Below are 67,888 nucleotides of genomic sequence, written 5' to 3'. Positions count from 1 at the left end.
CCATTCGGCCACACGGTGGCGGTCAGCGTATTTTTTGTAATCCTGTTTGGCTTTGTCAAGATGTTGTTTAATTAGAGTCCATTGTTGAGCTGCTTCCCCCCACCATTCCGAAACATCTCTGGAGGCTGCCGAAGGAGGGGGGAGCGCTTCAAACGGGAAGGGCTTAAAGTGGAAGCCATACACTACTTTGAAGGGGGTTTCACCTGTAGATGCACGCACACTTTTATTGTACGAGAATTCCGCCAAGGGTAGTAAATAAATCCAGTTGTCTTGTTGAAAGTTGATATAACAGCGGAGGAATTGTTCTAAAATTTGATTAGTTTTTTCTGATTGTCCGTCGGTTTGAGGATGATGGCTGGAACTTAAACCTTGCTCAATTCCTAGAAGCTGTAGAAGCTCCCGCCAGAAGTTGGCAACAAACTGTCCGCCGCGGTCCGAAATCACCTTTGACGGAAAAGAATGCAGTTTAACAATGTGCTTTAAGAAGATATCTGCTAGTTTTCGGGCCGAAGGTATGGTAGTGCAAGGTATGAAATGAGCTTGTTTGGAGAACAAATCCACCACGACCAAAATGCAAGTGTGGCCCTTGGAGGGGGGAAGATCTGTGATAAAATCCATGGATATGATTTCCCATGGCTTGTTTGGCGTCTCTAAAGTTTGCAATAATCCGGGTGGCTTGCCCTTGCGTGACTTGGCACTGAGACAAATGGGGCATGACGCTATATACTGTGAAATGTCTTTGCGCATGCCTGGCCACCAAAATTGCCGTTGCACTAGATGGAGTGTTTTTAAGTACCCATAGTGGCCAGCTGTGGGGGCATCGTGACAACGTTGTAACACTTCTTTTCTTAAGCTGTTGGGTACATAGAATCGATCCCCCCATAGCCACTCTCCTTGCTTGGATTGCTGCAATTTTTCCTTGGGTACTTTATCCCCCTCCTTTTCCACTTCAGATTTCAGTTTTAGTCTCCACCCTTGATCTGTTTGAGGAGGCTGGGCTGCGCGACTGCGCGTTGTGACCACTCTTCCCAACTGCGTAGGTGAAAAGACAGTGTCTATTGTCTCCTCCCTTTTGCTTTTGTGTTGAGGCATGCGCGATAGGGCGTCGGCAAGAAAGTTAGTTTTGCCGGGCAAAAAGTTCAAAGTGAAATTGAATTTAGAAAAGTATTCCGCCCATCTAAGCTGCTTGGCATTTAACCTTCTAGGGCTGCGTAAGGCTTCTAAATTTTTGTGATCTGTCCATACTTCAAACGGATGGTGGGCTACCTCTAACCAATGCCTCCAGGTGGAGAGTGCTGCCTTTACAGCAAAAGCTTCCTTTTCCCAAACGTTCCAATTTCTTTCAGGTTCAGAAAATTTTCGGGACAGGAAGGCACAGGGTTTAAGCATGCCGTCCTCCCCATGCTGCAAGAGGACGCCTCCTATCGCAGTATCGCTGGCGTCCACCTGTACTATAAATGGGCGATTTTCGTCAGGGTGTTGTAGTACTGGTTCGGAAATAAATTGCTTTTTGAGTTGATCGAATGCTGATTGGCACTGTGGTGTCCAAGACAATTTAGCGCTTGGTTTTTTAGCTTGCTCCCCTTTGTCTTTGGTTTTTAACAGTTCAGTAAGGGGAAGCGTTATTTGAGCAAAGTTAGCTATAAATTCTCTATAAAAGTTGGCAAACCCCAGAAAAGATTGTAGTTCTTTACGAGTACTGGGCATTTGCCATTCATGGACAGCTTGCACTTTGCTCGGGTCCATTTTCAAGCCATCTTGGGAGATGCAATATCCTACATAAGTGAGTTCTGTCTTATGAAATTCACATTTGGACAGTTTAATAGGCAGTTTGTTACACATCAGAGTAGTTAAGACTTTTTTCACAAGATCTATGTGTTCCTCTTCGGATTCTGAGTAAATTAGGACATCATCCAGATATACAACTACTCCCTTGTACAAAAATTCATGCAATACTTCATTGATCATGGACATGAAAACCAAAGGTGCCCCGGCCAGGCCAAAAGGCATAACTAAGTATTCATACTGGCCGAGGGGCATATTGAACGCGGTTTTCCATTCATCGCCTTCCCTTATACGAACGTGGAAGTAAGCATCTTTTAAATCCAATTTTGTAAAGATCTTACCTTGTGCCACGACGTTGAGTAGATCTCGGATGAGTGGTATGGGATAGGCATTGCTGGATGAGACTGCATTAAGTCCTCTAAAGTCTGTGCACAGTCTCAATCTCCCATCCTTTTTTTTGACAAATAGCACTGGAGCAGCATGCGGGCTATTTGCGGGTCGGATGAATCCTCTTTGAAGATTAGTGTCAATGAACTTGCGGAGCTCCTCCTGTTCATTTGGGCTCATGGGATACAGTCTGCCCTTGGGTAAAGATGAACCCGGTAAAATTTCCACGGCACAGTCCGTCCTCCGGTGGGGAGGTAAGGAGTTAGCTTCTTCTGTGAAGGCTTGGACATAGGCTCTGTACTGTTTAGGTATTTGGTAAAGTTCCTCTTGAGTTAACAGGGCTTGCTCAATGAGGGTAGGGTTGTTACCCCAATTCTGGTTCCAACGATGATTTTTACATTTATCATGGGAAAAAGTAATGCTTCCCACTGTCCAGTCTATATATGGGTTGTGGTCCCACAACCATCTGCTTCCCAAAATTAACGGGTATTTGGCTGTAGTACTAATTACGAACGATCTCATCTCCCAATGTTGTCCCATACCTGTGATGACAGGTATCGTTTCAGTAGTGACTGGATTCATATTGGTGCCATCCATTTGTTCAAAAATAACTGGAGTTTCCAGATCTTTTATTGGGAGTACTAATCCATTCACTAAGGCTGGTGCAATAATGTCTCTAGAGCATCCCGAGTCTATGAGTGCTTGCACACGAATATGTGTTTTTCTTTCTGGATTGACTAACGTAACTGGTATGAATAGTATGGACCCATGAGGTCTTTCCGGAATTGGAACTGATTTTTGATCTGCTGGTTGGGTCCTTTTACGACAGATCCATCTCGTTTCCCGAGGCAGGACTTTCGGGGTTTTCCTCACCGATTAGAGCTGTTGAATCATAGTCCATAATTTCTTCTAGCTCTAAACCTTTTTCGGATTTCTGCGGAAGGTCCCTCTGCCTCTCGTCGCTCTTGGAGCGGGTGTTGGGCGGGCTGGCGTGGGCAGAGAGGTGGGGGCTGGACGCCTTGGTGGGAACGGATTTCTTTGCACAGGCCGGAACGGACATTGTGCCGCGAAGTGACCGCTTTGGCCACACTGTAGACACAATCCTTGTTGCCATCTAGCATCTCTCGCTCCTCTAGTTGCATATCCAGCACCCTTACTCCCTCTCACAAGTACAGATGAGCGCCGGTGCCCAGCGGTTTGTTGCTGTTCGACCAAGCGTACTTTTTGCATACGATTTTCCACTTCACAAGCTAATTGAATCCACCCTAAAAGTGTGGGGGGATTATCTTGCATAAGGGCCCTGTCCAACAGTCTGGGATTCATGCCCTGTTTGAACAGAATTATTTTGGTGGACTCCTCACACCTTGGACATTTGGCGGCCAGCTGTCGGAATTTTGTAACATAGTCTCTAGCCGACATGCTGCCTTGTCTAATTGATTGTAATTCTGTTCTGGCTCTACTTTCCTCTAGGGGGTCTTCGTATTAGGCTCGAAGTGCATCTACTAGACCCTGCAATGAATTCAGTTCGGGGGGCCCCAATTCATAAAGGGCTACATACCATTCTGCTGCTTTTCCTTGTAAGCGAGACTCCAAATGTTTGATCTGGCTGGCTTCATCTCCGAACAAATGTCCCCAACGATTGAAGAATTGTAAAGCTTGTACTAGGAAAAATCCTAATTTAGAGGGGTCCCCGTCAAAAGTAGCTTCCAACTTTACTCACCCCATCGGCAATTCTGGAGGTCTGGCGACCGGAGCAGGCAGTGGGTAATATTGTATTGGAACTGGAACTTGCCGAGGTCTCCCATCAGGATACTGCAGAGGAGGTTGCACAGGAGGTTGCTGGGGCCTCGCTTGAGGCTGTAGCGGCGGAGGGGGTCCTCTCGGTACAGGCTGTAGTGGCGGAGGGAATCCTCTTGGTACAGGCTGTACTGGCGGAGGGGGTGCTCTCGGTCCCGGCTGCGGTATTGGCCGAGGAGTGGTGCCCCGCGGAATCGGTCCCGGCTGTGGTATTGGCCGAGGAGTGGTGCCCCACTGAATCGGTGCCACAAATCTCGGCAGGAACGGCTGCCCTCACAGCTGGGTTGGTGTTGGTTGGGGGATTGGCTGTCCCTGCGGCTGAATTGGTGTTGGTGGAAGGGCCGGAGCTTCCTCCTGCGACTGCTGTGGTGTACCCCCGGGCTGTGGCGGGGTCTCTATAGGCTCTTCTCACAGTTGTTCCCCTCCTCCTTCTACTTCTTCTTCTTCCGTTTCGTCCGATTTATCCTCAACTGGCCTCTGCGGTGTATTCGGTGGTTGTACGGGTTGTTGCTGATCATCTGCTAATAGGAGCTGCTGTTCTTGCAGAGCGGTGCCTACCTCCAGAATAATTCTCTGTAAATTTGACAGACTCTGACCGATGCTCTGTACTCCAGCAGCCCTTTCTTGGTTCCCATCTGATCCTCCGACCACGAATACGGAGAGCAAATGAACTGCATGGGCCAAACTCTCTTCCATACTAGACAGTCTCTCTTCTAGTACCTGTACACAACCTGGGCCCACCGCGGCGGCCTCAGTTTCTGCAACTTTATGGGAAGGTTCATTAGAGGCTTGCGTAGTCTCTAAATATTCTGCATAGGACGCGGCTGCCCCAGGCCAAGGCCTTATTTCTCCCATGCCTTGGGCCCCGTTACCTTGCTCTTCATTCGATCTCCCCGACAGGATTCCTTTAGCTAATCCTGTGACCGCCGAGATTCCGGCATCTACTGCTATGGTTCGGCTTTGTAATTGTATCCACGTGTGCTCATTAGGATCGCCTTGTCCCGTCCACGGAACGACTTCTGCATAGTCCCAACTCATCATATCGCAGCGGGACGTTTCCCCATGTTTGGGTACTCTCCGAACCTCTTCAATCCTACTCCAACTGGTCGGCCTCACGGTTCCAATAATACCAAGGTTGACTACTGGGGTGCTCTGCTATCACGCCCAAGCTCCGTTGGCCTTCCATTGGGGGTTGTGTGAACATCATACTCGCTCTCCTTTCCCTTGCGTCCCTTGGCCTCGATCCCCACTGCGTCGGTGTTGGCAGGGATATCAGTGGGTCTGCTGCCGCTGTGGGTCGAGTTTCAGTTCTGCTAGGAGCAAGGGTGTATATCGTAGTAACGGAAGATCCCGTTCCCCTTTGAACGGGTCCTTGAAGTTCCAGTCCTTCCGAACCAGGGGAGGCATAAGGATCAAAGGGTCCCTGTCAGGAGTGGCTTTGGCATCCGTCTGCCCCGGCTTAGGCATTGGAACAGATGTGATTCATAACAAAATGTCAGATCTGTGGCTAAATAATAGTTGTAATCCAGACTACCTTCTGCAACCAGACAAGAGTCCGTTGTTTTCAAAAGATTTACTGAAAAAGACAACCATTATAGACCACTGGCCCAGAAGCAATATCGGGGCTGGTACACGTGTATTGTTACGAATGATAGGCAAAGAACAAGGTACAGAGTATCAAACCCCAGCAGGCCCAGCCTCCCCCCATAGTTTTCAAAACAAGCCGCTTGAAGCTGAGAAAGTGAAAGTTGCCCAAGGCTGGAAAAGCCATAGTTCTCAAAACATTCTCCTTCTGTGAGATAACTGCGAGGGAGCGTCTTGGCACCTGTGAAAGAAGCACTCAGAATACTAAAAGAATTAAAATGGAGTCTCTTTGGTTATACATAGAACCTGAACCTGACAAAGTGTACCAATACACAGTACCTCCGCATTTAAATCTGAGAAATTTCCTATAATCTTGGTGAACAAAAAAAAGAATTTAAATTATAGAGGTCCAGAATGTCCCCACCCCGCTTTCTTCAGTGTGAAAATAATGGGAGAAAAAAACAAAGGAGAAATCTGTGGAATCTACCTGTTGTACCACACCCTTTCTTTTTTATAATGAAGTTTTATTAAATTTTTAAATCTTAATTATAAAAACATTCAAAAGAAAAATACATATTTCTAAAAAATAAAGCAAAAGAACAAAAGAAGAAAAAATTACATAAATAGGAATACATACCAGTTTTCTCTTTGAATAAGAAATAACAATGTTACACATTGTATACTAACTCTAAAATTATCATAAATAACTGCCTTTCCTTTCTATCTAGACATTCTTTCCCCCTCTGCCTAAAATCTGAAAGCACAAATCATTAGTACATCTCTTTCTGTTTCTTGCAAAAAGTCTATAAGGAACTTCTTGATAATCAGATATTTATCAATGTCTTTTCCCTGATCAAAGACATCAGTTTAGCCATCTGTGCATCATTTTCTCCAGCCACTCTTCTACTGTAGGTAATATCATAGGTTTCTTGTCTGAGAGCCAGTTTGGTGCGAGAGCCAGTTTGGTGTAGTGGTTAAGAGCGCAGGACTCTAATCTGGAGACCCAGGCTTGATTCCCTACTCTTCCACTTGAAGCCAGCTGAGTCACAGCTGTCTGGAGTTCTCACAGCCCCACCCACCTCACAGGGTGTTTGTTGGGGATAATAATAGCATACTTTGTAAACCGTTCTGAGTGGGCATTAAGTTGTCCTGAAGGGCGGTATATAAATCAAATGTTGTTGTTGTTATTGAGCATATAAGTCTCACTGCCATTGTTATATACAAAAAAAGTGCGCCATGTATACCTTCCGTTTGTCCATTAAACCAACAAAAAGGCCTCTGATTTCATGTGTACATTAGTCTTTAAAATCTTCTGAATAACTGAATGTATTTGTTTCCAAAATGTCTTTGCTTTGTTGCATGTCCACTGTAAGAATGACAGAAGTTTGGTGTCTGTAGAAAGTTTAAATGGGTAAACCAATATTTTTCAATGACTTCTGGGGTCAAAATAACCCTCATTTCCTTGGAAGAGTTAAGCACTCTTTTTTTAATATATATTTTTTATTTTTAATTACTAACATCAAAACTACAAACAGAAACAGGAAAAAGGAAACAAGGGGAGAGGGAAAAAACATAAGAACATAGACTACGACTACAAGTATTGAATTCCCTTCATAATACAATTATTTAAAGTTAAACTTTCTAATATGCTATTAGATTGATAGATCTTATAAGATACGAACTACAGTCAGGATCAGGTCTTCTCCCCCCCCCCCCCCGCGTCTCGGTCTCAGTTCTCTTTGAACAGCTACAATAGCTGCGCTCACTCCCCCCTCCCCACTCCCCCCTTCAGATTCTGGATCTTCTTCTTGCTCGAACTCTTGATGATTAAGCACAAAATCCTTCAGCTGTACTTCCGATATTATCTTGTAGGCTTGGTCTTTATATCTAAACCAGATGCCTTCCGGAAATAACTATTTGTATTTTATATCACGCTTTCTCAGAAGAGCTGCAAACCTTTTGTATTTGAATCTTCTTTTCCGAGCTAAAAATGGAACATCCTTCAATATCTTAACCTTGTTGCCAAGAAAGTCCAAGTCCACGTTAGTCGAATTGTATAAAATGGTGTCCCGAGTCTTCTTAGATGAAAAATCAATAATAATCTCGCGAGGCAGCTGATGCTTCATTGCATATTTTGAAGATATCCGACGGAGTTCCAGAATATCGCTTTTTAACTCTTCTTTAGTTGCCTTTGCGAATGACGCCAAAAGTTCCGACACCAAATCCTTTAAATTTTCACTTTCCTCCTCCTTCACATTCTGTAAACGCAATACGGTCTGAGCACGGCCTCCCGGACCTGCGGAGAGGAGCGTCCGACATGGCCGGGAAAACGAAACCGAATTGAGTTAAGCACTCTTACAAGCAAATTTCATGTTGTGTTTCACATATCCATAGCACGGTGTTATCTTGTATTTCCAACACTCATATTGTGGTCCAGTTGTATTTAATTGGGCCTTGACTAGCATGCAGCATTCATCAGGTAAGTCTTGAATGTAGGATGAGAGTGTCTTTCTTAGAAAGAGGTTCTAAGACCTTGTTATGATCTGATAATTCGCAATTCTAAAGTTTAATGCTGCCAAAGAGTACTTTGCAGTTCAGGGCCTCTAGTTTTCAAACTTCCTTATCAGCTGGTGCGAAAAGACCCATGGGGTATTTGGCCTATACATGGAATCTAAAAAGTGGAATTGAAGGTCCAGAAACTAATAGGAGTAGCCGAGGGAGGGTTAGGATCCAAGGATGGAACTGACATCTGAGGGTTGAGTGATATGAACAGGTTCTGCCAATTAGTGAAGTGCACTGAGGAGGGCATTGAGAAGGTGGGCTGTGGAAACGATTCTATCAGAACCGAGTCTGCCAAGTCATCATCGGAACCGAAGTCTGAAGTCATTGCATATACAGCGGCAGGGCAGCTGGAAGCTAGGTTGGATCCAGGAGATGGGCTGTGATTAATCAAAGACACTAGGTTCTGGGATCGGAACCAACACGACTGCTGGAACTGATACTTTGGAATGGAGCTCTGATGTTGGAATCTACAGGGCCAGAGACCTGGCGTGATCAGGTGTAAGGGTCCTCAGAATTGATGGTAAGTCAGGTAAAGGTGTGGGCTTCAGTGCAGCAGATGTCTTTTCTGCTAGTTTGTCAGAACCAGAGAGAGCTTTCTCCCATAAAGCATCCTTTAAGCGTGAAGCTCTATCTGCTCTAGCTTTAGGGATGGAACGTTGTCAGTGATGGCAGTTTGCGACATTATGCAACTCACTCAGGAAGAGGAGGCATAAGTTTGTTTGTTTGTGTCATCTTTTTGCCACAGTGCAAACACTTTTTAAACAGCTCTCTCTGCGACATCTACTCAATGGAAAGGGGACGACAGAGAAAATCGCTGGTAGATTGGGGGAATGAAAGAAAAGTGAGCTAGAAGACCCTCTCTCGACAGTGGCAAAAGAAGAATTCAAGGGAATGGGGGCACTTCCCTCAACTGCACATGCTGTTATGGCAGGAAATGGCCCATGCATGCACAGGGAGGGAAAAGTACCTCCTACAGTTTTTCAAAGCTAAGGAATCTCTTTCTGTGGTTGGCCTGCACCTGTGCAGTCTCAACATTGGGATTAATCCCTACCATATGAGAACCAAAACATGTACCTTTTAAGAAATGAATGCCCTCTTAGACTGTTGCTAGGCAACTACAACAGTATTGCCAGCCTTCAAATCTTGATTTCTCTCAGGAAAAGGCAGGTGGAGGGAACAGGGCACTTTCCAAGGTTATTTTAGTTTTTGAGGAAGGAGTCATCATGGCTAGGGCTACCAACCACCACTAGGCAACATGATACCAGGGGACTTGTATGACTCACCCAGGCCTGGCTGCCTGCTACTGTTCAACAGCAGCCACCCCACAGAAGTCAGTGTGGTATAGTGGTTAGTTTCAGACTAGGAAGACCCAGATTTGTCTCCCCACTCTTGTCATGCTACTCACTGAATGAGCTTGGGTTAGTCACACATTCTTAGCCTGACATACCTCACAGGTTTGTTGTGACAATAAATGGAGAAGAATGATGCAATCTATTTTGTGACCTATTGTAGATAAAGGCAACTTATAAATGAAGTAAATAAATAAATATAGTTAAAAGATGCAGGAAAGATATAAAGTACGTTGGTTGGTGGGTGGGAAAGAGGAAATAGTGTATGGAGGAGATACATTGGAAAGTGAGGTACCACTTCTAAGTTTTTCTAGGTTCCACACTGTACAACTGAGATTGAGCCAGCTGGCACTGTGAAATTTTAACAGAGTCTTCCCAAGAATAAGCTGCCAGGGGAATTGAAGGAAGGAAAGGTGAAGGCTGGTGGGTAGGAAGGAGAGAAGGAAATAGGAACAGGGAGAGGCTATGGAGGCTTTTGTGGAAAGTAAGTAAGAAACAGTGGAGAGGGGGAAAATTAAATCCTTCTCCCAAAATCCAGATGCATAATTTCATGCTTAAAAATTAAACTTAGTTCCTTTCACTAAAGTTCAGCCTTGACACAGCTGAACACACTTTCCCCAATGCATTTCAAAGCAAGATACAATCTTTAGTTACCTATATTAAACCAGTGTTTATTAAACAATGTTTCAATAGATATATTTAAAAAGTAATCTTAAACATCTTATCAATGCTGTACATACAATAAAGATTAAAAAGGAAAAAAATGTAGTCTACTCTTACAACAGAACACATGGACATGAATTGAACAACAATAACAAAATAGAGACATTGCAGGGACAAGTCTTAGAACAGTACAAAGAATCAAGTAAGGGCTCATAAGCCATGCAGTTCAATAACATGAAGGGTAATTTACCCCATAGTGGCACCAGTAACAATGTAAGGAAGATATTAACTGTTCCTTTATGGCTGGTAAAGCAAGGTAGCCATCTTCTTCCAAAAGCTACACTTACACAAAAAAGGACAAGCACTGTAAACAGGATCTTAATCTTCACTTTCTATATAGTGTCTTTGTGACCATGCACTATCCTTCCTACTCTTAACTACTTTTGTCTAAAGCATGTTACACTGCATTCCATCACAAGTGGGCACACATCTCTGAGACTATGTATGTGTGTATTAAATTTGATTTACAATAAGTGCAAAACGTAAGATGTAGAGTCTTGTTACTCAAACCTATTGCCTCGATTTAAAAAGGTCCAACCCCAACATTTTTACGGAAGATTCAACCATAGACAAAGTGCCCTTTTGGAAACAGTACACTGAAGAGTTAAAGCACACATGCTTCATTTTCTCAATACCCCCAATACTTCTGCAATACTTCCTTCTTTTTGGATACTGGTATGCCCATACATAATGTCACCTTCATTTGTATCTCACTTAATACTTATACTTTTTACATTTATTTACAGTTGCTAGGCTCACTTGTAAACAATTATGATGTCATGTTGACTTTAAGCTGTTTCAACACATATCAGCATACTTGTTCACAGATGCCGTTATATTCTTTTTCCAAAGAAATGGCCTTACAAATATCAGGCAAGTGAGTTTTCAAGTCTTGAATCAATGTCTTAGACTACAGAACTTTGGCTTTTGCAGAGTGAGCATCGGCTGCTTAATTGTGGGCTTGTCTTCAAATAACATGGCTTCACTTTCTGTAGATGGAAATCTGCTCCGATAGATCTGTGGGTATTCTTTCTGAAACTGAAAAAAAGATACACCAATTATTTATCCTGGAATAGGATTAGCACACCAGCGAAGTTAACAATGAAATGTTCTCCGCTGACTAGACAATTCACAACTATTACTGGACTATAAGGAAATATTCCAGGAAGCCATTATAGATGGTAGCTGTTCTTTTGAATTTCCCTATAACATCATTTGTTAGCAAGAGCAGAAGTATGGGCTGCTTGCCCCCTGGCCCTGAAGTACCTGTGGGCAAGCACAATCCCACAGAAAAGCTTCTCTTACTGGTTGAAGGCATCTCCACACATTGGCCTGCTGCCTACATGGAGTGCAGAGTGCCCTCAAGTCACAGCTGACTTATGGTGACCCCTGGTGGGATTTTCATGGCAAGAGACTTAACAGAGGCCATTGCCTGCCTCTGCAACCCTGGTCTTCATTGGAGGTCTCCCATCCAATTACTAACAAAGGCCGGCCTTGCTTAGCTTCGGAGATCTGATGAGATCAGCCTCATCTAGGCTATCCAGGTCTTACTAGAACTGCAAAACGAATATTGCATTTAATGACTACTGTTACTTTGGCCGTAGTTTCTAATTGTTTAGGAACTGAAGGCTGACATTGGTGTTCTAGGATTACCCCCCCCCCCACACACACACATTTGTTTGGTGAATTGAACTGTTCACATTTGCAGCAATTTCACATTGTTAACAAAATGGTAATTTATTTTAACAAACTTAATATAGTTTTAAAGTAAGTTATGCTGATTTAAAAAACCAGACGATTGTAATTAGTACATACAAGTGAGGTGCTCCTAAGGACTTGTGGGGGGCATCTCATTTTCCCTTTCTTGATTATTCCCTCTTTCCTGAAAGGCCTTTCCCCTTTTCCTGCTTCCCACTTTCCTTCCCATTTACCAGCCAGCCTACTGTTTCTGCCCCTTTCTTCACCTTTTTCTCATTCCCTCGTCCTAACCCCCATATTATCTCCCCTTTCCCTCTTCTTCCCACTCCCCAGCCATCCTCAGCTACAGTTATTATTTACTTAATTTGTGCCCCATTTTCCTTCAAAATGGTAACCCAAAGAAGCCTACATCAGCTCTCCTCTCCTCCATTTTTAGATTTCAGATTTTTCTGCAAACCTGGGGCCCTTTTCAGGTTTGTAAAAAGACCTGTCTTGTTTGTTCATGGTTCATCTCCCGATTTAAGTATCCACAGATTTAGCCACACTGAAAATTAAATACACTGATATGATTATGGCGGGTCCTGCCATACACACATCCTGCCACCCACTCTAAACCTCCCTTCACAGGTTTGGGGCTTCTCAAGCAGGTAAAGCCTAGTCACCACCCATCATTTGTCTAGCTTCCAATTTAGCAGGCAGAAAGCCCTGACCCAAATTCTCACAGGGTCCCCTCTCTCCTTGTCCAGAGGCTCCATTAGGCACCTGTTCTCTGTATTTACCTCCCTTCACCCAGCTATTGCCCAGGGGCTGCTTGGCCCTGGGCAGTAGCTATTGTAATAGATTAAGACTTTTGAAGTCTTAATCTATTACAATATTTTAGCTTAGATTTTGATAATCAGAATGAAAAAACAGTAACTCTGGCAGAGGCAGCCAACCAGCTAAGGAAAGATGCAGCCTACCAGTCTACTTGACAGAAGTTTAGAAACATTTTAAAGTGCCACAGTGTCTGCATCTCTGCAAGAGAGTACAAGGAGCAAGAATAACAATTTAGTGATTTAAAAGCTGCTTGTTTACAGCTAGGCTCCAGTCATAAGACTTGCTTAGGAAATTCTGGAACAAGTGCAATTGTGTTGCAGATTTTGGCAAGTTTCTCTCAACAAGGTTTTCTGCAAAAAGAACAGAAATCCTCTGTAAGCTCTGCCAAAGTTGTTTCTCTTTATCACAAATCAGATTATAATTAATTGTGTGTCAGATGACTTCGAATAAACAGTTTAAAATTATACATAATCTTTCACAACAAAAGATACTCATTTTAGAGTATTCATAACATTAAAGAGGTCCAAATGCCAAAATAGTGTATCACTTTAAGGCTGCAGTGCTATGCTATGTACATGTACTTACATGAAACTTCCATTGAACTTGGTGGGATTTACATCAAAGGAAACAAGTAAAGGATTTCAGACTAGGCCAATGAAATCAGTTTAACTTTTACTGCAGACATTTAACCTTGATCTATAATGCCATCTAACAAAGAACCCAGAACATCTGCTGTATAAAATGTGTTGCACTCAGCATGCAACAAGATGTCAGGCTAACAGTCCAATTCTGCACCCCACTTTCAGAGGACCTAGTTCTACAACAAGACCTTCTCATGCCATCCTACTTTAGGGTTCCAACTCAGTCCCACCTGCATTGATAATGGCAGCACCACACTAGGGATGCCTTGTATATTGCAGTTATGCTGCTCAAATGACTTGCAAGGCAGAGAGCAATGAGACCTGTATTTCACCCCCAAAATGCCACTGCCTCCCTTTGTAAGCCTTAGCTCCAGAATAATGCTGTTGCAAAAAGGTGGCTGGGTGTTTAAAACAGCTGCATATCCCCTGTAAAACAGTGCAGAATTTGTTGACATCTTGAATTGAACTCAGAAGTCAGTAAGCAGCCACGACTAGTATATTCATAATCAGCGTGACCATATCAGTTAATGAGCAGATGTATTTTGCAATAGCTGAAGCTTCCAAGTTATTGACAAGATGGCCTCTTCCACTGTTGTAACACAAAGCTTAAATGCATCATAGCAGTTAAAGCAATAATTAGGAATGGAGTCTAGAGTGTCTTCCAAAAAAATTCAGAATAAAGGGTGTGTGTGTGTGTGTGTGGGGGACCCTTAGTCTGGATCCTGCCTGGAATTTCTGCAGGCACAAAGGGGTGGGGTGGGTGATTCCCCCCCCCCCCATTATGGGAGATCTTAGATCCCCCCCAACTATTCTTGAGAGTTTCCCCATCTCCCAGAAGCAGCATCTCAGGTGACGTTTTGTGATGCTGCCCACAAAGAAGCCCTTGTGTTCTCCATATCTGAAGAATCCATTTCCAGAAGCATCCATTCCAGACATTTCCCCAAATATGCAAGCCAAAATAAATTGGTTAGTCTCTCATTAGCAATCCTTCAAATGTTTAAAAACCTCCTGCTTCATGGTAATGTCTAAGAAGATGGCAATAGAATGGTCTTCTGTTACCTGTTTGAGTTTTTTCTTCTTATCCTTAAGAGACAAATTTCTATCTTTAATAATGCTTTCCAAGAGCTCTGCAACTGCAGCCTGAGAGGTATAAATTTTTTGTTCATTAAATTCTTGTGTACTTATCCTCTTGCAATAGGAGTAAGTGGGAAATACAGCACTCATATCTTCTTCAAGACATTTATTCTGTAAATGAACAAAGCAGCAGGGAAACTTTTTGTATTTTGGTCACAAAAAGAGAAACAGTACTATTTAACAGTATGAAGCCTCCAGTTCAAATATAAGCTCAGCTAGGAGCACTCTGCCACTACTCTCATAGACTCAGTCCTCTTCCTCTAATTCAGGCATCAAACTTTACCGTGTCTATAAGGATTGATTGAATGTATGTAATGCAATGCTGCAAGAGAGCACTACAAAGTACTATCACTACATAAAAAGTATGTAGTATGGCTTGACAAGTAAAGCAATTGAATAGTTTTTTAAATAGTAAATAACACAACTATGATTTCATGCAAAAAGCTGGGCAGAATTAGGAAAAAATAAGTTGTTTCAGCTTCTGATAATGATTCCAGAAGGGTAACCTATTGTAGCTATTTATTATGTTAGTCCTACTGTGGAAAAATAAAAAATACAGTAGCACCTTCAGGATTATGGGTCTGAAATGGATTTGGTTTTCACAGATGATAATATGAGAGTGATCAAGTTCCAGCTTCTCATGGGGGAACATTTTAATTCTTTTGGATGTGGTGTTGTAGATTGGAAAGTCATTATTTACGCCCCCCTCCCAAAATCAAAGGTAGAATGACACAAAAGTACTGAATTAGAACTCATTAAGAAATTAAACACACTCTGTCATCCTAGCCTAAAGAGAGACTTGGATTTCCTTACTCATTAAAATTTCTAACAGCTTAACAAAACAAACTTCTTAGACTGTTCTTAACTTGTATTGTACTATAACCCTTTACTGAGGTTACTTAGTTTTCTCATGCTTCAGACTGCTTCTTCCTTGACTAGCTGCTACTTCATTACACTTTGTTTATCTGTACCCCATGAGAGGCTGTAACCTCTGATCTCTCTTATGATCCATTACGTGTAACAATCAAATCTGTTCCTGCCCCTTACACAGATTTATGAAACAATTCACATCAGGCCTCTCTTTACTCTAATTCCTCTTCTCCCCCACCCTTCTACAATTTGTGTTTTATCTCCAGAATTATTTCCTTCCCATTTATATCTGAAGAAGTGAACTCCAACTCATGAAAGCTCATGCTAGAAGAAACTGTGTTCATTTTTAACGTGTCACTGGGCTTCTATTTTGCTTGATACTCTGCCATTAAAAACAAGACCACCCTGCAAGGCAAAGTATAGTCTTACATTCAGAAAATTCCCCTCCCCTGGAGAACAGTGAGCTTTCAGCAGCTACTGTCACCCTTCCCAGAAAAAGCAAGGATTCTAAAGACTCCAGAGATGTTTTTACGTTCGTCAGTGGCACAGCCAGAGCAATACAATGAATTTAAAGCTAGGAGATCTGTATCCTATCAACTCTTTGGTATTGATAAGGGCTTGAGCATGTACTAGTAGAATTCTTGTCCTTAAACCAAACAAAAAGCCCTCCAGCACTGTAAATTGGTTTTGAACAAATGTCTTTATCTGTGTGCACAGATTTAGCCACTCTTCATGGCTAGTACATCAACAGGGGGAGAAAAGAATGTTGGCTATAAAATTCTCTTTTCTATTAATATGCTTTAAACACATGAGAACGTTCTTGAACACAATTATTCTGCAAGAGGTCCCACTAAGGACCTGTTATTGCCTCTGGAACAGAATGCTTTTAAGGTGGTCAGGTTTCTAAATGCATGGTGTGAAAACAAGGAAGATCCAGTATTAGAGAAAGACTTTGCTTTAAACATGACTTATATTGCCAGCGAGAGATGCTCTAGGTTCTTAACAGACTTTACTGCCATCACACCCAAATGTTTCCTGCATGGAAGAATACGTCACTAGAAGTCCTTGATATGAAGTTATGAGCAGAGGACAAGGAATAGGGTCTTGACTGTGCCAATACATCCCTTTGCCTTCAGGGAGAATCATGTTGCTTCTGTGATAAGTACTAGGCTAACTCTGGCAAAGTGTAAACACAAATATTCAAAACTCAAGCAATGTATAGACGATTATTCAAGAAACACAAAATCCAAGCATTATATTATTCAAAAAACACATGGTACAACAGCCAAGGAGCTATTACATCCATGGAAACATCCTGTGTAACTTTATCAAGTGGCAAGGACTGTTAAGTCCTAGATTTTAAGTTAGATCCATAAGTAGATATTACTTTAGGAGAGAAGAAAAAAGACACCAGCAGCCTAAACAACCAATAACTTCACTAACTAAATCTCTGAGTTATGGAAGTTTTTATTTTAAAAGAGAAGCTTTAATTCTCTTCCCACATCATCTTACCTGATTAGTTTTTAAAGACTCTATGTGGTCTTGCACTGCAACTTGTAAATAAGTTGGGACTTTAAGAATATCTTGATGATGATCCATTAGAAAAGAAACTAATCTGGTGGCAAGCAGCTCATCAAGGTCTACTTCTTCTTCACAACACAGCACACATCGAGAAAATGTCTGTATCATCTGAAAAAAATGGAAATAAACCTTGTAACAAAGGGCTTTCTATTAAGTATTGTAGTGATATGCTTATTTATTTAAAGCCCCCTTTTCTCACTGAGACTCAAGGTGGATTACATGGTGAAAAACAATGCAATCCAATAGCATTATGCATCTAATAACATCTAAAAAAGATACATCTTTATTTTACATTTTATATTATGGACAATGTGACCTGTTTAACAAAGCTAAAACATGTGGAAAGAAAGGAATCTTACCAAAGACCTTGTGCCCACTGTATCATGAAGTCGTGGCATATCAACATTTTCACTCATTCGGGAGATCATGCGCATCAAAAGTTGAAGTTTTCTGCGATTTGGTGGTGGAAGTAGCAAACAGCATATCTGCAGGGCTTCAATAGCTACTCTTTCTAAATGAGGCTGCAGGAGACCTAGGAATTAAGAATTGGGGAGATGCAACAAACAGATTCTTTCACTACATCAAAAGCAATTATATCTAGTTTGTTGCATTTTTAAAATAATTAAATTAGTAAGTTAATTTTTTGCTCTTGTGTAAACATTACTGTTGAGATAATGTGAACTCATCTCATTTTGCTCCAACAATGTAGGTGAACACCAACAAGTTCTTTTTTGCACTGAAGTATGCTATTCTAGTTACATACATCATCTGGTTGGGTGTTTAGATGATTGGAGACTAGAAAAATGATTTAAAGTCAGTGTCAATTTCTGAACCCCTCTTCACAACCGTTTCTTACTAAGTACAAATATGATGAACCAGATAAATATGATTTGGACAAGAGAAGAAACATTTGGTATTAGCATGCATAACGTAAGATACTGATGCTTGCATTGTAAAGTATTAGGTTAACACATTCCTTAACCTCACAGGCCTTTGATAAACCTAGCAATTCAAAACTGGCAGTAGCAAAAGAAAGCAGAAAATAGTTAAAAAAATCATGTTCTGGAAAGCAATCTTACTTGATGGGCCAGCCAACATAAAGGCGGCAGGAGAAAGTGTGTTTTCTGAAAGTTGTGTGGAACTTTTGCAGAGTCTCTTAATGATGACAATATCAGAACCTTTAGGGTCACTTTCTGTTTTAGTAACCAATTTAGTAGTACTTTGGGTTTTGTGGTTTACTGGATGTGGTTTCACTGTGATCTCTGCCACTGGAGCATTGATGCCACACTGACTGGATTTGTTATTTTCACGTAAACTCTGAGACCTGCAAAGCTGCCTTGGCTTGTAGTTAGCACTATGTAGTTCTTGGTCAGGAACACCTGATGCAGAAACTCTCTTGACACCACCCAATTTTTTTTTATTACTATTATTAGAACAGAGATCCATCAAAGAGTCCGGTTTATACTGTGAACGATGCAGCTGCTTTTCATTTTGTGTGACTGGCATGATGTGAACTCCAGCTTGAGAAAGCATTTTTAATCCATCTTTACTATACAGGCTTGCTGTGGTATCTGCAATTCCCTCCAAAGAGCAACATCTTGCCTTAAGTTTGAGAGGCACAGTTTGTTCACTTTTCAGTCTTGAAAGATTCTGATAACTGCCACCCATTAGTTCATGAACACTGCCACATTTATTGGCCACATTATATTGCTGCAACTTTGCTCCACAACCTCTTTCAACTCTATACATCTTTTTAGAAACAGTTCCAGAAGTCTCAGATTCATCTTTTTTGTCAGTATCATGATGGAGCATACTTAGCAGGAGACATTCAGTTGATCTGAAAGAGTTTAAACGTGGAGTTTTTGGAAGCTCCAAGTCATTCCGTGTACTAGGTTTTCCACAGGATTTATTTGGAATCGTGATGTAGCCACACAAGACTATCAGAAAATGAAATACAAATTAAGATGCAAGTGGTGTGACAGGTCAACAAACAAGCAATTAACTGAAGTTAAACAAGGCAGAGGTTAAAGTTCAGCGTTAGTAATGTTGCAAGAACACTTACTCTATCAGAGGTCATTCAAAAACAAACATGCAACCATTGGCCCAAATTTGCAAGGCTAAGGACAAACAAATCATTCTGTGTTCAACAATCAGCAACTAGACTAGGATGTCCCTAAACCAGAAGTTATTAGGATTTGTAATAGCTTATATGGATTACTTATCTTACAATACAGCTACACTTTACTCTGAAAATTAACCTGCACAGATTGATCTCCCTCAGATTCACAGAATTTTAGTCCAGCCTCTCAATTGCTCATATGTTTTGAATGTCACAGATACACCAATACATACCTAATATGTTCACAAACAATTCATAGTACTCAAAAGTAAGCAAAGGTTCAGGAAGGCTAAGAAAATAGTCAGCAACTGTTTTGAATACATCTCGTTCAAATCCCTTATAGGTTGGCTGGCTCAGGTCATTACTTCTTGGCCCTAAATGCAGAAAAAAGGAGGACTCAAAAATTGATCTTGGTGTTACTTAAAGAATTATTTGAAAAGTAAACAGCATATGGAATGACCTAGAGTTGCTCTGGTAAAAGTCTTATATCATCTATCATGTGCACCAGTGAGAATATTTCAGAAATCAAAACCAAGATTTAGCTACAGTTTAATTATGTCAAATAGATTTTAGCAATACAGAGGAGTAAAATATTTTAAGAAATATGAAATTTTAGTATTCCGCATATCTCCCCAAATAATTTTAGTTGTTCTTATTTTCTTCTTGTAAAAAGTTAAGGTAAGAATGCCACATATCCCTTACAGGTTATTTTCCCAGAAGCCTCAGTTGGTTACAAGTATCAAGAAGTTAGAGAAGCCTCAGCATATTTCCACAGAAAACATCTGCAGTCAACTCAACAAAAGTGAACTGTTCTCATCAGTATTCTCGGTAAATTACTTCAAATTCATTGCATTGGCCTTTGGAACTCAGTGGGTTGGAGCCAGCCACTTTTGCATTCACCAGATTCTCCTCCTTATTTACATTCCCTATCCCACATGACTTCTGTCCACGCAGGTCACACATTCCCCAGCATAGCCTGTTTGAATGGAAAAAGGGACCCCCCACTCCTCTTTTCTTCAATTAGAGGAAAAGCTGGTTGGATCCAACCCAGTATATTAAAAAGAATGTCTACACGTGAACACTGGAAGCTGACTTATACTAAATCAGCCCATAGATCTATCAAGGTCATTACTATTTATTTCAAGTGGCAGCAGCTCTTCAAGATATCAGGCAGAGGTGTTTCTCATCACCCGTTACCTGACCCTTTTAAATGGAGATGCTGGGAACTGTGCTGGTGACCTAAAGCAGATGCTCTGCCACTCAGTCACAGACCCTTCCCAACTCTATAGCCTCTTAAAGCAGCTATGCAAGCGGAGATGGCTCGTGAATCCCATCTGGCTACAATTATAAATGTTATTTTCTGTTGCGTACCAGTAGCCGGTTTGGTCTGCAGTAAAACAGCAGGATTTGAGTCCAGTAGAAGGGAGCTATGATGTTTAAAAGCCACTGGGTGCCACTGGACTCAAATCCTGCTGTTTATCATTCCATTTACACTATGTTCACTTCTGTCTGCACCTCCCTAACTTCTTCAGGCTTCCCTACCGCCCAGTTCCAGAGCTTCTAGGGTTATCTAGTCCAACCCACTGCACAATGCAGGAAATTCCCAAATACCTCCCTTCTCACAAGTGACCCTTTCTCCATGCCCAGAAGATAGCAAAACTTCAGAATCCCTAGCCAAACTAGCTTGGGGAAAACTGCTACCAGACCTCAACGTGGCGATCGGCCTTACCCTGGGCATGTAACAGGAGGCCATGAGAATGAAGCACTGATGTAACCCTTCCTACCCTCCCTCTCATGATCTGCCTAGGTTCACAAAATTAGCAATGCTGTCAGATGGCCATCTAGCCTCTGCTTAAAAACCTCCAGAGAGCCCAACACCTCCTGAGCAAGCCTGTTCCACTGAGGGACTGCTCTATCCGTCATGAAGTTCTTCCTAATGTTTAGCAAAAAACTCTTGTGATTTAATTTCAACCCGTTGGTTCTGGTCTGACCTTCTGAGGCAGCAGAAAACAACTCTGAACCATCCTCTATATGATAGCTGTTTTTTTTTAATGTATTTATTGTAATTATAAGGAGATACAAGAACAATCAACGCCATGTATAAGGAAACAGAGAAACTAATTAACATTTGTTTAGGCAATCTAAATGGATGCAAATACAAAATTATGACTCCGTCGTCATAAAGATTTATACAGTTTGAATAAGGATGCTCTTACAAACTAAGTAGAACATTAAAACAATCTTTAGGTTTAACAATTTGTTTAGTATAGTTATCTGTTGACAGAAATTCCAGAACTGGAAACCAAAATTCAATAAAATGTGATTCGTAATCTGGGTTTTCACGTTGTTTGGTGTAGTCAGTCAACTTGGCTAAAATAAAGAGATCCCAGACTTTCAGCAACCAGTTGGAAATGGTTGGGCGGTTTTCACTCTTCCAGGCTGCTGCCAGAACGGATTTACCCGCTGCCAACAATTGAGCTATTAAAGCTTTTCTTTCTTTTGGGATGGGGATATCATGCCAATCATTTAGTAGTATCACCTCTGGCTGGAGAGGTAACTGATACGTTGTCATTTTCTCTATATATTTAAGTACATCACTCCAAAACTGCTTGATATAGACACAATCCCACCAACAATGCATGTATGTCCCTCTACTCCCACATCCCTTCCAACACAAAGGGGAGATCGAATGGGACATGTGCTGCAACCTAGATGGTGTCAAGTACCATCTCATCATCAGCTTTACAGTTTGTAGCTTAATACTTATTATATTGGTGGTGAATATGTAATTGCCCCACAGTTGTTGCCACTTATCTTCTGTTACCACAATATTGCAATCCTTATTCCACGCCTTTTGATATGGCAATATTTTATATCCAGAAATTGACGATAACATTTTATAAAGAGAGGATATAAGACCCTGTGCACCAGAGGTGCCCTTTTTATTAGCAATTCAAAATCAGTTAGGGGTTCTGCCAAAGCTTTGCGGATAACCTCAGTATCAAGTAAGTGTTTTACTTGTAGATACTCATACCAGGGTAGTTTGTCTTTTATCTTACCCTCTAAATCAGATTTCCCCATTAAGAATTTATTTTTGGTTATATCAATAAACCTGTTTAACCCTCCTTTCCTCCATGCTTTAAAGGAATGTTGGTGTTCTGCAGGCTGAAACCAGTTTTGGCCAGTAAATGTTGCTACCAAGGAAACTGTACGTGTCAGCCCTAACTTTGTTCTATCCCAGTTCTGCAACATGGCCTTCAAAAACGGGTTATCATTAAGATGCACTCCCCTGGTGGGAGGGGAATTCCAAAAGACTTCCAAACATGTTTTGGGGTAAGTATACACTTGCATTACCTCTTTCCAATCCTTTTGATTTTGTTGGTCCAACATTATCAGAACGTTATTTAGGTGGGTCGCTTTGTAATATTTTTGCAAATCTGGCAAAGCCAACCCCCTTTGCTCAGGCAATTTTGTTAATATCACTTTGTTAAATCTTGCTTTTTTGTTGGCCCAGACAAAGGTTGTCAGTTTTTTTTGCCAACGTATCAAATGTTTTACAGGTATATGAATTGGCAAAGGTCTAAAATAAAATAAAAATTTGGGAAGTATAAATGTTTTGATTATATTAACCCTTTCCAAGAGAGAAACGTTTTTGTCATTCCACTGTTTGAAATGTTGTGACAAAGAGCGTTCTAAATTTAGATGATTATACTTCATGATTTCATTTAAGTTTAGGGGAACGTGCACTCCCAGATATTTCCAAGTGTTCTGGATCCATTTGTAGGAAAAGTGGGTTTTTAGTAATTTGATTGTGTTGTCTGTAACTCTGATTGGGTATATTTCACTTTTCGCTAGATTAACTGATAAACCAGATATTTGGCCGAATTTAGTGAGGGTTGAGGTCAAGTTGTCTAAAGAGGTTACTGGATTTGTTAAATATACAACCATATCATCAGCAAAAATACTAGTTTTGTAAATTGAGTCACCTATTTGTATACCACTAATAAGTTGATCTCTTCTGATTTCTTGAGCCAAAGGCTCAATTGCTAGTGCGAATAGCAGGGGTGAAAGGGGACATCCCTGTCTTGTGCCCCGTGTCATTAAAATATCATTAGACCTGTGACCATTAATTTTCAGCTGCGCCTGTGGGTTAGTATATATTGTACGTATCACCCTTAGGAATTTCTCTCCAAATCCCATTTTGTCAAGAAGTGCGGATAGATATGTTGGCTCCAAGCTATCAAAAGCTTTTTCAATATCAAGAGCCATGATAATCGCCTCTTTGTCTAAAGATTTCCCAAAATTTATAATGTTTAGGGTTTTATAGATATTATCGACCATTTGTCGTTTAGGCAAGAAGCCCGTCTGGTCTCTGTGTATATAGGAGGTTATAAAGGTTTTCAGCCTATTTGTTAACACTGCAGTAAAAATTTTGGCATCTTGGTTTAGTAGTGCAATCGGCCTATAAGAGGCAGGGTTTGTAGGATCTTTGTCTTGTTTAGGGAGTATATGATAGCTGTTTAAGTACTTGAAGATGGTTATCATATCACCTCTCAGTCATCTCCACTCCAAGCAAAATATACCAAGCTCCATCAAACTTTCCTCATAGGACTTGGTCTCCAGACCCTTATCTATCTTCATTGCCCCTCCTCTGGACACATTCCAGCTTGTCTATATCCTTCTGAAAATGTGGTGCTCAAAACTGAACACAATACTCTAGGTGAGCAGAGTAGAGCAGTACCATCACTTCATGTGATCTGGACACTATGCAGAGTAGAGCAGTACCATCACTTCATGTGATCTGGAAACTACGCTTCTGTTGATACAGCCTAAAATTGCATTTGCCTTTTAAGCTACCACATCACACTGCTGATCCATGTTGTGTATGGTCTACTGAGACCCCTTGATCCTTTTCACACATACTACTGCCAAGACAAGTCTCCCCCATCCTATAATTATGCATTTGATTTTTCCTACCTAAATGCAGAATTTGTATTTATCTCTGTTGAAATTCATATTGTTTTATTCCAGTTTTCCAGCATGTCAAGATCATCCTGTATCCTGATTCTATCTTATAATATATTTGCTACCCCTCCCAATTCAGTATCATCTGCAAATTTAATTAGCATTCCCTCTGTTCCTTCATCCAAGTCATTTATAAAAATGTTGAACAGAACAGGTCCCAGGACCGATCCCTGAGGTACTCCACTTGTCACTCTTCTCCAAGAGGATGAGGAACCGTTAACAAGCACTCTTGGGTGCGATCTGTCAACCAATTATAGATCCACCTAACAGTAACAGAATCCAAACCATAGTTTACCAACTTGTCGAAAAGGATATTATGAGGAACCTCATCAAAAGCCTTACTGGAAATCAAGATAAATTATGTCTACAGCATTCCTCTGATCCAGCAAGGTATTAACTTTCTCAAAAAAAGAGAAGGTTAGTCTGGCATGACCTGTTCTTGAGAAACCCATGCTGGCTCTTAGTAATCATAGCCATCCTTTCTAAATGCTCAAGGACTGATTGTTTGATGATTTGTTCTAAAACTTTTCCAGGTATAGACATCAAGCTGATAGGTCGATAGTTAGCCAGATCCTCCTTATTCCACTTCTTGAAGATGGGGACAACATTTGCCTGCCTCCAATCTTCTGGCACCTCTCCTGATCTCCAAGAATTCTCAAAAATAATGGACAGAGGCTCAGAAATTACATCTGTGAGTTCTTTTAGTATCCTTGGATGCAATTTATCTGGCCCTGAAAACTTAGTTTCCGTTAAAGAAAGACACTAGGTGTTTATGTACTACCCCTATGTCGATTCTAGGCTTTAACTCCCTTCCCACTTCATGTGTTCTGTTTTTGCCAGGTTGAGCACCATTTACCTTGCAGGACAAGACTGAGGAAAAGTAGGAATTGAGTAGTTCTGCCTGCTCTTCATCACCTGTTACAATTTCACTTCCCTGACCCTGCAATGGGCCTACCATGTCCTTGCTCTTTGTCTAACTTTGAACATAAGCAAAGAACCCTTTTTTGTTGTTTTTAGCATCTCTTGCTAGCCTAAGCTCATACTGAGCTTTAGCTTTTCTAAAGCTCTCCCTACAAGCATTGGTTATTTGTTTATATTCATCCTTGGTTAGAAGGCCCTCCTTCAAATTTCCTAAATGAGTCTTTTTTTATTTCTCAATTCATTAGAAAGCTGTTTATGGAGCGCATCCTGTTTTTCCTTCTCATAGGAATCAGTTGTGATTGTGCCTTCAATATTTTACCTTTAAGACGCTCCCTCCCCTCTTGAACTCCTTTCTCCTTAATTACTTCTGACCATGGTATTCTACCCAAGCATAACTTTCAGTCTTTTGAAACTTGCTTTCCTGAAGTCCAACCTATATGTTTGTCTATGTACAGCTTTTCCCTTCTCCAAGAAGACTGTAAATTCCAAATAGTCACTGCTACCCAGGGTGCCCACTACTTTCACCTCGTCAACCAATTCTTCCCTGTTGGTGAGAATCAGGTCCAAGATAGCAGAACACCTGGTTTCCCTCTCCACTTTCTGAAAAATGAAGTTGTCAGCAAGACAAGTCAGGAATTTATTTGACCTTTCATTTTTAGCAGATAGATATCCAGGTAATTGAAATCTACCATGACTACTGTATCCCGTTTCTTTGTGAATTGTGTCATTTGTTCTAGGAGTTTCTCATCCAAGTCCTCTGCCTGGCTTGGTGGTCTATAGCAGACCCCCACCATAATATCACTATTATTTCTTACTCCTTTTATTTTTACTCAGAGACTCTCAACTGAACTTTCATGCTCAGATACATGTTTATTTCCTCAAAAGTATATATCTCTTTTACATATAAAGCTACTTCTCTCCCTTCCTTATTTGTCTATCCCTTTGGAACAAGTTGTATCCCTCAATCCTAGTATTGCAATTGTGAGAGTCATTCCACCAAGTTTCAGTAATGCCTATTATGTTATAGTCCCCTTCCTGCATTAGGACTTCAAGGTTCCCCACAGGATTTAGTTTAAAGCCCTCCTTATCAGGTTTGCAAGGCTCTTACCAAACACATTTTTCCTACCTTCGTGAGGTGCAAACCACCATTCAATAGAAGAGCTTCATCATGGAAATGTAAGCCATGGTCCAAAAACCCCAAACTTTTCCTGATTATACCATCTACATAGCCAGTCATTTATTTGCAGGATTCCTCTTTCCCTTCCTAAACCATGGCCTATGACAGGAAAAACTGACAAAAACACAACCTGAGCTCCCAGGTCCTTAACCTTTTTAGCCAGAGCCACAAGTCTCTTTTACTACACCACGCTGAGAGTGTCAGCAACAGATACTGACATGCATAGCAAAGTTCTGAATATGCACTTATTGTGTGGTGTATATTAAGTGGAAGAAGTGAGCTGTGAGTCACAGCTCATTTCTTCAGATACCTGAAGAATCTGAAGTGAGCTGTGACTTATAAAAGCTCATACCCTACCACAAATTTTGTGTCTTATGGGTGCTAGTAGACTCTCTCTCTTTTCTACTACCTTTATTCTGTTTACTTTTAAATCTGATATCAGAGCTCCAGAAGAAAAGGCCCTACCAGAAGTGACCACTGTGGTACATCATTTCTGCTCTGTAGAACACAAATATCAGAGTTTCTGGCATTTAAAACAGTTATTTATTTAACTTACAGTTTGCTAAACACTTCATAGCAGATAGTACCCAATGAGGAAGGTCTTCTGCAAGAAAAGAGTGAGGGGAGAAGTTTACCAATTTACATTAGTGTAGCGAAAAGCTGTTTTTACATATATCCAGTTTTTTTTTTGGTGTGACACTTTTTTGTGTGGCACCTTTGGCGGGGGGAAGAGAGAGGACTCTCCCAAGGCCTGAGGGGGAATTGGTGCAACCTTATATATGAGTACTGGCACCTTTTAAAAAAACATAAGCACTGTATTCCCATTTGTGCTTGCATTTGTGTTTTAATTTATGGGGTTCAAGGAGGTGTGTGTGTGTGTGTGCGCGCACACACGAATGGATGGGGTGCCTCCAAGTGATAGCTCTGTTAGCTTCACACTTGAGTGGGAATCTGAACCTGTCATTGTTCCACAATGGGTTATTTTAAAATGAAGAAGTGCCACAAGTACTGGATTTCAACTTTATTCTTGCTTCTCCATCATTAGACTGCAATGCTCAAATGTATTTACCTAGGAGTTCTATCAAGAGCACTAGCACTTGTGTCCCAGAAAAATTCATCGAATTTACTTTAGAGACTATCTGTTCAAATAGAAAAGTTTTATACTGCATTTTGGTCGTGTTGAAGAAGAAAAAAGATTTTTAAAAAACAACTGCACAGATCTTACCTGACTTGTCTTGCAGAACAACAACACCACGTTTACCCGTATTCATCATGTTGTATACGATGTGCTGAGGAAGTATTTGTGCTGGGTGCAAAACTTCTTCCAAGGATGGTACAGCTAAAATTGTTTGCAAACTATAGGAAGAAAGAAGGAGCAGTTTTTAATTTAATTTTAAAATTGAGCAAAATACTGTATTATTTCACAGTAATGCTGTGAAATAATCCCGTTTGTCTTGATACCTAAACAAATCATAAAATGGTAAACTTCATGTTTTCAATGTGCTTTGTGATGCTGCCCATGAGTCATACTCACTTTCCACTCTTTTATCCCCCCCATCATGTACTTTACCACTAGGGTTGCCAGCTGATGGCAGGCACTTGATGGGAGATGGGGGGGACATGGAGGGAACGTGCCAACATAGCACGCTATGTCACTGTAAGTGACATCACATCATTCTAAGAATTGTTGAAAACTATGGTAAAACCATAGAATTTCTAGTTATTCCTAGAATAACATGATGTCACATCAGTGCTTTCCCCTTCAGGGCTTTTCCCAGAAGTGACGTCATGTCATGTGTGATGCTGGTGATTTTTATTTTTTAATTATCTCACTGTCCAAAGCAGTGGTAGTGGGAAGAGCAGCCATAGCAAGAGATGCGGCAACCCTGTTTGTTCACCACCCAAAATCATCATCATCTCCACCATACAGTGGAAGAGTGGCCAAGTGATTCCACCCTGTCTTCTATATCTGAGTCTAGAGGCATCATGACGGCCAGTAAGATTTTCAGGGCATAAGCTTTTGAGAGTCAAAGGTCCTTTCTTTAGATCCGAACTTCTAGTACACTGCCTTATACAAAATTAATTCTTCCTTACAGTGTAATCCTAACAGTTACACCCTTCTAAGCCTATTGTTTTCAACTGTCTGAAAAAGCTTAGTACTTGATAATGTACTTAGAACTTGATAATGTGATTGTTTTTACTTCTATGTATTGTATTTTAAGTTGTTTTATTGTTACTATATTGTTGTAACCAGCTCTGAGCCTCCTTGTGGGGAGGGCGGGTAAAAATATCAAATAAATTAAAATCTGTAGCTTGCTATTAAAGATATCATCAAGCAGAAATGTTAGAGAAAATGGAATTATCATCAAGGAAGCCAGTGACTGAGCACCTGAAAAGTACAGCAGCAGTTCTGTAAAGTATTAGTCAACAGAAGCTCTTGTTCTAATAATATTCCAAAATATTCTAGTATTTCTTTATAATTTAGTATAGTATACTTTAGTGTATTCATTTTTTAGAAATGCAAATATTGTTTGCTAAATTCAGAAGTCCCTCAAAATGTTGCAACAACACAAACACCTATGGCATAAATTAGGTTTGTCCTAACTGAATGTTTCGAAGACCCAGGCCAATCACTGGGACACTACAACTATCTGAGCCTCATAAGTTAATGGTTCTCTTCTTAATTATGTTGGGAAATTACAGGAAAAAGAAAATCATTTATTACTCACTGTATCAAAATGATGCTTCTCCAAATTTCTTCTATGTCTGCTTGGCTTATGCTTCTGCCATGTGCCGTTTTCTGTGTATCCTCATGCACAGTGTCATTATTTAAGTTTTCTGCATTTTCCTACAAAGCAGAAATAACAACAGATATACTTAAGAGTTGGGAGAGGGTCATTCAGGGCCTAATAATCCATTTTTTCCTCTGTGCAAGATATCTAAAAGGCAACAGAGGAAGAATTTCCATATTCTACCCACAGTGTAGTAAGATGTGTATTGGATCTCACACCCATGTTTAATAAATTTGTAATATGATAGTTAAAAAAGGGCAAACAGTTAACCCTACACAGCTCTAGCCTATTTGTAAAGGATTCAGAAACTGTTCCTAATCTGAAAATAATTCTGCTCTATCAGTCACATTGGTAAGATATTAAGAGCTCTTATCCTGAAACAAGAGACTCTTTGACAAGCTAGAAAGGGCACAGTTTCTCACACACTGACTTTTACAGGGCAATTCTAAGAAGAGTTACTCCAGTCTCAACCTATTTTCATAGGACTTCAGATGACTGGCTTTCCGCAAACACTGAACAAGGAATAGAATGTACTTGCTAGATCCTTCATTAACTCTGAACCCAATATAAGCCATTGACCTCTGATACTCTAATCTAAAAGGGCAAGCACGTGACATAGGAACGGGCCTTTAGGATTTACTTGGTACTCCCCGAACCCCTGAATATGAGTACTACCAATCAGTTCCAAGAGGTTAAACATAAGTTTGTTGATGACTCAGTAATGCATGGCCTTGGGACAGAATCTTATTTCACAGATATTTAACAGTGCATGGCACTTTTTGGTTAAGATTAAGAGAATACAAAATTTAATTATTGATAAAACTTCATGCATTACATCATTGGCAGATCCTATTAAAAATGCTGAAGTAAACACTGTCTACCAGAGATGTATCACATCAGAAGAGCTCCCCCCGCCTTGAAATCAAGAATAAATATGACCTTTACCTGACATTTCAGTCGTTCACATTTTTTAGGGGTTATCCTGGAGAAATGTGGCAACTTAACTGTATTTCCTGGCTCTTTAGGAATAATATTTTTGTTCTCACGTAACGGACATCGACTTGGCAGACTTCTAACAGGAGACGTCGAAGGAAATCTGTAATTCAGAATACAAAAAAACCCTCAGAGTTTTCATTAGCATCTCAAATTATACTGTCCGAGAGGAAGGATTTGTAAACCTTGAAAAGTCAAGTTTTCAGGTATTTGAAACCTTTTTCACCACTTAACTGCAATCTTGAAAGCAGAGTGGTGGAACTGTTAGCATATCAGACAATGAAAAAAGAGAAGATTATGATAGTGTAAAAATTAGGTTGATATGACCCAAAGTTAACAATTTCCTTGAAGGTGTATAAATCTGTTACCAATCAATTGATTCCTCAAGATACATTGACAAGATAGCATAAAAAGAATCACACTCAGCACTCCTGCCTCAAGTGTGATATATGGAATTATAGAGTTCTCTTAGTAGTCTCTAATAAAACAAAAAGAGATTTTATTCAATCAAAATATTTTAATTTTCTGTCTATGTGAATGTGTACTACCTGTACAAATTACTGTTGTCATTTAGATTTTCTGAGCCCCATCTTCCTTTTATATCCTCAATCACATGATTTTTCAGAAACTTCCTTAACAGCTGAACAGTTTGCTGCCTAGTTACTTCAAGGCCAAAATTATTATTGCTTTTGAGCAATTCATGAAGCCAGTCAGTTGCTTCTGCTGCAGTAAAACAATTGCCATATTTTTTAAAGTGTTGTCTATGTTTTCTTCGTGGCATTCCTGCCCGAAAATATTTAGTAATTTCATTCCACTGCAAAACAAAAGGTGAAATTTAGGATTAAAAAATCATAAATACAGCAAAAAGAAATTAGAAGTCATAACTTGAAATTGGGTTCACAAGACCCACTGGTGGCAGTGGATATGTGCAACATAAACAAGTATCTCTTGTAGTGTCTTTACCTAATCTATACTAGAATCTCTTCTTCAGCAATAAAAGTGATTGGAATTTGTAAATATGTCAGGACAGTCACTGAGCGCTGAGTAGCTGAGCACCAGTTCACAGGACCACAAAAATATCCTTAAATATAGATTTTGTAAAGACAAGGCTGTATGACCATGTCACTAGCCTTTCGATATTTTATCATGTCACTACTATTTAACACTTGTCAGGTATTCAAGATCCCACAACAGCAATTATTATCCCTTAACTCATCTGCCTATGGGTCTGTAATGCAGTGAAATAACAGCAAAGTTGGTAAGCAATTTCAGAGTGCTCCCATTGTTTTCAATGGGCAGTCTTTTTTTTTTTAGTACATCTCACTAAAAATATCTCCTTGTTTACTAAAAACACTTAGGATTTTTTTAATTCACAGAGCTGCCCAGCACTTCCACATAGGAGGCAACAAAATAGCCTTGAACATGTCACACCAGTTTGTCAGAAAGGTAATGCACATTCCCTTTCAAAATAAAACCAGTAACCCACCCCTGGTGTATTGTCGAAGGCTTTCACGGCCGGAGAACGATGGTTGTTGGGGGTTTTCCGGGCTGTATTGCCGTGGTCTTGGCATTGTAGTTCCTGACGTTTCGCCAGCAGCTGTGGCTGGCATCTTCAGAGGTGTAGCACCAAAAGACAGAGATCTCTCAGTGTCGAGATCTCTGTCTTTTGGTGCTACACCTCTGAAGATGCCAGCCACAGCTGCTGGCGAAACGTCAGGAACTACAATGCCAAGACCACGGCAATACAGCCCGGAAAACCCCCAACAACCCACCCCTGGGTTTAAATTATGCGTTTACATGCAGTGAATGTAACAAAATTCCTCAACACATATACAAAGGATAAGCACGCGTTCGCTGTAAATTGCATACAGGGCTCTCGACTGCTGTTTGACAACAGCACGTACAAAACGGTCACTAAACGCGTGCAAACACACAAGCAGCTGCAGACAATCGCAGTTTCCCAGCTCATATATATGGAGCCGACAACCGACATGTTTGATTATAGAGTCAGTGCCACTATCACGTATGAAACTGCGAAAATAACTTCTCTGTGGACACGCTCACGAAAGAAAGCACTTTGCACAGAACACGTTATTGCCATGGAAACATAAGTCCTCCTCTTGCCCCAGACTACGCGCCCAGTCACCCACCGTCCCAGCCACGCCCCACGCCCCTCTCTTGCTTGGGGAGACCTCCAGTTCCCAGCCTACAACTCTGCACGCTAGCCGTCCGCCTGCATCCCCCACCGGCGGTCCTAAGCGTCTTGCTGCCCGGTCTTCCTTACCAGCTTGGTGGCACGAAAGGGGCCGGGAGTCACCAGCCGACTTTCCATAACACGACCCGGGGGGGGGGGGAGAGGGAGAGAGAGACCGATCACAGGATCTGCTAACCGCCCCCCACCCCCCTAGTTTCCAGCAACGGCTGCCTACTCGTTTGAACTGCACCCCGCAGCCTCTGATTGGGAGGGGAAGTTTTACGTCACAATCTATGGGACTGCCTCGACGTGCTTATAGGATGGAAGAAAAGGGGACGGTTTCTTACAGTGAACGGATCTGTGTGGGTTTGAACCATGTTTGGGCTTCGTCTCCCCGCGTAACGTAGCAAATTAAAGGGGTTGGAAGCTACATAAGGTTGTTACTAAGCGTGCGAGAGAAGAAAGTGCGAAGAAAAGCGAGGTTAGGAATCATCCGGCTCCACTGAAATTAGCAAAGCTGTGATTTTTTCTGGGAGAATTGTGATTGGATGTCAAGGTTTAGGGACTGCGCGTCGCCCATAGAGTATCTAACTGCCGCTCCGTGTAGCTTACTGAAATACAGATTCTTACGAGGTAACACAACCCACAGCCTGTAGCTGAATCTATTCAGGCTTGAAGAGGAATCTCCGCTGGTGGTGGGGGAAGAGCGACGAGAACGGGCTCCGTTGACTTTGCAGCCCAACATTTTACACTTTTTTCTCAGAGGAAAGACGTCTTATTCCCACTAAAGGGACCTATCAAAAGTAGTGCCCGGGAACGGCTGTGAAAATCCCCAGGTTTCAACGGTTTCTTAGAATGGCTATAGGAACTCAACAGGGCATTTTGCCATTCAGATCACCCTCCTTTTGGAGGCGGCATCTCTGCGGCTCTCCTTAGACCCAGGCCACAATGGTGTAGGGTGAGCGTAGGAGCAAACGAGATCTGCAGCGTTCCCAAGTTCGACTCTTGGCGGCCGCCGCCATTTTAGGAAAGAATTTGATCATTAAAGGCACCGTTTATTAAAAATGCTTGAACTGGAAACTTTTCCCAGATACCTCACTAGGCTGCCTTTGCTTTAATGCTTTGCAGTGGACATTCGGAAAGGAAGTCCTCTAATCATTGAGGAAGAAGAGATTAGAATAGTTAGTTCCTGTCCTTCATTTTAATTTCTCCAAGTAGGTGTGCAGAGCAGAGCATGACTTCCGGACGCTTACATAGTATTTGGTTGGTTTTTGAAGAAATTACCGATTATATGTTCTTAGATCTGAAGCCAAAATGGGCCGGGTTGCAGTTCATCACCTGATGCACTGATTCACTTTTAATTTGTCACCTGACATTTTTCTCCTGGATCTTGTTCTTAGAATAGGGAAATGTCTGCATTTTATAATAAAAAGCCAGTGATGCTGGTGTTCGTTGTAAGAACAGTGCTCCAGTCGCCGCTTGAGTTCTGACCCCGACCTTCTCCAGTTGGATTTCAAGGTCAATGGCATTCTTGCTGTGCTTGATTACAAACAAACAAACAAACAAAAAGCCCTTCTCATTTACCGTGATGCAGAGCTTGGCAGGAAGTTTAAAGGAACTCTCCTAGGATGCTCTTTGGTTGATTTAAAAGTCATCATTCTCCAACAAATGAACATCCAAAGAACGCTGAAGCTGGTGCTTTAGAATGTGTTAAGTCTGAATGCATCTCCTGAAGTATGAACAAGCCCCTTGAATTATTCAGCCACCACAGAATAATCGGTTTAGCAAAACGAAGGAAACTAGCAAAAATCAGATCCAGTAGCACTTTAGAGACCAACTAGATTTTCAGGAAATGAGCTTTGGAGAGTCAAGGCTACCGAGGTGGTCACTAATTACTGCTATGACAAGTGATCTCTCATGAATCTGACAAAATGGGTTCTAGTCCACAAAAGGTTACTTATTCTAGAGATCTGATGAGATCAGGGTCACCTGGGCTATCTGGGTCAGGGCATGTGATAATTAGGTGCATTGAAACCAGAGGTGGAATGAGTATGGGCCCTCTAGCCAGTTCTGCACAATCACCTGCTCATAAAATCACAGTATTCACAGAGAGTTTCACTTGCTCCACTTGAAACCAGCTGGGTGACCTTAGGTCAGTCACGGCTCTCCAGAGCTCTCTCAGCCCTGCCCACCTCACAGGGTGATTATTGGGATAATAATAACATACTTTGTAAACCGCTCTGAGTGGGTGTTAAGTCATCCTGAAGGGTGGTATATAAATTGAATGTTGTTCTTGTTATTATTCCTATACATGTAGTGATCACACACACCTTGAGGGCAGGACCAGGACTTGCATGCATCAGTGGATATTATGTAACGTGTAGAGACTACTATTCTGGCATGATTCAGACATAATGACAAGCCATGGTTTGTTGTTACATGAACAACCTTGAGTGATCCTCAGGCTCACACACTTCCTCCCCCCCCCGCCCTTTATTCCACTGTACTCAGCTAGACTTAAATATTTTTGTGGAAACAATAGTTTGTCATGCTCTTTAAATAATAATCTATGGCTTTGTTCTCTTTTCTCCATTTCAAGATTAAATTCGTGTTTGGAAGGCTAGTTTGATGGGAAAACTATAGTTAAGGATCAGATGTAATGGCAGACTATAGTTTGCTACAGGAGAAAGTTTTAATTGTAGAACTGCACACAAGGGGAAGAGAGAGGAAGTGTATGAGCTCCAGTATCCCCCCAGGCTTGTTCATGTGAAAAATTGTAGCTACATGTTGCATCTGAACCATACCTGGGTGAGGTCATCAAGAGATTTGGACTAGGTTATCACCAGTATCCGGATGACTCTCAGCTCAATCTTGCATTTCCAGCTCCTTCCAGGAAGGCTGCGGAAACCTTGAACTGGTGTCTGGAGGCAGTTTTTAAATGGATGTGGGCTAATAAACTGAAGTTTAATCTTGAAAAGACAGAAGTGCTACTGGTGAGCAGAAGGTATGACCAGGGATTTAAGGCATCACCCGGTCTGGATGCAGTTGGACTCCCCTAGAAGGAGCAGACCCACAGTTTAGGGGTGCTCTTGGACCCAGGCCTACTTCTGGATAAGCAGGTGGCAGCTGGGACCAAAAGTTCCTTTTACCAGCTTCATTTGGCTAGCCACCTGCATTTTTTCCTGGAAAGAAAACATCTGGCCACTGTGGTATATACCCTGGTTACATCTTAAAGTACTGCAAAGTGCTATATATGGGGTTGCCTTTGAAAAATGTTTTGGAACTGAAGCTGGTACAGAATGTTGCAGCCAGGGTGCACTGTAGAATAAAGTGGGTTGTCAGGGCCATATCAGTCCAGTGTCGGCCCTTCTATACTAGCTCCCACTTAGTTTCCAGGCACAATTCAAGGTGCCAGTGCTGACCTTTAAAGCCCTATATGGTCTGGGACCAGCATGTCTGAAGGACTGCCTACTCCCTTATGAATCTACCCAGGCACTGCGATCATCTTTGTTTTGAGTGCCCTCGCTTTCTGAAATTAGATGGGTGGCAACCTGGGTGAGGGCCTTCTCAGTTGTAGTACCAAAACTTTGGAACTGTCTCCCCAGGGAGAGTCATCTGTGCCCTTTTGTTGCCATCTTCCACCAGTGGGAGAAGACTTTTTGGTTTGGTTTGGTGTACTGTCAGTGATCCCTCCTTAATATCCAATGTTTTAATTTTTTTAAATGTTGTAATTTTTGATTTTATGTCCTTGTATGCTTTTCAAGTTTGGGGTTTAATGGTTTTACTGATATATTTTGGTTGATTTTAATGGTATTATAACATGATTTTAGTATGTATGTTTTAATTTATTAGCCCTTGTAAGGGAAGAAAAGCGGGATATAATTTTGTTAAATTAAATTTTAAAAATATCTAAAATAATTTTTGGGGGCCGAATAAATTTACATTAATAGAAAAGTAAAGCATGTTGCTTTATGTTAGGGTAACAATAGACTGGTTTAGTTTGGATTGCTGGAAAAAACAAAGTGAATTAAATAAAACTCCAAACATGATACAAATGAATAAAACACCGGTATATAATTTAATTTCACAATTGAAAGTACAAAAATATGAATAAAAACATCAATGGTTGTTCTATATGTATATACGCATAGTAAGTTCACACATATATAGATATGTTAGTACATTTTAGTGCAATCCTAAGAAGAGTTACTCCAGTCTAAGTCCACTGATTTCAATGGGCTTAGAGTGGAGTAACTCTTCTTAGGATTGCAATGTTTATCTCCATATGTATAGAACCAGAACCAGACACATTTTGGTCCAAGGGCCTTCCTCACTGGTATATATTCATACAAAGCACTCAATCAATATAGTGAATAAATCCAAAATTGCCAAAATTGACCTACAATAAGAAAAAAAAATGTTTGTAATAATTATTGTCTAGGGTATTTCATGGGGAACAAAACTAATAAAAAATGTAAAATACATATGATTATATTTAATTTGCCTTGTTTTTTTCCAGCCTCTGTGGTATTTTCTCTCTCCTTTTTGTTGTCCTTATTAGCTTGGAGCTTTGAGCACACTGCACACTTTTCCCCCTTCTGCCATTAGGTAGTTTTTGTTAAATATATTTCATTGTACTCTCTGGCAAAATATAACTTGCTTTCTCAAGCCCCTGTTTCTCTATTTTTGGTACATTTTCAGATTGACAAGAACTAAGCAGTCAAGATACAGAATGAATACTGATACAAAGTTCATTCTTCTAGGTGCCCTTCAGGATATATTTCCTACTACGATTGTATACAGAATGGGTGTTATGTAAAGAACTAAGGCTGCAGTCTTGTCTTTACTTATTTGAAAGTTAGGTCCATTGAAGGATTGGGTTCCAGTCTTTATGTAGCACTTGGGTAGTCATCATAAATAGGTCTACTCAGAAAAAAAAACTCATTCAGTGGCACTTACGCCTGAGAAAGTGTTCTTAGGATTGCAGCCTTAGTGATCTAATGACATTCATATTCCTCTTTTGTATGAATCTTCTAGACCCACTTGTAATTCTAAACTGATGCTTTTCAAGTTGGGTCTGGGTACCCCTTGGAGTCTGAAAGTCATTTGTAAGAATATATGGTAATCCCTTCTCATACCAGTTCAATTAGCATGAAAATGGAGCTTTCTCAGTTTTCAAGGAATGGGGGAAGATGCTGTCCACATCTGAGGAAGGGGACAATTGGTTTCTCCCTCTTTTGAAGGGTTGGAGCTCATAGAGTTGCTGTTACTTGCAGTTACCTAACTTCTAGATCACCACAGGGCATTAGCCACAAAGTGCACTCACTGATTAGTTGCTGGAAACCAATAGCTCAGCCATAAGAACTCTAACTGGTTGAGTGGCACCAAAAATACAATCCTAATGCACTCGTCAGTTACTTCTGCTTTAAAATTGAACTGTTTTTCATTTTATTTTCCAGCGCAAATTATTTCACCATAGAGATGCCGTTCTAAATCCCTGTTAATTAGGTTTCCTTACAAGGGAACCAATATTATTGAACTGTCTAGGCAAGGACTATGGTGACCTAATAGCCAATGGCAGTTTCAGTTGAACACTACAAGTGTTTTGTGCAACGTTGGTCTTTTTCTATTTCTGTAAGAAGCGCTGAAAGTTTTTCCAGGACACTTCCTACTGGCTGACACCCAAAGTCCATTCCAGTCAAGAGTGATAATGATTAGAAATTAAGTCAGGGTCTTTTAAATTGTGTCCATGTAGACTCAACTATCCTGATTCTTGACCTGTAGATCATGTGCAGACGATGCAACATTTGTCTGAAACTTACTTGTAAAGTGAAGCTAATATGATTCTGGCTGTGGTTTGAGGACATGAAGGGATGGAAGCCCCAACAGGACATATGAGGCTTACTGTGTGCTCATTGAAAGAGGCTGTCTATGGCAGATGCTGGTGAGGGAGCGAGGGACCACTTGGGGGTCAGTGGAAAATGCTAAAATTTTGGAACTGCTGTGCTAAGCAAGATAGAACTGTGGATTCTTGATAGTCATGCTTATTCTGTTGTTTTCTTTGCACTGGGGAAGGGACAGTAAAGCACATTCTACTTGCTCTCTGTTTTGGGTCACTACTTGGTTTCCCCCATACTTTGTTTTATTGTCTGCTTGCAAAGTTGATTAATTGTATTTACCTGACTTCTTCTACATTAATCCTTATATCTTTGCATAAATATTTGATATTAATTAGCTATGTTTGCCTTATGTGGGATATGTTATTATTGCTTTCAAATGTCCCATTACATCTGTTTCTGAGCCCTGATATTTTAAAAACTATACATCTCCTAAGGGGGCAATTCTGCCTTTCCTTGATTAAGAGTCATCGTTTTACTGGACATCTTGATTTCTTTTTCATTTGAACAATGAGTATTATCCTTCCTGGCTCACTAATGGAAATATATTTTCCTTATTAAGAAAATGAAATTAGAACATTTTTCAACCAGTGGCTAACCAGATGGCTGTTGTTTTCAAATGTAAGATTAGAAGAGTGGTTTTCTCAACACATTATGGCATTTTTAAACAATAATAATATTTCAGTTACTGAATGTACTGTGTGGGCCACAGTATGTGATTTTTCACTTAGATTTTTTTTCTTTGATCACTTGGAAGAAAATCCATTCTTCCTTGTCTTCAGGGATCATGGTGGACTGTGACTCCAGTACTCTGATTTTAATTGGGTATCGTACAGCTATTGACACTTCTGTAATTTTTGACGTTTGCCTCTTGGCATGTGAGAGGATCTTTGATTTTTTCAAAAGTTACCAATTTTTCTAAGTTAACTTTATTTGAAACAGAATTGTTTGAAACTGTTAGCATGGTATGGACTTTTTGTAACCTTTGTTTCTCGATATATTCATTTAATTTAGAATATCCTATTATATAAAAGGCTAAGCGTATTCAAGACAACTCACTTCCCTGGTGCACCACCAGAAGAAACTGCTGTGGAAGGAAGCCCAGATAAGGCAGCCAAACCTCCAGAGAGAGTGCCATGGTGGGAAGCCCAGGCAGGGATCAGGTGTGGAGCAGGTTGCAATGCCCACTCCCTGCCTTCAAACAGCTGGGATCAGGAGCAGAGCAGGTGGCAATACCCAGTCCCCTCCTTCACCCAGCTGGGATCAGAAGTGGAGCAGGTGGCAATGCCCGCCCCCCACCTTCAGCCAGCTGGAATCAGGAGCAGAGCAGGTGGCAGTTATCGCCCCCCTTCACCCAGCCATTGTAAGGCTCGGAGCATGTTGTAATGCCCACCCCCACTTCACCCTGCCAGGATCAGGTGCAGAGTAGGCAACAATGCCCGCCTCCTTTCACCTGGCAGGGATCACGTGCAGAGCAGGTGGCAATGCCTGCTCCACCCAGCCATGATCAGGAGCAGAGCAGTTGGCAATTCCCGCAACCCCCCCCCCCCCCCCAGGATCAAGCACGGAGCAGGTGGCAATGTCCGCCCCCCTGCCTTCACCTGGCAGGGATCAGGAGCAGAGGAAGTAGCAATGACCACCCACTGCCTTCACCCGGCCAGGATCAGTCAAAGAGAAGGAAGCAATGCCCGCCTGCTCACCTCTTTTTTTCTAGAGCCCATTGTATTTTCCCCCACAACGGGCTTTGTTGCTAGTCTGACAATAATTCTGCTCACTGTACAAGCAGACAAGATCAGCCTTTGATACAAAAGATAGATAAGGGTGATATTAAACCATTAAGCAAACTTGGTGCTACACAGAGAACATACCACTAAATCCATGGATTACTCTAAAGTCAGTCTTGCTTTGTTCAGTGGCACATACTTTCAAGTGATGATGTCTAGAGCTACATCCTTATACAACATAGCCAGTATTCTTCATGCAGTTGTAGGGGTAACTGAATCCTGAAAGTTGTCTTGAAGAATCAACTTTTTACAAGGGAGTGCAGTGGCAGCTTGCTCCCCCAGCCCTCCTCCTAGCTTCCAAACAGCAGTGGCTCCCCCCTCTCCAGCCTCAGTGCAGCGACTCCCCCGAAGGCTGCCCAACTGCACTTTGGTGCCTCTGCAGCTACAGTCTCCCATTTCCAGACTCTTTATCTATCTACTTTGGTGAGGGAGGGGCCTGGGCCCAGTGTGGGTCCTGCCCACTGTGGAGCCTGGTGTAGATTCCACCTGCCACTGTCAGGCCCATTGAGGAAGTGAGGAGGTGGCTGGAAATGGGAGGAGAAGTTGCCTCTGTTGTCTCTGCTGCCACACTTCTGTCTCTGATATAGGAAGAGGTAAGTGTGTTTTCTGCTCATGTGAAGAAAATGCTTTTTTGGGGGAGAGGCGTAAGCCCCACTGTAACTTTGACAACTTTTCAGATTTTTCTGCAATCCTGGGGAATCCACCAAGGTTGCAGAAGTGTCTGTTTTGTAGCTAAATAGACATGATTCTCAGATTTAAGCATCTGCCTGCAGGGACCACTAGGCTATTAGATATATAACAAGTGGGGAACCCACAAGGACTTGTGAGGGGGCATCCCTGGTTTAGCAGCCCGTCAAGGTGCGAACCTGCTTCTTTAGTAGGAGTGCAGCCCCATCCAGAACAGGAAATACCCTCATTCCTAGGATATTTCCCCCCACCATGTCTCCTTCCCTTCTCCTCATAGACTCTCCCTCTTTTCCTGCTTCCTTCCATCTATCTCACCCACCCCTGTCTTCACCTGTCTCCCTCCCCCCTAGTTGTGTGGTGCTGGCTGAGCCAGGCCCAGTTGCATGGTAGGGAACCTGCAAGGACTTTGGGTAGTATTTCATTTTCTGCTGTATCCTTATCCCCTCCTCCTGGTAGCCTCCATATGCTCACCTTTCCCTACATCCTTCTCTTTAATCCCACTGAACAGCTTACTTTTTATCTGCCTCCCATCTTCATTGATATGTCTTCATTTATATACTACCTTTCTCTACACTGGGGACCCAAAGCAGCTTACGTAATTCTTCTTGCCTCCATATTATCCTCACAACAATCCTGAGAGGTAGGTTAGGCTCAGAGTGTGTAGCTGGATCAAAGCCATCTCCCAGTGAGCTTCCACAGCATTTGAACCTGGGTCTCCCAGATCCTACTCTGAAACTCTAACCACTATGTTACACTGGTTTGGGGTGGGGGGTTGTTGTTGAACAATAACAAGCAGCCAGGCCTGGGTGAGTCATGCAAGTTTTGTGGTATCAAGTCACTTGGTGGTTGCTTCTGGGTCTAGCCCCAGTGATCCTCCCTCAAAGGCTAAAAGAGCCCAGGAAGGGGCTCTTCCCTTTTACTGACAAACCTGGGATACTGGCTGAACTATTAAGGTTGCCTAGCAACAACCTCTGCGGGCATCTGCTTAAAGCTACATGCACTTCTTTTATCATTTTGGATTTTTATTAAACCCCTCAATGTATTTTTTTAAAAAAAATTCAAGAGCTTTCTGCAAACCTGGAACGTTTTTCCAGGTATATAGGAAGATCTGTCTTGTCTCTAGATTTAACTATTCACAGAGCACGGCCACTTGGCAATTAGTATATAAGACAATTGGGGATACACAAGGACTTGTGGGGAACATCTCATTTCCCCCTCCCCCACCATGTCCTTTTTCCTGACCCTCACAGCCTCTCTCCCTTTCACTGCTTCCTTTTTTCCTGCCCACCCACTGTTGTCTGCTTCCCCGTCTTCACTTTCCCCCCTCATCTCAAAGCCTCTCCCCTATAGCCCAGTTGCGTAATGGGGAACGTGCAAGGACTTGCTGAGGGTACTTCACTTTCCCCTGTATCCCCTTCCCTATGCTATTTCCTCTCTCCCTTTGCCTGGCAACCTCTGTATGGTCTCTTGTCCCCAAGTCCTTCTCTCTACTGCTGGGCCTTGTCTCAATGAGTCCTCAAAGGCCAAAACAGCCCTGGAAAGGGCCCTCCCACTACCCCTGCCTTTTCCTGACAGAAACCGAGCCTGGAATACTGGCTAAATTGTTATGGTTGCCTACCAGCAACCACCAAGGGCATCTGGTTAAAGCTACAGATGCTCCTTTATCACTTGGCTATTAGTATATAAGATAACCAGTTCCTTGAGTTTAGCTGTTGGCACTCTGATAATGTACTACAAGCAGAAAACATGAGCGTGAGGAAACAAAGCATGTTTTGCCAGAGATCCTTCTTTTTTAAAAAAATCCTTATTAGCTGAAGTGAATAAAGAATACAGTAGGCTCAAAGGAAAGGCAGCTATCCAGGATAAACTGCAAATCTGACATGGGAAATCCAGGGGGAAAACCAGTCAATCTTTATCATTACCCTATATGAGGTAAAATACATGATCTTCAAGATAAATGTAAGTATCCCACTCATCATGTAAACTGGAGGACAGGACTGAATAAGGTTACTCATGCCCAGTCTAATGCCACATTTATAGTCACCCTTCTCAAGCCACAGCACATGCCTACAGGCCATGCTTGGCAAGTGATGATTCAGCTGGGAACAAAGAGCTAGGGTGCCCAGCCAGCTCAAGCTAGGCCCAGTTGTCTTATTGGCTGCAATTGCAGACTCCTTTGAGAGGGACCCAACGGCTTTAGGACTAAACTGCATTCGACTGATAGTCACATACCCTTTGTTTGGGAGTATGTTTATTAAAATTAATCAATTTTTCTGAGTAAATATGAGTTAATATGAGTAAATGTTTCTGAGTAAATATGAATAGGTCTAGAGTGCACAAAATATAATGAATTTCCTTGAGCTTCATGTTTATTTTTCTAATGCATGTGCCTTGTTTTGTCCATAAGATGGAGCTATTGAATCTCTTTTTAGGCATGGAAATGGATTTCATAGAGAACTGAAGTTATCTGAATGATGTCTACTTAATGCAATTACGTACTAACATATTTAAAAATACGTTTGCAAAATTATCTTATTAAATATGCATTGATTTTGATATGTTCCATTTTGTATTACAGGCTATAATAAAGCCTTATTTGTTTAATTTTGTTTCTGAAAAGTGTTCACATTGGTAAATTATTCTCTCTCTCTCTCTCTCTGCTCATGCCAATTTTCTGTTTTGTTTTCTGATTGTCCCAATTAGTGGTCAACAGGAAAGAAAAACAAGTTGTTCTTCATGTAGAAAGAAACGAACTGCCTCCCTCCCCCGTAAGCCACTTTAACATTATTTTTGGTAATTAACTATGTTGTTCATATAAATTCAATTTGTTAGGCAGTGTGAAGAGGTGGTATTTTATTTCTGTGGATTGTGTCATGGATCTCCACAGGAATCATGCTTGTTTTCTTACCTGGGGGGCACAAGGGTGGCTCAATATGGTTACATTGGTTAAATAGTATTTTGTCATTTTAATGCCTTAACCTGTCTGTTAATCATAAAGTGAATCTGCCCTATCAAACTGACATTTGGCTTAGGGGAGGGGGGCAGGACCATGGGCAGTTGTCTCCCCCAGCATGGGGCCTGGGACAGCTTGCCCTGTTGCCTATTAGTTCTGATTGCCCTGATTATTTTAGAAGGTTTGGGGATGTTTCTGTCACTTGATTGTAAAATGATGCAACAGAAAGATCAATAAAACTTTCTAAAATAACTTTATCCCCAAACAAATCTCTTCAAGGGCATGGAAGCATTAAAATAATTTCTGTGTATCTGTCTGGAGGAGGGAAGAGGGTCCTAGAAAAGGAAAGAGAAGACATGTACACGGGCATAATTTAAGTGTAAAGAAGCCAGAGACTGAGGATAATGTAGCATTTATCCCCTTCCATGCAGGGCAGGTAGCAGATGAATGTGAAAGGAATTGGTATTACCCTACAGTGGCCAGTCTGGTGCTGCATCAAATGTTGCAAATTGGAGGGCAAAGCTTGAGCATCAGATCAGAAGTGAGTACAGGGAGTGTGTGTGTGTGTGTGTGTGTGTGTCTGATTGTTATTAATTGGGTTACTTGTGTGGAAGAAAAAAAGAAAGATGAGTGTGGGGGAGTTTGAACTTGTACAGCATAGTGGTTAGAAGTGATTATCTGTGAGCAAAAGTGTCTCCAATTGAACCTTCACCTCAACCACAAATTCAACTAGGTCCTTTTTTAGCAAGCTACTGTTCATTGTTGTGTCTTCTGTGTAGGCACACATGGGAACTGTGCATGTACAGGCCATCCACTGACATTCTAAAGCTCCTAGAGGTGTGAGACACTCATCTAGCCTTTTCATGCGCTTCCCCCCACAAGCATGACTATAAAAGGCAGGGTGAGTGGTTCCCTCTCTTGGCTCCCTCTCTCAGGTCTTCTTTTGCTGCCACTTAAGAAGGATGTGTCTTTTCTCTGTTCCTCAGTTCCAAGCACGGCAGATGTGAGTTCAAGTCTTTGATTCCATGACCTCAAAGGCCCTATTCAGGAAATGTTCATATTGTGGGACAAAGATGGCCCCATCAGATGAGCACAACAAATGCCTTCTTTGTCTAGGCAAGGGTCATGACACCATAAACAGTTTATGCTCAAAGCATGCCATGAAAGGGAATCATGGCTTGAAGTAGCGCTTTGGGAGTCAACCCTGGAGGATGCTACTGACTCTGGTACTAATGCTGTAGATAAAGGACTGCAGCATCCAGAATGGGCCTCCTCGGGTCCTCCAGCATGTTCGGGACATAGCATTGCCCAAAAGAACCAGTCAGTTCCAGCCGTGCCTTCATCGGTTCCACCTCAGTGTCAGTCAGAGCCACCTACAAAAAAGGCTAAGCTCAAGTCAAAGCATACTGATAAAACATCCACTTTTAAGTCGCAAAAGAGGAAAAAACCCTCTTCCTCAGCTCCAAATACTTCAGTTGCATCAAGTCTTCCCAGGGTTCTGAGTACTTTGGTTGCATCAAGTCTGCCCAGGGTTCTGAGAACTCTGTTGCCAATCTTCAGAAGGTGTTCCACTTTGGTTCCATCCCTTCAGAGAATGAGATTCTAGAAATCATAGAACCATCTACAGCTATTTTTCCACTGCTGCCATCGCTAATATGGCTGGGAGAAAGGCAGAAGGGTTCCATGGTTCCATCTGAGAATGATGATCACTTGGAACTGACTTGTCACCATAAATGCCATCGATTCCATTATTCACCATATGGCTCCCTGTATCATTACTATGTGTCAGGCCTGGCTAGGGGGTTCTCTCAGACTCTGCACTCCATCAGACACAACTGTATGAGTTAAAGGTCTTTATTAGAGATTTGCTCCCTAGAAGTACACTGTTCATAGTAATTGCCTGGAATGCCAAAGCAAAGTCCTCCCAGAAAAGTTATACCGTCAGTCTCTTCCCACCAGTTCAAACGACAGTCAGTTGAAGTTGGCGCGGAGCTGCAAAGCATGGAAGTCCTGGAAAAGATGCAGAGCCAAGTTTCTCAAGGTCAGTCGGTTCCCAGACACTCAGTTTCAGCAGTACTGATAACACCGCTCAACCCAAACGAAGCGTAGCAAAGACACAGTGAAGCAAGAAAGCATCTACACTACTACCCATGCCTCCAGTAGATATACATTCACAGGTATGGCAGGCAGTCTGTCTGACACTATGGCCGTCGTCACACGGGCTTAAAATTAGCGCGAAAATTGCGCAATCCATCGCAAAATTCCCACCTTATTCCAGCACTGTTGCGAGTCTTAGAGTTCTCCTCTCGTCTCAATTTTCGCGCTACAATCTGCTTCCGTGTGACCATCCGGCATCGATTTCTATCGATTTCTATCTCATAATGACGGAATATTCTCTTTCCTATCTTGACCCGTTATCCCAGACGCCCTTGCGCGCTCTCCTGCAGCGAGCTCCTTTTTTTTTTTAAAAAAACCCTCCTTATATCGCTATAACGTCATAATATTATTAAAAAAAGCACAAAGGAACGAGAGATTGTTCTTTCTATGCTGCTCTACCCCGGTTGTTCGATTGTGTTTTTATTGGAACATCGTGATAGTGATCTAATGATCCCCACTTTTTTTTTTTTTTGGCGGGAAAGATTCAAGCGTCTGCAACCGTTGCATCCACTTCCACTTTCAATTTTGCGGCACTGCAGGGTTCATCATCGCGCAGGGCTGCATCTTGGGCTTTGAGCTAACACTTCTCTCATCAAATCTCTTGAACAAGGTATCCGACCTCAGGTGTGTCTCACCTTGGTCCTTCTGTCATTTGAACAATGGCATACAGAGCAGAGAGTGGTGTTAAAAGGGGGATCTCCTGGAGACATAGGGAGATTTTGGACCTGCTTCACTTTTGGGGGGAAGAGAAAATCCAAGAGGCACTGCGAAACACGCACAGAAACCTGGATTATTTCGAAAGAATATCAGAGCAGATGGCTACCAGGGGCCATAGAAGATCGGCTCTGGAGTGCAGATCAAAGACGAAGAGGTGGTCGCACACAACAACAGGTCGGGCAATGCACCCATCACTTGCCCATACTACCGGGAGCTCGAGAGCATACTTAGAGGAGATGCCAGCGTGCACCCAAAACGGCTGGCACGGAGCATGGTTCTGCAGGTGATGGGCCAAGTCCGAACTGAGCCAGTGGAACCTCAGGCTGGATCTGAGGAGCTGTTCTCTCACGAGCTGGTGACCATTCGTGCCGATGACATTATGATTTCCTCTCCTGGCCCCTCAGGTAAGAGCAGAAAAGGTAATGAGGGGTGGGGGCCTTCACGTTTCCTGACCATGAACTTTGGAAAAAAATTGGATTAAACCCTTGTTAATGAGTCATTGTGGGTCTGTGGGGGCACTCCAGTACTGCAGTGGAATTGCATGAATTTTAACATATGCCTGTGTTCAAAACATTAGCAGATAATGTCTCCACGCAAGGTGTGGTTCAAGCCTGCTCGCACAGTTTTGTGCAGTGCTCCCCTCAGAGCCCGTTAGGATGCCCATTGGAAGAGTTAACATCATGTGGGCATCATATGTAAGTGTGATGTGTTTTCTGGAAGAAAAACTATTCCAACACCTTTGAATTTTTTTTCCATTCAGGAGAAATCAGTGACCTATATGATGATAACACTAGTGGTTTCGAAGTGGATCTGGATGCCACACCTGACATTCTCACTGATCAGGGTAAGCTCCAACCTGACACACCGTGCATTGAAATTTCTGTACTGACCATAACTGTGCACAATGACTTCCAAGGCACCCTATGGATTCAAGGAAAGCAAGGCTGCGTTCAGGGTGGTTGTGGTCGATCACATGTGTTGAGATGACAGAGTGGAGACTGTACTTGTGATGGATTATAATGGTTTCTCAATGTGATTAATGAAATTATCTGAATTAAAATCAGCAAACAATTCCTAGGCTTGAAAAACTCTTTGGTTTAATTCCAATTATTTTTTTATGCTATTAATTGGATGCAAGGGGGGGGAAACCACTTCTATTGAGGACCTGAGCATGGGTTTCTTTGTTATTTCTTTCAGCGGATGCTGAGCAATGCAGTGGCCTTGATCGGGAATCATGGAATAAGGAGAATGACCCTCCACAACCCCAATCCGAATTGGCTGGTAAGCTATTGAGGCCAACTCTCTGAGATGAATGTGTGGCTCCCTGTCCTCCATTGTGTTTCCATCACAATGGGGCGGATTTCTCACACTGTAAAAAAAAACCTTTTTTATAAAAAAAAAGGTTCCCGTTAGCTTGCTGTGATCTACTTTCCAGGTGTATGAGTGGGGAGAGGTGGGAAGCAGCATGGAATAATATTTCCACCAAATGTGTGATGTGAGGTTGCTCTATGTCAAAAAATTCAATTTGGCTCAATCAGCTCCAAGTGTGAGAGGCGGGAGGACCATGTAGGCGGGAGAAATTTGTTGGTTTGCTGTGCTATATTGCGATAATGTGCATGCATGTTTGAGCCTAACATTGACCACACTCAAATCACTATAGCTCCACGGCAGTGTGAACCAATGGTGCCTGCAGAAGTAGTCTCACCTGGGACACGTCTGGCAAACATTCGCCGTAGAAGGGGCAGTTCGGTCATCAACAACGTTACAGACAAATTCCTATCTCAGTCTTCAGCGGAACACCGCGAAGAGATGGCCATGCGTGAAAAGGAACAACAGGAGACCAGGAAGTGGCGTGAGGAGGAGAGCCGCAGACAGCTTGAATTTATAGAGGAGACACGGCAGGAACGCAGAATCTTCCAAGAATCGTGGTCAGATAACATAGATGTGATGCGTGCAGCTGTGGGAACGCTGAAAGCATTGGGAGAGGCAATCATGCGCCAGCAGCTTCCCATTGCTCAAGGGCTGGCCTCTGTTGTTGAAAGGCAACCTGAGAGCAATGAAGAGGCTGGCAGAAAAGTGGCAGCCAAGAGAGCCTGTGTGGGGAAGGCCAGAGATCGATTGACCCTTTAGATTAAATAGTGAAAACCCTGCCTGGTCTTGAGTGGTGTTCACGAATAAATGGAGACACTTTAACAGGAACAAACCTTTGTTTTTATATTTCAAGTTAGAAAATAACAGCTGTACAAAAGAAATATTTCTGTTGCTTGATCTGGTGCAAAAAATAATTAAAAAAACACACTATGTGAACAACAACAAACCATTAACAACAACAAACTATTTACACATTTAGCCCCTCGCTGTCTATGGGTCCTGCCCCCTTGACAGCATGTTCTGCTGGCGCAGCTCCCTCTGGCGCTCTTTTCTCTCTATGGAGAGCAAACGACGTCCGTGTCTAGCCAGTCTGGAATCCAGGGCAGTCACCTGGCTCTGGATTCTGTTCACTGAAACAGAAGAGTTTTCACATGTGCACCAAGGAATCACTGGATTCTGTTGCTTCCCAACCCCCCCACCCCCGGAAAAAAAGGAGTGACACTTACTGGAGGAGAAAATCCGCTCCTCCAGTGAGCGGATTGCAGCTTGAATTCCCCCCAAAGATGGCTCGCTTCTGGACGGAGGTCTGGTCGATTGGCCGCTTGTGGAGGGTGCCTCCTCACCCCCATCTTCTCCCTGGGCTTCTCCTGCGCTTTGCTCTGTAATTGAAAGTGAATTATTTTATATTTATTTTTACAGATAATATGCTGGAAAAGCAAGCACCACCATAGAACCTCTGCGTTTAATGTTTATCTTGGATAGTTATACAAGAGTTTTGCTAAGGGCTATGCACCAAGGGATGCTAACATTGACTGGAATAAACACAGTTAAGTTTCCTGTTTTTTGACCCTGGTTGACCAACAGCACCTTTCAAACAATTATTTGAGTCATGCAAATAGAATTGCTTCCGTGCTATGTGGTAAATGCCAGTTAATGATTTTGTGTTTTGAAAAATAAATATGTTACTTGGATTGTTCTTCTCCATTGTCTTCGTTGGTTAGCGTTGCATTGTCAATTTTGTAAGAGGGAGGACACCCGGCTCTGTGCGGCACGGTGAGGAGCATGATGCTGGTGGTGGAAAATGCGTCACACAAATTGCACATGGGCATGTTGACTTGACAGCTGCATCAGCAGCCAGTTCATGCATGTGTCTTCTGCTCACCTGTGGGGGCATCCCTGGAGTGTTCCGCTGCGGGTTCCTCCTGCGGTTCTGCCTCTTCACCGGGCTCTGCTCGGTGAAGAGCACCTTGTGGCAAGACTGCAGCAGCCTCAGTTCTCTCTCTCCCCCGCCGAAGAGCTGAAAATGCATAAATGTACAATTTTTAAACACACACTGTGAAACCATCATTTGTCCATTCTCAAGAGTTACACCAGCAAACATAATAAGGTGAGTCAAGTCTGCAACCATTCCTTGCCATTATGTCACGTAGATTACACCAAACAATCCACCAAATGCAGTGTTGGCGTTATCACAATTGGTTTCTCCTGCTTGGGGAGATCTAGGAAGTTAAGCTATTGCAATTTTTCAAAAAATCAGCTAGTTTGTCTTTTAAATTCAAAGGCATAGTCAGAAACATTTTTCACAGCAGCAGAGGTGTGTTTTAAATAAGCCATGCTCTTTGGGTGATGGGTGGATTCCTGTGTTGATGTCAATTCTTTAGATATCATAACCCATGGCCAAGTAGCAGAGAATCCTGTTTGAGACACCAGTGTGCACAACTCAATGATAATCCTAGATAGTGGTCTGGGAAACCATGGTTGGCTTGGTAAAGGGTCAGGCACCTGGCAAAGACAGCTGTGGGAGGGCAGAAAATACTCCTTATGAAAAACATGCCTTGGACATCTAGGAACACAGGCATGTGCATGGTGTCATGCAGGGACAAGCATACCCTTTAAAAAAAAACTAAACCGATGACATGACCCAATTGATGGGGAATTGGGGGCATCCAGTGGAGGACACACAATAGATGTGATGTTATCACCTTTTTAGATGGCACTTACATGCATGCCGCCTTTCCTGCCAGTTCGGTCTTCCTGCAGCCTCCCATAGCCGCAGCATGCTCCCAAAGTGCGCTGGCCTTCCACTTTGCCGAGGGATCCCTTGCCAGGATTCCAGTGCCTCAAAAAAATTGCCCTTTACTCTTTTGAATTTGGACCTGCACTGGTCCGCGGTCCGCTGAAATCCCCGCGCCGACAGCCGTCTTGCAATGAAATGAAAGATGGCCCTTGTTGGCAGGTGGGTGCTGGACATCAGCCTCTCCACCTTCCCACTACCATAGACAATGTCCAGAAGTGCCTCCACCTCCTCATCGGACCAAAATGCCCCACGTCGTCTTGGAGGCATCCTTTTGCAAACTCGTTATAACGACATAAGATTTCTGTTTGCTTCTGAGCATGCTCACGCGCTCGGAGAGCGGGAAAGCAAGGTCAAAGGTCGGATTGGATGTTATTCGACTAGAACAACACAAAGCAAGCTTTAAAAAAACACTTTCCAAGGAAAAAGCATGAAAAAAACGCCAGTGTTTAACATTATTCAACCCCTTTTTTTTCCGGTTCTGCAGTTTTATTTCGCTGTCTCGATAGCTTGTATTTCCAAACTTGCACAACTATGTAACTTCAGCAAATCACGGGCATTTAAGGGGGAAAGGGGGAAAACATAATGAATTGTGTTGCAAAGAATCAAGATAGTACTCTCTGACTTCCTTTGGGCACATGTTTTAACCTTAACGTGTCCCTTGTTAAATTAATGTTGGACCTCTTTCATTCCACCAGGCATGTCCAACTATTATGTGCTCTGCTTCTAGCCCCGCCGTGTTCGCCATCAGGGCAAATCTCTTTGTGCCCTACATGCTGTTTGCTTGCCCCTATCTAAATATGACGTTATAACGACCCAGCAAAGTAACTTCAGAACGTTATAAAATTGTTTACTTTAAAGCAAAAGTTGAGGGACCCTGATATGCTCGTCCTTTGATGCACTGTCATGAAATCACGACCTCTCCAGAATTGGACAATCTTTTAAATAAAAAAAACCAAGAAAACGTCTCCCTGTAAATTTTGACTAGATGATGGAATGGAGGAATCGCCTCTAATCCACCACTTGGCAATAAAGGCAATACACAGTCTCGTGCAGACAGCCTGATATCAAATGGCCCCCAAGCCTGCAAAACAGATTCATTTTCAGTGGTTCCTTCCCTCACCAAAAACCAAGAAGCCCACAGTCAAAATATTCTAAAGTGTCTTATTGGGAAAAAAGAATTACGCAGGGAAAAAAATTTCAAAGATTTCTTTTTATTATTGTAACAGAAAGAGAAGACATGAAAAATCATTGGCTTGAAAAGCAAAGCAACGAGGCAAATCAACACCCACTGAACCTTGCTCAAATGAAGGCACTCTAATTTTTTCCACTAGCGCCTCATCTGAGATTCCATAAATGCAGCCAGTGCATCCCTGACCAACTTTCCCGCCTCAAGCAAAGTTTTGTTGCAGTCCAGAGAATCCACCCCCTCCTCTGGCAACATGATTGGCAAAGGATCTCTCAGATCGCCTGGGAACCGCTGCTCCCGTGCCTCGCAAATGTTATAGAGGATAACACAGGATGTTATAATTGAAACTAGATTTTCCTCCCTTGCCTTCAGTCTATAGAGCATACATTGCCAGCGTCCCTTCAAACGTCCAAAACTCTTTTCCACCTGATTTCTGGCTCGAGAGAGGCAGGAGTCGAAGTTCTGCTCTCTTCGTGTGATGGCCAGCTTCCCATAGGGCTTCATCAGCCATGGGCGCATGGGATAAGCTCCATCTGAAAGTATAATGGGTGGCACAGAAACCCCATTCAAGTTCAAAGTCGGGTTTCCTGGCACAAAACTTCCATTGTCCATGGCTGCGCATATATTGGAATTTTTAAACACAAAAGCATCATGGTTCTTTCCACTCCAGCCAATTTCAACGTCCAGGAATCTGCCGGTATGGTCAACTGTTCCTTGCAGTAGCATGGAGGAAAAGTTTTTCCGGTTTCCATATTGTTCTGGGCTCCCACCAGGTGCACAGATTGGAATGTGGGTCCCGTCAATGGCCCCAATGCAGTGCGGGAAGCCCAGAGCAGCGAACCCATCCATTATCTGAAAAGAAAACAGTTGGTTTTTATAGCCATTTTGAAAAAGGTCAATGTCAAGCATGGCCCCCCTAAAACTAAAATCGAACCTATTATAAGTAAGCAAAGAGATTGCCGAAAAAATAGCCAATATTTATGGAAGTCTCCAACAGTTCATTGTTTTTTTTACATAGAGATATGGTGTTATAACGAAATAAAAACAAACATTAAAAAAAATTTAAAAGGGAGGGGGGGAACGTACCTTGCCGACCTCTGAAGGCAGGCAAACCGTCTTGGAAAGCAGTTCGACCTCGATTGCTGCGCAGACCTCCAAAACAATGGTTGCGACTGTCGATGCTCCCAACCCGAACTGATCACCTGCCACGCGGTAACAGGCACCGGTGGCCAAAAACCAAATGGTCACAGCCACACGATGCTCCACAGACACAGCTTCCCTCATATTTGTGTGCTGCCGTTCCAGTCTGTTGCGGAGGACGCTGACTATGCCATTGAAGGTTGCCCTGTCCATTCTGAAACATTCCAGCCACTGATCATCATCCCAGGTGGTGAGCACGATCCTTTCCCACCAGTCCCGGCTGCGCTCTCGAACCCAAAATCTTCGTGGTGCCTTCAGGCTGGCCAGGGAATGCCACCTTGCGCGGTTCCTCATTCTTCTTCCCTTGCCTCCGTTAATGACAGATGGGGTCGGTTTTCCAGAGGACCCAAAAAGTCTTTCCGCTGCCCTTCGCCTCCGACGGAGGGATCGCAGGTGTGCATGGCACAGAGTGAACGTGCTCTGAACCATCAAAACAACCAGTTGGGCCACCAGAACTACAAGTTCACTCGGTGGAGCCATGGTTGAGTCTTCGGCGATGGGGATCACGTCAGACAGGGGCTTTTCTCAGAACAAGAGTATATTTATGGATGTTCAAATTAGGAAGAAAAACAATCTTGGCCAATGTTCAAGCTGTTCCAGGGCGGGAAAACTTGGCCCACCTATCGTGCTGTTTTGGGGTTGGGCTAACGTTAGGTTTTAACGATGTAATGTCGTTATAACGCAATAAAGCGGAAAAAAATAAAAAAAAAGGGGGGGGGGAAGAGTTTGTTCTGTGCCCGTTCAAAATGACGGCACAAAGCGCTACGGTGTGAACAGCTAGAGGCGGGAGGAGACGGTATTTGGCAAAAGATTGCATCATGGCGCCGATAGGAACGATAGCACCACATGATGGAAATTTGACGGAATAAACGCCCGTGTGACGACGGCCTATGCTTATGGGTTTGAAGGTTCACTGAGCATGTACCCGCCCCCAATTACTTCTTCTATGACAAGGGCCCTTTTATTTCAGTTCGCTCAGAACCAAAAAGCAAAATAAATCTTCATTGGTTCTGGACATAGTTCCAGAGGACAACACTTTCTGGAACCCATGTTGGACCATGGTACTCAGTCTCATGGCAACTCTGATGTCCGATTGGATTTTGCATTGGAACCTTTTCCACCAGGATTCTACTGTGTCTGCAGGTGAGGATCCCCATTTGTACATCAAACAGTCCAAATGGCTAGATCTCTGCACATTGAGGTGACCTGTTCTGGCCCAACCTCATTGGATCCAGTCTTCAAGGTTCTACATTCAGAAGCGGCCAGACTGGTGGCATTTCCGATAATGCAAGGCATGCTTAATGTGACCAAAGGTGCGTGGTCCAGACTGGCCTCAACTTCAGCAGTGTCAGAGAATCTGGCCAATATAAAACCAGATAATAAGGATCATGTTTCTTGTTTACTCAACCTCCTGCCAATTCTATTGTTACAGAGACCCTCCAAGGCAAGGGTCTCTAAAAAACACAGGCCATTTGGCTCCGATCAATAAAGAAGGAAACTAGACATACTGGGTAGAAAGGTTTATGTTTCTGCAGCCCTAACCTTTAGAATTGGTAACTATGAGGCCATTATGGCCCACTACCAGCTTTTCTTATGGGAAAAGATAGACTCGTATTTAAGCCTAATTTTGGATAAGAAGTAAAGGCTTGCTAAAATTTTGCAAGGAGAAGTTTAAGGCTCTCCAAACAACAAATTAATACTGCCAGACATATTGGAGATTGCTTTTCGAGAGCTATGGCCTCCAGAATTGTGGTACATAGGCATGTGTGGCTCAGAACCACAGCCCTAGCCTCTTATCATAGGATGAGAATAGATGTCATATATGCCTCCTGCATATCTGCCATGAATGTAGGTTGTCTCTGACTCTGGTCTCTGAGGATATGGGAAGTTCTTTATTGCTGTAATGCCAGTAGATTATCTTGCAAATGTTCACTTTCTCTTTCGCGCTCCACTGAGCCATTGTCCTTGGATGCCAGCTGAAACTGGCTTGAGATGTATCCTTTTTTTAAAAAATATATTTTTATTCATTTTTTTAAGAAATACAATAACAATCAACACTACACAAATAGTAACATATAAACCAAGCGGTTAACATCTGTCCAGATAAACTGGGTGGTAATATAAACGAGGATATATAATCGTTACCTTAGAGACTTATACAATTTGGTTAGAGATGATCTTATAAGCTGAGTAGGACATCAAAATAGTCTTTAGATTTAACAAGTTTTTTAGTATAATCATCTGTTGACAAAAATTCTAAAACCGGAAACCAAAACTCAATGAATTGCGATTTGTAGTCTGGGTTCTCACGTTGTTTAGTGTAATCTGTTAACTTTGCTAAAATAAATTGATCCCAGATCCTCAGTAACCAGTTAGAAATAGTCGGGCCCAGCTCACTTTTCCAGGCTGCAGCGATAACAGATTTACCCACTGCCAACAGTTGTGCTATTAAAGATTTTCTTTCGGGATGGAAATATCATGTCAATCATTTAGTAATATCACCTCAGGTCGAAGAGGTAACTGATAGGTAGTCATTTTATTTATATATATAAGCACTTCTCTCCAAAACTGCTTGATGTAGACACAGTCCCACCAACAGTGCATATATGTCCCTCTGTTCCCACATCCCTTCCAACATGGGGGGGAGATTGAATGTGTCATATGCTGCAACCTAGATGGTGTCAAGTACCATTGTGTCATCAGTTTTACAGTTTGTAACTTGATGTTTACTATATTGGTGGTAAATATAAAATTACCCCATAGTTTTTGCCACTTTTCCTCTGTTACCTCAATATTACAATCTTTATTCCAAGCCTTTTGGTATGGCATTATTTTATATTCAGAAATCGTTGACAACATTCTATAAAGAGAAGAGATAAGGCCTTTAACATCACTGGTACTCTTTTTAATGAATGTTTTGAAGTCAGTCAGGGGCTCTGCCAAAACCTTACGGAGTACCTCACTTTCAAGTAGGTGTTTTAATTGCAAATACTCATACCAGGGTAATTTATCTTTTATCTTGCCCTCTAGATCGATTTTCCCCATCAAAAGTTTATTATGGCTCACATCAATGAACCTATTTAAACCCCCTTTTCTCCAGGTTTTGAAGGCTTCCTTGTGCTCTGCAGGTTGAAACCAGTTCTGGTCAGTGAAGGATGCTACCAAAGAATCTGAGTGCACCAGCCCTGGCCTTTTCCTATCCCAGATCTGCAACATAGCTTTCAGGAATGGATTATTGTTAGGATTCACACCCCCCCCCCCTAGCAGAAGACGAGTTCCAAAAGATTTCAGAACAGGTTTTTGGGTAAGTATACAGTTGCATTACATCTTTCCAATCTTTTTGATTATGTTGGTCTAGCATTATTAGAATGTTATTTACGTGAGTCGCTTCATAATATTTTCGTAAGTCTGGCATGGCCAACCCCCCTTGTTCAGGCAGTTTGGTCAATATTAACTGGTTAAATCTTGCCTTTTTATTGCTCCAGATAAAGGTTGTCAGTTTTTTTTGCCAATATACTAAACGTTTTAAAGGTATATGGATCGGCAAGGCCCTGAAATAAAATATTAACTGGTTAAATCTTGCCTTTTTATTGCTCCAGATAAAGGTTGTCATTTTTTTTTGCCAATATTCTAAACGTTTTAAAGGTATATGGATCGGCAAGGCCCTGAAATAAAACAAAAATTTAGGAAGTATAAGTGTTTTGACTATATTAACCCTTTCCAATAGAGTAAAGTTTTTGTCATTCCATTGTTTGAGATGTTGCAACAGAGAATGTTCCATAATTTCATTGAAATTCAAGGGAATATGTACTCCTAAGTGCTTCCAAGTGTTCTGGATCCATTTATAAGGAAAGTGGGCTCTAATTAATTTGGTTGTGTTATCTGAGGTTCTAATTGGGTATATTTCACTTTTTGTTTGGTTAACTTTTAAACCAGATATTTGGCCAAATTTAGTGAGGGTTGATGTCAGGGTGTCTAGAGAGGTTACTGGATTGGTTAAATATAGGACCATATCATCAGCAAATATACTAGTTTTATATACAGAGTCACCTATTTGTACACCACTGATAAGTTGATCTCTTCTGATTTCTTGAGCCAAAGGCTCAATCGCTAGTACAAATAGCAGAGGTGAAAGGGGACATCCCTGTCGTGTGCCCCGTGACATTGGGATGTCACTGGATCTATGTCCATTAATTTTCAACTGCGACTGAGGGTTGGTATAAATTGTACGTATCGCCCTTAGGAATTTCTCTCCAAATCCCATTTTGCCAAAAAGTGTGGACAGATAAGTTGGCTCCAAACTGTCAAAAGCCTTTTTTATATCAAGGGCCAGGATGATAGCTTCTTTATCTGCATTTCCCCCCAAATGCATGATATTTAGGGTTTTGTAAATGTTATCAACCATTTGTCTATTAGGCATGAAGCCCATCCGATCTATGTGTATGTAGGAGGTTATAAAGGTTTTCAGTCTATTGGTTAACACTGCAGTAAAGATTTTAGCATCCTGGTTTAGCAGTGCAATCGGCCTGTATGAGGCTGGATTTGTGGGGTCTTTGTCCTGTTTAGGGAGAACAACAATGTCAGAAGAGGCCCAGGACAGGGGGAGTCTACCTTCAGTTAATATAAAGTTGCATGTTTTCTCTAAATGAGGTGCTAGGAGGTCTGAGTATTTTTTGTAGAATTCAGCAGGTAGACCATCTCTCCCTGGAGTTTTATTGGGTTTTAGGTCTTTAATCACCTTTTGAATTTCCAATTCACTTATCGACTTTTCCATTAGCTCCCTATGTGAATCCATAATTTTAGCAACATCAACTTGTGCCAAATATTTATCAATTTCTTGTACTCTGTGATTGTTTGTAGTATAGAGTTTCTTATAGAATTTTCCAAATACATCAATAATTTCCTGGGTGGTAAACAGAACATTGCCTTTGGAGTCTCTAACTGAGTGTACAAATTTGGCTGCCTTTTTCTGATTAACCTTCCAGGCTAATAACTTAATAGACTTTGGGGAAGTAGTCCAGTATCTCCATTTAAGGTATAATTTTTTTTTTTGTATTTTTGTAACTTCCAATGATTCTAATTTTTTCCTTTCTATTGTGAGTTGGTGAAGTATTTTCTTGCAGCCTGACTGCTTGTGCTGTTGTTCTAGGTCTGCAATGTTTTGCAATAGTTCAGTTCTCACTTATTCTTTTCTTTTTTTATAGGCTGAGCCTAGAGAGATGAAGGAGCCTCTGATGACTGCCTTTAAGGCATCCCATACAAAATCTGGAGTGACCCCACAGTTTTCATTGGCTTGGAGATAATGTTGAAGATTCATCCTTATAGTCTCTTGTATATCCCTGTCTAATAAAAGATTTTTATTTAAACTCCAGTCTGTGCTTGATTTTTCTGAGTTTGTAAGAGCGATGTTGCCTTCTATCCAAGAGTGATCTGACCAAATTCGGGGGCCTATGAGAGTAGAGGATGTGTTTTCTAGCAGATTTCTAGAGACTAATAAGTAGTCAATCCTTGTAAAGGAGTTACGTCTTGGGGAAAAGAGGGAGTAATCCCTCTCCCCTGGATGAAGATGTCGCCAAGCATCGACAAGGTTAAATTACTCTAAGATGCTTGCCAGTTCAGTGTTTAATTTAGGCCTCTTACACTTCTTCTCTTTTAGCTTAGAGGATGAATGATCCAAGTCATAGTTTATTATCATGTTAATATCTGCTCCCACAATTATTTTGCCTTCTTGAAAAGTTTGTAATTTACTTAGAATTTCCTGTATGTATTGGACCTGGTTATAATTTGGAGCATATATAGATGCTAATGTAACGGTTTCCAAATCTAATTTGTCCTTTAGAAATATATACCTTCCCAGTGGGTCCTGTTCCATAGCTGTACACATAAATCTAGTATTTCTAGAGATTAGAACAGCCACACCACAAGATTTTGAGGACCCAGGAGCTTGGAATTGGAGTGGCCACCATTTGGATTTAAAAACAGGTGAGTTTTGCAATTTTAGATGAGTTTCCTGGAGGAATAGAATGTCAGGATGATGTTTTAGTAATGATGTCATAACTCTTTTGTTTTTTATTCTATTATTTAACCCTCTACAGTTATAAATCATTGCCTTAAATGCCATTCCATAAATGTATTATTAATTTGACAGTATGCCTTAACAACCAATAGTGTAAGTTCTCTGCCCCAGGTTGACAAATACCTTTCAGGCCTCTCTTGTTGCGCTTTGGTAATTTGTTTTGCATAGTTTCCACATCTACCTTAGTTTTGTCTACTCCATTTGCCAAACTCACTATGGTCTACATGAACAAATATAACCAACATAGAACATAAACAGGCCCAACTCCCCCTCCCCCCAAAAACTTTCCATTAACCCTACCCAACATTCCCTCCCTCTACCTCCCTTCCCCTTTGACCCAGTATAAGAAATAGTAAGAGAGAAAGAGAAAAGAAACAGAAAGAAGAGAATAGAGAATAACTGCAACAGCATAACTGTTTCCACCTGAGTTATTGACTGAGTCAATAACATAGAGTTGGTGAGACACTATCTGTGGGGAAACACAAACTTAAGGAGGTTCCTAGTACCAGAAATCCTTTAGCCCCCCCTCCCCTGTTGATACTTTAAAGATGTGTCGCTTCAGCTTTCTACGATGAGACTTTTAAATCTTGCTTATTGGTTTAAACGGGTTGTTTCACAGGGATTCTGCTCCATTTTCCAAGTGTTGTCTGCTTCATATTTCTTTCCTTATGCAGAGATGCCTGCAATTTGTCTTGTGAGTCTAGGTTCAGATCACACAGAAGTTGTTGACCGCTGCCAATGTCAGCCGCTTGAAATACTTTTCCCTGTAATCGCACAAGTAACTTATTTGATGAGGTCCATTGGTATCTTATATTCGCCTCTTGCCGTTGTCTGGCGATGGATTTGAGTTCCTTTCTTGCTTCAAGGGTCTCCCTGGATAAATCTTGGAATATCAAAATCTGTTTATCTTGGTAAGGGAAGTGACCTTTTTTCCTGGCTTCTTGTATTATCTTCGCTTTTGTCCTGTAGCTAAGAAAGTTGACGATTATGTCCCTTCCTGTTGTTCTTCGGAGGTTATTGGGCTTTCCAACCCTGTCAGCTTTTTCAATTGAAGGGAAGATTCCATCTTCAAGTTTGATCACATCAGCTAGCCATCTGGCAATGAACGTTGGTAGCTCAGTCGTCCCTTCATCCTTCTCAGAAAAGCCACGTAGTTTTAAATTATTTTCCCTTGTTCTGTCGTCTATTTCCATCAATTTTGTCCTGGCCCAACCTCCCTCCGTCTGTAATGTTTGAATTGAGCTTTGCAAGGAGACTCCCAGCTCCAGAGCTTTGTCTGCAGTTTGGGCTACTTGGTGTATTGTTTCTTTTAACTCGGCCATTTGACTCTTCAGAATAGCCTTGATCCTAGAGGTGATTCTATCTTCTAGGCAATTTATTTTTAATTCAGTCTCTTTGTCTAGTGTCCTTAATTCTTTGTTTTGGATAGCATTCATTGCGGCCGCCATTTTGGGAGAGGGGTTTGTTCCTGCGCTTTGGGCTGTGATAAATTCTTTATTTAGAGCTGGGGGGTTGCCACTCCACTTTTTGCCACCACTGATTTCCCTTTTCCCCCACCAGCTTTTCCCATCGTTTATTTACCAGTAGTTGCTCAGGAAGCAATGATTTTAGCCCGGGAAGGGTTGGAGGCTGCTGGAGCTCCGATTTAGGCGAACACCATTATCTCACGTGGCGCCACGCCCCATGTATCCTTCTTGAGAAGCAAAGATAAGTTCATCTTTCTCACTGTCTACTCTAAAACAATGGTTGTTTCCACATGGCTTACCTGAAGCCGCGCCATGCTGCAACGTTGCGGATCGTGCCGGGGAAAACGCAAAATATCGCGTTTTCCCCAGCACGATCCGCAACATTGCGGCATGGTGCGGCTTCAGGTAAGCCATGTGGAAACGGCCAATGTCTCACTCCAGCCCCCACCCCTTATTAACAGTCCTTTTCCCAAAGGTGGGAATATTCCCTATAACTAACATTGCTGGCCCCATATATGTCACTTCTGCCAATTGCATTGTCAGAGCACCTTGTACTGAATGGATCTCTAATAAAGCTTCTTCAACTGGAATACCTATGTGTTAACTGGAGAACTTGGGGTCTAACTGCCAGGGACTGACAATAGAAGACCTTCCCTTTGAAGGTACAGACGTATTTCTGTCCACCATGAACAAGGCACTAAAAAAAAAGATTAAAGATGATAAGGTGACAGTGAAGTTGTTGGGTATCACGCCTCTCTACCCAAATTGTTCTAGGCAGAAATTTCACCCAAGGTCATATGGACTTTACAATAGTAAATTCAATTAGTTCCATCCCCAACCAATGCACACATTGCCCAGAGACTTTCAGCAGCCTTCTTCCTCTGCCTCTTTTCAGCCTTGGAGGAGATACTTCCAAACCCAATTGAAGGAAGTTTCCTGTTCCCAAGGGATCAGTCTGGATCCAATAAACAAGGTTTTTGATGCAACACCTTCTGGGGCATGTCAGTCAACCACTCACTTCCTCTGCAGGTTTGGGAGTTGATCACTCAGGAAGTTTGAGTGTTGTCCATAGTCAGCCAAGGCTACTGCTGGGAGTTCAAGACAATTCTGCCCAACATTTTCCCTCTGCACAACCCTCCACCTCCTGCCTTACTCTTAGAAGAACTGCAGTCATTGCTTCAAAAACAGGCCATAGAATCAGTTACGTCTGGTAGCACTGACAGGATGACCTCCCAGTATTTTATTGTCTACAAAAGGTCAGACAGTTCATGACCAATTTTAGAACTCTGTTCCTTTAACAAGTTTATAGTTTTCAAAAAGTTTGGTTTGTTACTGTAGATATTTTCACGTTCCAATAAACGTTTACTGCTTTGCTTTCAATGTGGCTCCAAGAACTACCAGGACAAGGTTCTTCCTTTTGAACTCTCCTCTGCCCCTCGTATTTTTATGAAAGTTATGACAGTAGTAGTAAGCCATGTCAGGGAGGAAAGGGTGTACCATTTTTCCATATCTTGACGATTGGCTACTGGTGAGCCACTCCAGAGAATCTCTGTCCTTGGACACATCTCCGGTTCTTATAGTCCTCCACCAGCTGGCCCTGAGAGTCAATGTGTAGAAGTCATCCCTGGTTCCCCAGAAAAAGGTGATATTTGTGGGGGCATTCTTAGACTCCTCCCTGGACCTTACCTTCCCTACTCTGGAAAGGATAGGGAAATTTCTCCTCACTTTGAATAAGGTCCTTTCATAAAGGCACCAAAGTGCAAAACAAATTCAAAGGCTGTTAGGTTTTATGGCTTCTCTGACTCTGATAGTTCCGTTTGCCAGGTTGAGGATTCATCTCCTGAAGAACTGGTTCATCAGTGTTTCACCCACACCGACAGAACCTGTACAAGTGATTCTTGGCTCCAAGGCTCAGCCACAGGTTTCTAATGTTGTGGAAGAACACACTGAAACTCTTAGTGGAGACCCCCTTCAGCTCTTCCCCAGTTCATGTATCAGTATACACAGATGCCTCTCTGTTGGGATGGGGCCTTATTTTGGAGCCACCCAGGTAAAAGGAGCATGGTCCCCTCAAGAATTGTCCATGCACATAAAACTCCTGAAACTCAGGGCCATAACGTATGCTCTGAAGACTCTGGTTTGCCTAGTGGAAGGCATGAATGTACAGATATGCATGGACAATATGACTGCCATGCATTACTTGAATAGACGGGGGCATAGCTTCCCTGGCTCTCTCCCGGAAATCCTCGCTGATATAGAAATGGGCTATCCAGCATTGAGTGACTCTCTTTGCCCTACACATGGGGGGCAAGGACAATGTTTTGGTAGATGCACTAAGTTGGTCCAAACCCCAGAATTGCGAATGGTCTATCCACATGGACTTCCTACATTCTGGTTTTGCAATGTGGGGGTATCCTACCATAGATCTGTTTGCCACAGACTGCAACAGAAGTTGTGCTCAGTATTGTTCATGAGCAGGGAAGGGGAAGGCCTCTCTCGGAGAAGCATGTTAGATTCCTTGTCCGGGCGCCCTCCTGTGGGCATTCTCCCCTCTTCCTCTTATGACTTTAACACTCAGCAAGATGATAAGGGAAGGTTCCTCAGCAATCATAATAGCCTCTTACTGGCAGAAGCAAGCCTGGTTTGCCGCTCTATTCCAAATGGCACAGAGCAGAATCTACCACTTCCCCCTAACACCACATTGTAAGCAGTCAGCCTAGCCTCTGCCATTTTAACAGCAGTTTTTATGTGTCTGCTTGTGATATTAACAGTGTACAGCTCTCTGGAGTTAAAATGGCTGCTGTTTGGCCACCAGAGGATCTCCAGCAGTTGCTAAATCCTGCCCGGGAGAACATGGCATGCATGGAATGCCACTCAGGGATGTGGGGTGATTAAGGAATGATTGAATTTACTGCCATCCCAGCGCCGCTGGTGCCCAGTGCAAAGAAGGACTTGCAGAGTCACCCCTACTTAGCACATTCCTTTCTGTCCTTCTGTGATGAGATCTCCTGTCCATGATTGAGGAGCTAATCAAATGACATTCATAAGTATATACAGTCGTTCCTGGAACAGTGCATTTCCCACCTAAATTCATTAACTTAGCTCCGGTGGACTTCTTCAGCAAACTATCCTTTTTGTGCAGCTCTAGAACTAGTTTTACATTTGTATTCACACACCCCGGCAGCTGCCAATCAAAGTACTCAAGTCTTTTGTCTAACCCAGGAGCTGACCATTGGAGTCTTTGTCCTAACTGCTGGGAGGACTCTCCTCCACCTCAGGGCACATTTTACCCATAAAGGTAGAGATCTGGCCCCATTCAAAGTGTGCAAGCTTTCTGGCTTCTCCCTTAGGGTCACTTCCCTAAGCCTCTTGCTCTCTTGGCCGAGGATGCTGGCGTTTGAAGCTACTTTCTTCCTCAATGGACTGGACTACTCTCCAGGATAGGTAGATATACTTATTCCCTCTCTCTCTATTCCCAATCTCTGGCTAAGTTTCTTAGGACTGTGTGTGTATGTAATTATTTCCCCCCAAGTAACTTTGTGTGTATGTACATGAAGACTAGTTCTTAATAAAAGTTATTGTTTGATATTAAGCACTAGACTCGCTTGTTCTATTGGGGAGGGGACTCGGTTAAAGCTGGTGATACGGTCCATGCGGTTATCACTTCTTGTATAGCTGTGTTCCTTGCTTGCTAATTCCCCCATAAATCATATTTAATGCAAGGAGACCACTTCTGGTAACAACATCTGCTACAGGACAATGTGGTTTTCCAATATGACCTGGGCACTTTGAAACTGACAGCCTGGTTCATATCCCCCCTGGACTGAATTTCTCCTCCCCAGTCCAGAAAGTCCTGTTGGAAACTAGAAGACCATCTACCAGGAAATCATACCTAGCCAAGTGGAAAAGATTTTGTTTTAGGGCAGCAGGCAACAACCTGAACCCAGTCATAGCCTCATTACCATCTGTTTTGCACTATTTGGTCAAGCTAAAGGATCACAATTTGGCTAATTCCTCCATTAAAGTCCACCTCGTGGCTGTTTCAGCCTACCATGACAATATAAATGGGAAACCTCTCTTTGCTCAGCCACAATGCAAGTCCTTCCTCAGAGGTTTAGCAAACCTATATCCTCCAGCAACTAGGCTGATTCCCCAGTGGAATCTTTACTTGGTTCTCGCTTCACTCATGTATAAATTTTTGAGCTCCTAGCTACCTGCTCCCTTAAGGTTCTGACAGCTAAAAAAAGTCTTCCTGGTAGCTATAACCTTAGCTAGGAGGGTGAGTGAGAGTCTCTGTATACGTTACTTCTTATGCAAGGACACTAAAGAGAAGGGAGACACAATGGAGCTGGGAGTAGTAGTTTAAAAGCCAAAGGCTCTGTCAATTTCCTCTCTCCACAGGAGGGTAGTTTGAAAAGATAGGGCCCCATTGCTCCTCAAAGGGTTTGTGAGCATCTCTGTCAGCTGCCTTTTTAAACTACCATCTTGTAGAGAGGGGAAATTGACCGAGACTTCCCTTCTGTCTTTTTATACTACAAGTCCTGGCTAATATTGCTCGCCTTTCACTTGATCGTCCTCGTGTAATAGAGTATCGTGTATAGAGATTTTGAATTGCAGGCCCTGAGACATGACACTCTTTTCATTAAGATGTTTGCAGATAAGGCAGTCCTCCATCTGAGCCTCTGCTTTCTATCGAAGATCATCTCCGCTTTTCACTTTACCGGTATTTTCCCCTACTCCTATGACTGACATAGAGAGACTTTCATGTTAATACCCTTGATGTTAAACATGCTTTGTGCTTCTACTTGGACAGGACAGCTTCTTTCCAAAAGGACCCTAATCTCTTTGTCTTGTTTTACGGGCCCAAAAAAGGGTCTGAAGGTCACTGCGCAGACCATTTCAAATTGGATAGTTTCACTCATTAAGAATTGTTATAATCCATCTAAACAAACATGCTCATTGCATGTAAGAGTGAATTCTGCAAGGGCTCGGTCCACTTTGTCAGCCTTCAACTTGGACACCCCTCTAGTGGAACTGTGTAAGGCAGCTACCTGGTCTACGCTGTCCACATTCATCAAGAATTATGCCATTGACATAGAGTCCAGAAAGGACACAGATGCCAGCAAGGCAGTCCTGAAGAGTCTTTTTTGCTGAAGAGCTACACGCCCATCTCCTCGGCAAGTTAGCTTGCTAATCTCCCATGTGGGACTGAAGACGATGAAAATAGGGTTACACTTACCTGTACTTGTTGTTCATCAAGTGTTCTTTTATGCAGGCACACATCTCCTCCATCCTTCCCCGCCATGTGTTCTTTTTCCTTCTACACTGGCAGCTTAGAGAACTGAGGAGGGAGCTGCTCGCCCCGCCTTTTATAGCCGTGCATGGGGGAAAAGGCTAGGCAAGCACCTCGAGCCTCTAGGAGCTTTAGAACGTCCATGGCTTTCCTGCGCATGCGCAGTTCCCATGTGTTCCTGCACAGAAGACCACTCAATGCACAATAGTTACAGGTAAGTGCAACCCTGTTTTCTCTTAACCATTCATCTCCAATATGGGGAGATTGATGTGTACTCTGCTCTGAACACTTAAAATATGCTATATAAGGGAAACAAGTAATTTATAGAAAGTTTGGATGAGAAGTAGCAATGAGTCAAATTTTTTCCTGTGAAACAAATTACTTGAAAATTCCAAATCATTTCCTGCTGTTTCTAATAAACAACAGGGTGGTTTTTAGGTGGCTTAACTTTTGTTCCTCAACATATTCCTCAACAATTCTGGGAAACTTATAGAATTTCTCCCTGGGCAATATTGCTTGACAGACTTTTTGCTTATAAAGCAAAATATGTAAGGAATGTGTGATCCTTTATCACCGGGAAATAAAGTACCTATTGTAGGTTAAGTGTAAAATGTCATTATAAACTACATCACTACATTATAACTACATCTATTTAAGTCCCAGTTAGATGGTCCTCTGTGCAATGATGAGTGGATAATCACAGAAAATGAATACAAGGATTGCAGAGAACAAACCTGAAAAACTATTTATCTGGGTTTTTAAAATTTTCTATGCAGAAAGTCCAGTATAATTCAGTTGACTGTTTCAGTGAGTTTGTTTGAAAATGGCTTAACAATAGGTGCTTTTCTATTTATTAAAATGTATATATCTTACTTATCAGATTATTGAAAGGCTCCTAACATGCCCCAAATTAAAATAGGTGAAAACCTAAAAAAAAAAATATAAAGCAAAATGATGTTCCAAAATAAACCACGGGAAGGCAAATCAGCAAAAATCGTAGGAGTCAAAGAAATTGGACTAGCACCCACAGATACATCTGGCCCCAGAAGTTCCTGTAATATACTTCAACTGCATGCTACAGTTACCAGCTTCTCAGGAGAAAAAATGTCCTGTCCCTTTAATAGAGGCTTAATATGTAGAAGTGGGCTGCTGATGCTTTTCTTGTCATGGAAGTAAATAACATTAACTGGCATTTTTTTTTGCAAATCAAGTGATATTAAAGGGACAGCTTAGAGGCATCAGTTTTAAAGCTGGCAACCATACATTAGGTTCATAAAGATATGCCAGTATTCTAGACTCTGCCTGTTTAGGGCTTTAAAGGTTAAAGCAAGTACTTTCAGTTGGGTTGAAAGACAAATCTGCCAATGAAGTCGGTGCGCAGCTGTTGTATGTCCATACAGCTCACCCCAATTAACAATCTGTCAGCATGTTTTGAACCAACTGTAGTTTCTGAATGTATCTGTTTAGGTGGTTCTTCTCTAGGAAAGTGGATGTCTGGAAAAACAGCCTAAACTGGTACAATACATCCCTGGGCACCTGCGCAGCCAGATGCACTGGTGGATCCAAGAGTATGCCCAAATTGTAAGCCTGGGGCTTAACAGGAAGTGCACTATTTAGCACAGGCTGCAAATCCCCAGCTCAAATTTATTCATACTAATCAGTACCTCTGTCCCATGGAGCTGGAGAGAGAGGTAGCAACAGGGAGAGCCACAACACCCTGGCATTTGACAGCATTTAGACTTGGTTGTGCAGCATGTGTAGGGAATGGGGCCTAAACCTAACAGCCATTCCATCTCCTTTCCCTTGCAGCAGAACACTACACAAGTTTGAGGGAGCTTCTTCCCATGTCAGTGTGCATAAAACTGCACTCTGTGCTGCAAGCCTGTGCACACTTACTTGAAAGAAAGGCCCTTTAAACCCAGTGCAGCTTGTTTCTGAGCATGTCCGAATATGATTGCACTGCACATCTAGCACAAATGTTTTGCAACAGCATATTGTCTTGGGTAAAAGTTTCAAAATACCATCATTTCTGATGCCGGATTTGTATCCATTTATTCTTTTATGTAGGAAATTACACTGTCTTCCTCCCTGGCTGAACAAAGACTTGCGATTTCTCGCTTATTACAAATATTGACTATCTCAGCAAAACCTGGGAT

The 67,888-nt window shown here is 42.1% G+C and overlaps 2 protein-coding genes across 2 annotated transcripts; both read right to left on the bottom strand.

Annotated features, from left to right (window-relative positions):
* Positions 1-10,199: 10,199 nt before the first annotated feature.
* DEPDC1 (DEP domain containing 1) lies at positions 10,200-32,293 on the bottom strand. The gene is made up of 12 exons (XM_054980574.1): positions 32,239-32,293; positions 30,503-30,768; positions 29,907-30,057; positions 28,899-29,017; positions 27,395-27,525; positions 26,726-26,773; positions 19,280-19,420; positions 18,007-18,864; positions 17,287-17,459; positions 16,859-17,035; positions 14,402-14,587; positions 10,200-11,225 (listed from the first exon to the last, which is right to left on the bottom strand). The coding sequence occupies exons 1-12, from the start codon at positions 32,284-32,286 to the stop codon at positions 11,085-11,087; spliced, it is 2,439 nt and encodes an 812-aa protein (XP_054836549.1). The 5' UTR covers positions 32,287-32,293; the 3' UTR covers positions 10,200-11,084.
* Positions 32,294-51,838: 19,545 nt separating this feature from the next.
* On the bottom strand, positions 51,839-53,191 carry LOC129330348 (uncharacterized). Its single transcript, XM_054980380.1, has 2 exons — positions 52,784-53,191; positions 51,839-52,549 (listed from the first exon to the last, which is right to left on the bottom strand). The coding sequence occupies exons 1-2, from the start codon at positions 53,189-53,191 to the stop codon at positions 51,839-51,841; spliced, it is 1,119 nt and encodes a 372-aa protein (XP_054836355.1).
* Positions 53,192-67,888: the final 14,697 nt, after the last annotated feature.

The sequence above is a fragment of the Eublepharis macularius genome, chromosome 5, assembly GCF_028583425.1.
Source record: "Eublepharis macularius isolate TG4126 chromosome 5, MPM_Emac_v1.0, whole genome shotgun sequence".
NCBI lineage: Eukaryota > Metazoa > Chordata > Lepidosauria > Squamata > Eublepharidae > Eublepharis > Eublepharis macularius.
The sequence above is the reverse complement of the archived record's forward strand: the minus strand, read 5'-3'. Positions and strand labels throughout refer to the sequence as shown.

What these genes read in the sequence shown, in the direction of transcription:
- DEPDC1 (XM_054980574.1), bottom strand. Translation starts at nt 32,286, where the DNA reads ATGGAAAGTCGGCTGGTGACTCCCGGCCCCTTTCGTGCCACCAAGCTG. An exon ending in ATTGTTTGTGAACATATTAG is followed by an intron (nt 18,865 to 19,279) that starts GTATGTATTGGT and finishes ATTTTCTGATAG; the next exon opens with TCTTGTGTGGCTACATCACG. An exon ending in TATGTTGGCTGGCCCATCAA is followed by an intron (nt 17,460 to 18,006) that starts GTAAGATTGCTT and finishes CTTAATTCCTAG; the next exon opens with GTCTCCTGCAGCCTCATTTA.
- LOC129330348 (XM_054980380.1), bottom strand. Translation starts at nt 53,191, where the DNA reads ATGAGGAACCGCGCAAGGTGGCATTCCCTGGCCAGCCTGAAGGCACCA. An exon ending in TGCCTTCAGAGGTCGGCAAG is followed by an intron (nt 52,550 to 52,783) that starts GTACGTTCCCCC and finishes TTTTCTTTTCAG; the next exon opens with ATAATGGATGGGTTCGCTGC.